This window comes from Oxyura jamaicensis, chromosome 13 (genome assembly GCF_011077185.1).
Source record: "Oxyura jamaicensis isolate SHBP4307 breed ruddy duck chromosome 13, BPBGC_Ojam_1.0, whole genome shotgun sequence".
Classification (NCBI taxonomy): domain Eukaryota; kingdom Metazoa; phylum Chordata; class Aves; order Anseriformes; family Anatidae; genus Oxyura; species Oxyura jamaicensis.
The window spans coordinates 2,025,701-2,097,789 of NC_048905.1; the positions used below are offsets into that span (position 1 = coordinate 2,025,701).

The following is a 72,089-nucleotide window of genomic DNA, read 5'->3' on the forward strand; positions in this document are numbered from 1 at the left end:
CCAACATTTGTAATATTCATCCCATCTTTCCATGTAAACATGGTGTAAATAACAATACTGTAAGAGAACACCTCTACCTTACAGAGATATTTAATTACACTGAGATGTAAGCAATATTCAACACATCATACAGTTTTATTTTCCAAAGGCACTTAGTGTGGTTTGGGAGCTAGCACAAAGTACAGCAGGTAAATACCTGTCACACGCTCCAAGTCTCTAACCATTCTCTAACAGGCATTGCTTGTCTCATTTACTCAAGTCTGGTTCTGAAGTTCGTAAGCGTACTGTTCATTTATTTCAATCTGATTTTCAAAGACACAGAAGGAATATTAGGTATCCAGTCAATGTGAACTTGATGCATAAAACCTGTGTGAATCTTTCCTTGTACTTTTGATATCTTCCCTGTTTTTTATCTACTCAGTACAATTAAGTGGGGAGCTTTGCACAATATCCTCCTCCCTCCTGCTGAGAACTGTTCTAGTTTATTTCATCAGAAGAAAAGTACAGCTTCTTCAGCTCCGAGAAACATGGTTCATCGAACCAAGACCACAGGGGCATTCCTGGTAAGTGTGCATCCCACTGATCCAGCAGCTTTACTTCTGGAGGTCAATGATAAACTAAGGCAGAGGAAGGGAAAAGAATAAGTTGGCAACACAGAGGTCAGGGAAAAGGAGGGTAACTCCTAAAACCCTGGAAATACTGGCTCTGGACTGCTCATGGTCACTGCCACTGCTGGATGTGCCCCTGTGGCCAGACGTGGTGGGGCTGTGAGCAGCGGCTGAGGGGTGAGGCCCACCGGCAGGTAGCTGCTTTGGCTGCTGCCCCCTGGCAAGGGGACTGCCAAGAAAGCTGCTTCCAAGCAGGGCTCTGCTGGAAGAGGCTGTAGGAGAGGAAAAGCCTCTAGGCTGGGTGAGTACAGCTTGGTGCGAGAGAAGGCACCTAGTCCAGAAGGTTTTCTTTCCTGAGTTCTAGTGGTGGCCATTTTGACTTACTCTTTAGAAAGTATGTATTTTACTGATAATTCATTAAAGGACAAAGCATGGCATTAGGCACCAGTGAGCATCTAATAGGAGCAGAATGACTGGAAGAAGATTGAGAACACCACAGGCTTGTAAATCTGATCTCAGTGGCAGCAAATACATGGAGAGCAATTACGCACACAGAACATTTAGATGTATGTAATTGCTTAAGGGGTAGTCAGCATGGGTACAGGAAAAGAAGATTAGGCAAGATAAATGTACTTGGTGGCTCTGAATAAGCAGGACAAAGAGTGGATATCATTTGTCTGGATTACAGGGAGGGAGGGGGAAAATTCTTAATCTTACACAACCCAGAAGATAACTAATTTTCAAAGTCCATAAACATAGCTTGAAAAAAGTGTTAGTGGACTTGATTACGGCAGGTAGAGACAACATGCATAAATATCATGTAACAGTTTTATTACAAAAATTCTCTACCTGAATTTCAGAGACTGCCTAATGGTCCCCTGAGGGTTTGTATTTCTCTTCATTGCTTATAAGTGACCCCTACTACTTTAGTACTCTCCTAAGTGACCCGAGTCACTGCAGGACTTTCTATTAGCAGAGGCTTGACCCTGTATTCACCTATGAATACCTAGCTTCAAAGAAGTTAAGAAAAGATGAAGGGTCCCAACCTGGCATCAAGGACCCTGGTGGAGATTACGTCAACCATTTTAGGATGTGGTAGAAGAAGCATTAAGACTTTGTTGTGTTAACTCAGGAATGGAAACCATCGGAGCATGACAGCTCTCTGGGCTCTCTGGGCTCTCTTTAGCTTGGTGAAGAGGAGACTGAGGGGTGACCTTATTAAGGTTTATAAATATGTAAAGGGCGAGTATCAGGAGGATGGAGCCAGGCTCTTCTCACCCAATGATAGGACAAGGGGCAATGGGTGCAAGCTGGAACATAGGAGGTTCCTCTTAAATATGAGACAAAACTTTTTTACGGTGAGGATGACAGAACACTGGAACAGGCTGCCCAGGGGGGTTGTGGAGTCTCCTTCTCCGGAGACTTTCAAAACCTGCCTGGATGTGTTCTTGTGTGACATGATTTAAGGGTTCCTGCTCTCGCAGAGGTTTTGGACTAGATGATCTTTCAAGGTCTCTTCCAATCCCTAACATTCTGTGATTCCACCTTGAGTTTCATTTCCATAAGGGCAACGAAGATGGTGGAGCGCCTGGAGGGGAAGACATATGAGGAGCGGCTGAGGTCACTGGGCCTGTTCAGCCTGGAGAAGAGGAGGCTGAGGGGAGACCTCATCATGGTCTACAACTTCCTCGCGAGGGGGAGTGGAGAGGCAGGTGACCTATTCTCCATAAACACCAGTGATAGCAGCCATGGAAACAGGGTTAAGCTGAGGCAGGGGAAGTTCAGACTGGACATCAGGAGGAGGTTCTTCACCGAGAGTGTGGTTGCGCGCTGGAACAGGTTCCCCAGTGATGTAGTCACTGCACCAAGCCTGTGTGAATTTAAGAAGCGATTGGACTGTGCACTTAGTCACATGGTCTAAACTTTTGGGTAGACCTGTGCGGTGCCAGGAGTTGGACCTGATGATCCTTATGGGTCCCTTCCAACTCGGGATATTCTATGATTCCATCTTCAGAAGCCATTCTTACAATCTTGCTTTTGTTTTACGTGCAAAAATTCAGAATGTAACTCAGAACTGAACAGGGACATTTTCCGAATATTGAGTACTTCGGTGGGGCTGGAAAACTCTTCCCAGATTGGACCCACGTGGGATTTTCATATCTTCAACTGCAGTTTTAGTCTGTGTCCATCTGGAGCATGATGGCCCATTTAGGCCGTACTGGTGGCACTCCAGTATTCCTCACAGGGAGTGTCTTATAACTAGAACACCTGAACCTTTACATCTGAAATAACTAAAAAAGCTCATTTAAATTCTGCACTGAAGGCTCCTTGTTTACTTCCCATCACCTAGTTTATACAGGGAAATTAAATTGGTTTGCGTAACCTGCAGACTTGACAGTCTCATTTTCTAGTTCTCAAGCACTAAGTGAACTGTTCTGTTTAGGTTTCCAACATTATGATAAAATGTTTAAGTAAGAAACACATCACCTGCTTCTTCCTGGCCAGACTTTAATGTTGTAAACTCTTCTATTCAAGTTGTGCTTTATAATTATTTCCCCACACGTTGCTACTTATTTGCACAAACCAATCTTTGGTCTGAGACCTAAGTTAACTTTACCCCCTTAAACATCATGGTAGCGGTTTAATTTTGCATTTTTTTTTTTTAAAAAGAACTACACAAATTTATTTTTTCCCTCTTCCGAGAAAGAAATTCCATATAGCACACTAGCACTGCCAGCAGGGGTGAAACGTAAAACCGAACCCCAGGCGCAAGGCGGAGCCCAGTGCCCCAAATGCCGGTGGGCATGGGCGCTTCTAGAAGACAAAATGCTGCTGCCTGGCCAGCCACCACGTGTTTGGTTCTCGGTTTTTATTTTTACGTTTATTTATTTATATATATATATATATATATATTTTCTTTGCTTGTGTGGCGTTAGGATTCTTTCAGGATTCCTGTCAGGAATCCTGTAGCTATCTCCCTGTGTTCTCTTTTCTGGTGGGTTATTCTGTGTTGAGAGAACTTCTGCAGAAATTGCAGTGGCGGTTTAGATGGGATTAAATTTTTAAAGCGTGAGGGCTTAAACCGTTTACTTAAAAGCAATCCTGATTTTTTTTTTTTTTTTTTTGGTATAGATTTTTCTATAGTTCTGATTTCATATCCAAGTGGTAAGAGAAATTGAGTACTGAGATGTCGAACTGCACATTTGTGCTGCAGGCTGCACTGATGGACCCGCAGTGCCATGGAGCTCATAGAGATTCCGTGGAGATTTAACTGTGGCTGTTAAGTACTAGGTGCAGCACTTATGCTATAAAAAGTATAGCTTTTTTAGGTATCTTAGGAATGCATGTGCTGTTCTGAGACTGTGCCCTAGGGCTGCGGATGTGTTCTCACCCTGTTTTTTATGTGGACTGTCGATTTATGTGGGTGGTGGGTTACTGCAATACCTTTTGCAGGTATTTTGCCTAAGAGCGTCCTCATACTCTGCTTGTTCCCTTTAGTTCTATTTATTTTGATCAGACGTGTAAAAATAATAAGGTTCTTCAAGACATTCAGTTAGTTTCAAGGTACTTCTCTGCGTCTTCAAGGAGGTCCGCAGGTAAAAATTACAAGTACAAAGTTGCTTAGTGCTACAGATCCTATGCAAGAAAACCGTAATTTCGGTGGTAATTACATTTTTTTTTGTAGCTTAATGACACTTCCTCAGCATAAGACATTTTTACTTGGTTTTATCCTGAGAGAAGGTTACAGATCGGAGAAAACCTGCTTACAATGGCGGGGAGGGGGGGGGGGGGGGGGGAGAAACCCAAACTGTTTTCCATGGCCTCGTTCTGTAAGGAAAACACAACTAGCAACCATCTCAATGCCTGCAAAAGGAACAACCATTCTTTTAACATGCCTTTTGCCCTTACCAAATGAACAAATAATGCAGGATAGGTACTAATGGCTTCTAGTAATACAGTAAGTGGTGCTGTTTAACACGTGAAAAAGGTGTGAACAGCCTGTGGAGACTACAATAGGGTGGGAGTTGTGTGAAACTACTGTTTTTCAGGATAACTACAATACAGCTAATGGCTTGGGAAGAATTTTGCTGCAACAGCGCCACTGCAAGAGAACCACGGCTATTCCAGGAGCTAACCCATACTGTTCATGAGACCAGCCAGTTCTGGAAATTGTACCACCTTGGTAATTAGTCTAATCTATTCCCGTGCTGAATCTTTATTTTATTTTATTTTATTTTATTTTATTTTATTTTATTTTATTATTTTATTTTATTTTATTTTATTTTATTTTATTTTATTTTATTATTTTATTGTCTTTATGTTTAATCTCAATCTATCTGCATCGCCAAACACATGTGAAGTAATGGCCTTAAACTGAAGCCAAGCAGCAGAGACAGTTTGCAACAGCCTCTCCTTTGGTCTTACTCTGAGCATTGCTGACTTGTTCAGGATGTCCTTGGGAGCTGTGGTGCTTGTTTGGGGTCTGAAGTGTGAACCTGAAGCTGAAACGCCCTGCGTGGGGCTTAAGAGTTCTTGTACTGCAGCTCCAACAGTTTACACACGTTTAAGGGGGTATCTAGAAGTTACACGTTTGCACGTGGAGTTGTTTCTCTGCAATGCTGCCACACGAGGTCAGCATTGTCCCACTGAACTGGTGCTCTGCTTTATCGGTTTTCCCCGAACAGATGGCACGTTTGTTAGACTTCATTGAGTATATTTTTCCTTTATTGAAGCGTGAGGGAATTTGATGTTTGCAGGTAGAAGCAGCTAGGTAGTTAAAAATTTATAGTGTTTATTATGTCTTTATGCATTTATATTGATGGGAGCAGCAAAGTAGCTGATTTATCTTCATTTGTCAACTTGATGGACACACAGTAATGGTATGAGTAGGATGTTCGTTTCCCCTCTGATGTAACACTTGAAGAATAGATGATATTTAGTTGGAAATGTCACTGAGGTAATGTGTACACATCAATTGCTTGATGCTGCCTGTCACTTAAGATTACAGGTGCATTTTTCTACATGGAGGTTAGAACAGCTGGAGGCAATATGATTGCTTTGGGGTATGTGCATGGGTAGAAATGGCCAGTGGTTCCTTTTGTGCAGGGTAGCTGAGGAACTATCTTAGTGACCCAGAATCTGAATATTTGGGTGACTTCAAGCGTTTTTTTTTTTTTTTTTTTTTTTTTTTTTGTCAATGGATAAGAAAATGATGTTAGCAATTGTAAGATCTTGGGGTGAAAGACACTATATGGGGTTAGTTCATTTAAAAATGCATAGTGCCATTTAAATAATATGAAATAATAGAAATTAAATGGGAAGTGCATCTGCTTTTCAGTAACAGAACTCTGTCAGTAGAGCGGTGAAGAGCAAAACATAGGAGCCTTCTCATTCTACCCTGGAAATCCTGGTCTTTCACTTTTACTTATTACATAAGATTGTATAAGCATTGCAAAGAAATGCACCTAATCCTGAAATGCACATTTGACCCCTTGTCTTTCACCCTGACACATATGCTTGCATTGGAAATAAAATCCTGGCAGTTTTGCTTGGTTCAGTAAAAGGCAAGTTTGCAGAGACAGACAGGAAATCCATTCCCACTCTGTAGATTTATCACAAAAATGCCTAAAGCAAACAGCAAAGTAAGTTTGCTTTACTGGAGACTAACTCACACCTTTGCTCTTTCAAAGACCCTGTTTACAAGTTAAAACCATGGCTCAATCTGTCTTTATTCTTAAACTACCAATCTATAGGTGCTGCCTGAAGGCACATAAAGATGAAAAAATCAGGAGATACCCTGCTGCTATCATGGTCTAACAGAAGTGCTTGATGTTCTGAATATAGAATGATTGTGTTGCAATAGTCTGAAAGCCTGGAGAGCTGAAGCTGAAATAACGGTGCATGTGTGCTGTCACCAGTAAAATCTGATTGCGCTGCATAGGAGAAGTCCAATTAAAGTTAACCAGTCCAATACAAATCTTTCCAGTGCAAAATGTTCTTTCCCAAAAAGCCTGTTAAGGGGCTATATCATAAAAAGATTTCAAAAAGGTCACTTGAAATAACTCCTCATGTTATCTTCCTCAAAGACTCTGCCTACACTTCTAATAGAGTTGTGTTTGAAAATGGTGTTGAGGCACAGTTTGGGCTCAGCTCTCGCTGTTCCATTCCAACAATGATTTGGCAGCATGGCAAGAGCTTGGCTGAGATGTTATTTTCTTGGTGGAGGAGGGGAAGAGTTTTACTTCTGTTACATTAAAAAACAAACAAACAAACAAACAAACAAAAACTGTCTAGTTCTGTCTGGCACTGATACATTTTTTTTTTAATATGGCTGTTTTTGTGCCAGAACTTATTCTGTGTTACAGGTCATGGATGACAGGGAACCCATCTTGAGTTGCTTTAACGTTGTTTTCAGCCTAGCTTGCTTCTTAGAATAGACCTGATATGTATTTGAACAGGTCCAAATTAAATGAGTTGGTTATGGATTATGAAACAGATCTAGCAATGCCAGCCTGCTCTAAGCACATAACAAGAAATTGCTGCTGTCAACAAGGTGGCTATGAAAGCAAATAAATAGAAGACGATGTTAGAGGAGTAGACGTGTATTTGTTACCCTAGTAATAGGAGGTTAGTGCAACAAGCGTGTAGTAATGTTGGGAAGAAAATTCAAGTATTTTGATACTTAGTGCCTTGCTCTGTTTACTGGACATAATGGATTTGAGTTTAAGGAAACGTTAGGGGGTGGTTTGCTTTTAAGGAAAGCGGTAACATGTCGCTTTCCACTGGCTGTTGTTAGCATAGTTTCTGTCATCAAACTCCATTTTAAATTAGAAGCACATTTTTTTTTCAAGTTATTTCCCTCTCTGTTGTTGAAACCGTTTTCAACATTTTTTAAAACATCTTCCAGAATGTGTTATTACAGTTAATGAATTGGGCATCAGGTGTGGTGTGGACTGCGAGAAAGAACAGCTCTGAAATTCGTACATATGGAAGCATTCGTACAATGGTTGCTTCTTTATTTGTATTTCCTTGTATGAATCATTCTGCATCCTTGCTTGCTTGCAAGTGTGTATGAAGTTCTCAGATGCATCATGAATTTTGCTTTTCATCGAAAGATCTCCTACAAATCTAATAGAAATAAAAAATAGATTGCATTATACCAAATATAAACACTTGCTCGTGAGTAGGTGCTGTATCTTCAAAATCCTCTTGATGGCACTGGAGCCTTAGAGTTGCAAGCTCAGGAGCCCTCATTCTTGGGTACCAAATCCTATTATCTAGGTTAGCTCATCTGTATTCAAAAGATCAATGTTGCATTATTACAAAGATCCTTTCAAGTGTAAAAAGGATGGCACTTCATTACAGAAAGTAAAAGAAACTAATCAAACTTTCTTGGTGAAATCATTGACTTTTTTAAGCAAAGGGCAAATTTAAGGATTTTAAAGTCCGAAATGTGAGTGTGCCTTACTGTTAAGGGTCTGTGCTGCTCTAACTTAAATCGCCTGTAAGACAGTTCTTGGATTTTTATGTAATCTGAAGAAGAAAGGGGTGTGATGCAGCTTTCCTGATGGCTTCCGATTAAGCTGAGCTGCAGTTTGCCCTCCTGAAATCTGATGAACTATAGCTTTAGAGAACTGTCCAGTGGCAAAGAGGGTCTTTATATGAGAGAACAGAGGAGATAAGCTTTTGGTTCAGGGTGCTTGTGCTGTGCTTTATCACTGTACAGGAGTTTCTCAGTAAATATGAAATAATAGCAGAGTTAACTTAGTCCTTGTCATCTAAGGTTGTGTGAATTGTCCTAACAAATAATTAGCTGCTTGCTTTTTTTCGCCTTTGTTTGTAAAAGGACAGCAAATAGTCGTGCAGTTCCGTAGTTCAATACCGATAGTCCTTGTATCACACGCCTCTTAGAGCTTTCCAGGTGCTTTGTTACAGAAATGGTTATTACCACTTCACAGTGCTTGTGGATAGATACAGGGCAGAACCTGGGCCACTGAACTTCCACTCCTCAGTGAATTGGTGCTGATGAGCAGCTCATCTGTGAACACCTCACTGCGAATATTTGTAATTTGTGCTAGATTTACATATATTACTATTTCTTTTGCTTATTTCCCTTGTCTGATTAGATGACTTGTGTAGCTCACTAGCACTGGCAAACCTTGCCATTGAAAATGCTGCTCAGAATTCCCTTCTGGTGACTGAGTGCTTAGTTCGTTTTCATGAATAAATCTCCAGCATCTGATAATCCACAGAAATGAACGTAAATGGGTTATGAATGCAGCCATATCAAAATTCAGCTTCAGTTTGCATGCATATTCATGAGTGTTTCTTCCAATAGTTTCCTTTCTCTCTGACAACTTGCATGAGTGTAGCTCAGTTGCCAGAGTGCAGTGCAACATACCAGAACTTGCAGGCACTTAAATCGGTTTGGGCAGCTTGTACCAGCTCTTGCTTGAAGGAAGCTGGTTTGGATTGAGGATGTAGTTGGGGGCTTAATCAAGTCATTTGGAAAGGATAGGAAAACATACCTTAAAAATCTGAATCAAGACAGCAAAATCATCGTATTGCTTCAGTGATGCACTGGGAATTAAACATATGAGCTTTGCTGGCTTCCAGCCTCCTTGTGGTAATCAATAGTTAAATATGACAGTACCTACCCTCGCTGTGTTTGGGCTGTTTTTTTTTTTTTTTTTTTTTTTTTTTTTTCCTTTGAGGTTTAGGTTCTCTAAGATGTCATGTGATGTACTTGTTAGGAGGAAGCTTAAGAGTTGTTTAAAATAGGAATTGTAAAAATGAATCTTGCAATGCATCTGGAAGGAACTTGAAGGAGAACACTTACTGTGGGATGTAGTGTTGGAGCTGATGTGTCTACAGTGAACTAAAATTGTTCTTTCAGCTTGTTTTTATCTGCCATTTAGCACTGAAACTAGCTGTTGTGGCTGGTATACTCAGAATGTGATGACTTGAGGTTTGCACTGGAATAAATGGGTAGATTCCCATTCTTGATTTGGGGGACATAGGAGAGCATCGTGCTGTATTTAAATGTCATCTAGGCTTATGCTGGGGCATCCTTCTCTTCAGTTACTTCATGTGAGCTGAATGTCCTGCTCTCTCCTGGCATTGGAACACTCGCTGGAAGCTCTTATTTCATTGTTTTGTGGATCCCTTTTTTTGTTTGTTTCCAAGGAAGTTGTACATACTCTGCATGTGAATGAAACTGAGACTTGTCTGTATGAGGAAAAATGGTTTCTGTAAAAGTGGCTTCTATAACTACTCTTAGTTCCAGTTGAATCTCTCAAAATTAGTCTGTAATGGAAGCAAGTATTCCTCCCCAGCCAACTTCATTGATTTGGAAAAGTCATTTACATAATCACCTATCATCCGATCAAGATGAAATGAGAAGCCAAGGTAGGTAATAGTAAGAAAAGATATTTTTGGCAATAAACTGGGGTTCACTAACTGTTAACTTTGTGCACAAGGTCTGTGTATCACGCAAAACACTAACTTTTAGGCTTGGCTGAGACTTAAGCAGTATATAGGGCTCAAACTAGTTCTCTGTGGAATGGTATGTTTTACCCTTCAATTTTAGGGTAAAATTGTTAATTAAATTTTTTACGCTATGTAAAACTCTGTCCTGAATAGTTTCCAGTAGTACAGGTGTCCTAAATTGGTGCTGAACTACATGGGTCTTGGGTTGATGTTGCTGAATTCTCAGAGAGGTTCAAGTTTGCTTTTTTTTTATCCAGGGTTTTGGCGCTTCATTGCTGTTTTGTCTGCAAAACGGCAGTCTAGGATTTTATGGAGTGAAATGACCAACCGTTTCCATATGTGGAACACTGCTCCATTTATTTCATTTGTATCACTGGACTTACTAATTTGAAAACTAGTGATGAAACATTCTGATGTGTGGTAGTGATAGGTGTGTGTGTTTTAAGGTTCTTCAATTACAGTAAAGACACAGATAATTTAAGCCACTTGGAAACGTTTTTCCTTAGGGGATGACAGACTGAGGCAGGTAGCCTTTGTCCCCTATGGGTACAACACAGAAATGTATTCAGTAATTATTAGGGTATTTATGGGAAGTAATGAAAGATGAGCAAAAATGCTACTTGGACTTGGCAGTGATTGTATCTGTGGTTAGTTGCACAGTTTCTAAATTGTTAGTCTTGCTTTTATTCCTTGCTTTTTTTTTGCAAGTATTTAAGTTCTATCAAGTTTGCTGAGGTCACATAACACTTCTATTACAAGTGTCCTTGGCAATTCTGTCCTAGAGCAGAATGTGCTAAGGGAAATAAATGGAAGTGTCCTACTTTCTTCTCTCTCCTGTTTTTTTTTTTTTTTTTTTTTTTTTCAATTTCTGCCACTGCTGTATGGCAGCTTTACAGGATGCAAGACCATAATACTAAGACTGAAGTAGAGAGCACAAAGCTCTCAAGCCAGATTGCAAATTCTTTTATAGGCCAGTTTCCTTTACATTTTAGCATTTTATTTGCTTGTCAGCTGTTTTTACTGATTCGTCTTCAGGTGGGGTAGGCTGTGCGATCTAGGCAAGGACACAGATAATTAGGAATTGTAGCCATAGTCTGATTCTTCATGCTCAAGGCAGTATGGGCATCCTTCTGTAAAAGTGGCAAGAATTGAAGGGAGAACGGTTTTTGCACTACAAATGTGCATTACTTTTATCTCTCCTTTATAATATATTATCCTATTAAAATGATTTAAGACACTTTTCTGTGTATTTTGACCATTTCTTCTGACATAACAGAAATGATGTAGGCAAATGTTAATTAAGGACAGGTCAGACACAATTGGCAAGTGGATATATTTGATTTCATAGTAAATTAAGCTATGATTTCAGTCTAGTCATATTTTAATATAACCCAGAACCTAAATTTTAATTTGTAGACATAATGTTTGTAGTTTAAATTTTGCCCTTGAACTGCGTGACTTGTATTCCTGTATCTGATTTTGCGAGTGGAATATCCCATGGAGTGGAAGCAGCTAGGGGTGGATCTGAACTTAACGCTACAGGTATGTGGTAACGGGCTGTGTCATCAGATGATCTTGTTGGACAATAGCAGGACGTTTCTGTATCTCAGAGCATTAATTCCTTAATATTAGCTCTACTTTTAAGAAGGACTTTATTTCAGTAGTATCTGGGCTTTGTCCAAAAGGAGATGTTTGGATTATTATAAAATAGGCCTGATGAGTTTTTAAAGACACTGAGGGTGTATGTATAGCTTAGTATTATCAGGTCCTCATGTTGTTTAGTCATGTACTTCCCTTGGTGTATGAGCCATGTGTCAGGGACTGCCTATCTTAGCATGCAAAAAGAGCACAGCCCTGATCCCTGATAGCTTAATTGCATGTTTGGTAAGCATTGGTGAAGGGGTGTGGAATATAGTTCCCAAAAGGCTTAGGTTCTGGGACAGAGCTATATCTGACTAAATAACACTTTCTTCTTCGTTATGATTTCATCCCATATGGATGGCCCTGACTGCATCAGGGTTTCCTGTTAATCCTTACAAAAAGCAGCAGGAAAAATGACAAGAGATGTATCCACATACTCTATTAAGCCTGTCTTCCCATCACTTTATCTCATTAACTGCTTGATCACTGTGAATAAAAGTAATCTTCCATTAACTCTCAACTTCAAAAGACTCAGATTTTCAGATCAAACGGTCCTTCAACAGCTGTTTAAAAATCTTTAAATCCAAGAGGTTAACTTCAAAGAACACCTTGTGAGTGTTCTGAACCCAGTTGACAGGTAAACAGTAATTTATGACCAAAGATATGCATTAATGAAGTGGCTTTAAACCATGGGCAATCTCTTACTTTCTTTTCCTTTGATTCTAGTGGGAGGTTCCTAGATTGACAGCAATACACGTGGATGGCTTAATTAGCCATGGAGCAAGCAGTGATCTTCCAGGCTTCTTATAAATACTGTTCTACCTACACGCTTAAAACGTGCTTCATTTGGAGGAGCACAGTCCCTCCTGATGTCTTCTTTATGGTCACTGAGCTGTTCTGAATGTTGTTAAACAGCTTTATGAGTAGGAAGTCATTAGAGATGTTTAGAGAGAACCTACTCTGCAAATTTTAGATTATTCATTGCTAATTAGTATGATTTATAGACATTACATGTTTGACAAGAAGTAGATCTCTTACTAGCTATTTTTGCAGCACATATTCCATGGCTTTACTCTCAAGGTCGTTTGTTTGTTTTAAACACGCCTCACAATTTTGAGCTTGCTCCATATCCAAGGTTGCTGGAGTCTATAGTAAGGGAGCGGAGAAAAAATCAAGATTAATTATATTTGGAAAATGAGAGGGAGAAGTTAACCACTTAAACTGCCTAACTAAGTCCTTATTTAGATGCATATAATCATAGAATTTATTGCATTCTTAGTTGGAATAGGATCTTATTTCACATTTTGTTCTTTCCATTAACTGGGAGGTTTCAATTTTGAGTAAAACTAGTAGAATTTGTCAGAGAGGAATTAGCCCTTAAAAGTACTTGAAGTAATCTGTGTGGTGTGATTAAGTGGAGGAATATGAATTTCAAGTATTTTGATGTCAAATTTTGGCTTGGGTGGGTAGGCTCTGCAGTTGTTTGGGTTTATTTCCTGCTTCTGGTGTGGTAAAACCAGAACCCTCAAATCAAGGTTTTTTTTTTTTTTTTTTTTTTTTTTTTTTTTTTTTTTTTACAACAGGAATACTTTGGGACAATACCAAGTAATTCTGCTCATTATTCACCTACGAAAGCAGATTGCTGTGTGGCATTGGGTCCCTCATCTTGGCACTCTTGCTGCCGCTACTGTGTAACGGGTAAGGAAGAAGAGAAAACAGAGCAGTACCATTAGTTTATTAGGATTTTTTGAACAAAATCACGTAGGCTCACTCTCTTTTTGTTTTCAGAAGAGGTCTTTTCCTCTTCAGAAGAGGAGGGAGGTTTGCAGGGATGACTGCTCGTAAGTCCTTGCTGGAGCTTGGAGTGGGGCAGCTTGCTCAGTGCTGCACCTGGAGGCACAGAAGGGGAGATGGTAGGTGTGAGGGGGCTTTTTGGGAGTGGAGAGTGAGGGGAGATTTAGAACGAAGGGGAGGAAAGGAACAGGAAAGACAGATAAAGTTTTAAGAGATGGACTGTTTGGGGAAAAGTAAAGGGGAAACAATTATTCCATCATCACTGAAAGTTCACATGGGATTGTAAAGCGTGATACAGTCTAACATCACCTTATCAGAACCATAATGATACCATTGCTGGAGTAGAGCGAGCAGTGAGATTTAATCAAAACCAATTCTGTTCAAGGAAACCTTAAGTGGTTTGATTCCTAAGAATACCCTTGGTCATGGCAGAAACACTTTGCAGTCTGCCTTCCTTACCTATTTTGGCAGGGGGGTAACCAGCTTTGGTGGGGGGTTGGACTGAATGATCTCTTGAGGTCCCTTCCAACCCCTATGGTTCTGTGATTCCTTCCTATTCTTCCAGACGTATAATGCTTTTGGGTACTAGACTGAGTACTAGTAACTGGTTGGATTTCTCTTGCTATAATATAAATGATTGCAAGGAGTGCTTAGTGAAACATTCTATGGCACGGATCGATCTGGCTGTGTGCTAGGCTCTGTCCAGGCTCAGCAGTGAAAGGTCTGATCCTGCACAAGAGTTAACTTTGGGTACCACTGATAATCAAATCGTCTAGAAGTCAGCAGGAATTGAAAAGCCATCTACAGTTCTCTTCTTGCTGGTCATCCCTTGAACACAGGAACAAGAGCCTGCAAGCGGCTGTGGTTGGGTGATGGCCTCATCTGTCCTGGCAGGCTCTGCTTTTAAAGCTGGTTAACTCAGGAGCTGACAATTTTCAGCAGCATAGCAGATTGTCAGCCATTTGATCCAGTGAGGTTTTCTATTCTCCAACTTCTCTAAATATATAATTATGTCCAGAAATATTTCTGTAGTTCTGTAGAAGCTGATAGATTGCATTATTTACTACTAATTATGTTTTCTTTCTCTCATGTATCAGCAAAGACTTAGAAGTGTCTCAGAAGAATTGCAGTGATAGCAACAGATAACAGCGAATAAAGATAGGGACTGATGGCATGTGATGAGTAAAAATGAAGCAGTTTTAATTCTTCTTTGGGTATGTGGCACCTGCACAGGTATTCAGACATCGTTAGCCAACTCAGTTGGCAAAGTGGTATGAGCCATAATTAGCTATCCACGTCAATCCCTTCAGCTAAGCTGCTTCTTAAAGAAAAGAAAGCCTTAAAATATCAGAGTATCATGCATATTCAATATTTCAATTTCTGTTGGTCTTTATGAAGCAGATTAGAGCTGGGAAAGCCAAAGCCAGTTCAGGAGAGTTGAAATGATGTTTGTGGGCAAAAGATGCTTTGCCTACATGTTGCTTTCCCTTGTTCTCTAAACCTTTGTTGGTCTTTGTTTGCTGACATTAATTACCAAGGTATTTCCACTCTGTCAACTTGATTGCTGCAGACTTGCCTCTTGGTTCACTTCTTTCTTTTCCTCCGTCATTTTTTTTGCATCTAAAACTCACTGATCCATAGTCCTCAAGCTCTCAAGGTTCAGGCTCTCAGCTCACAGATCGTTTATTACCTCAGCCTTTACCTCTGTGTTTAATCTTCCTGGACAGGTTGCATTATCACAGCTCCTGGTGTTTTTCTGTCGTAGGAAGCTAGCATATGGAATTTGAAAGGAGGGTCAGACGGATGCAGATCAAGCAGCTGGTATCTCAGACCAGCAAGTAAATGTAATTACTAAGGTCCTTAAGATAATTTTTTATGCTAGGTGATTTTGCGACTGACTTGATAGTGTCATATTTACCCATAAGCTGTTCCTTGAGATCTCTGGGTGTGTGTTACTTCTGTGTGCTCGCAATGTAAACCTTAATCTGGGGCAAAACCGAAATGAGAGGACTAACTCCAAAAGTTCTCCAAACTGTTGGAGAAGGAAGCTATAATGGAATACATCTGGTCTGTCCTCCCAGCTGTAGCAAGATACAGGAGTTTGCTGTTTGTAAAGGCTCATAAGGAACTTGCATGGAAGTTACGATGTCTGAACAAGGAGAGTGAAAGCTCTCTAACAAGACTTTCATCTCTTCTCAGTTACTTTCATGCACTCAGTTATGAGCTAGCTGAAGCCCTGGCTCATCTGCAATACGCTTTGTGTCCCACTAAGTGCAGAACCAGGCTTTAAATGTTTCAAACAGTTGTGATTCAAATAGTATCCCAGAAAACCTTTTGCTGTCATTTTCAATTAAAAAAATGTAAAAGAATTTACTTTTAAAATAATAAATTTTATTTGATGCATGTGGAGTTACTCTGAAAGTACAGCAGTTTTTTTTTTTTTTTTTATCAGAACTTTTTGGTGACTTGTTTCAAGGAAATGACTTGAGCTTTCTACAGCTTTAACCCTAAGCAGTAGATACTGTAGTGCACACAACCTTCAGTGAAAACACCCTCCCAGATTTTATAACAACAAATGTAAATGACTAGAGATCAAAGTTGCAAGTGAAATTGTTCTCTCTTCCATTTTTCTTTACCTTATTTTTTTTTAAGTGAAGAATGTGTATTGAAAAGCCTTATTAAATATCAAAACCAAACAGCATTTTTTTTTCCCTGAGTCCTAGAAACTGTTCTAAGGTGGGGGGGTGGGGCTTGGAAATTTTCGTCTTCTTTGTAGTATTGTGACAGTTGTTCCAGAAAACGTCTGATTCTGTCTTCAAAGTAAAAATGCTTTCAGTTGAAGTAACTCATTCTCACTTCTTTTTTGTTTTGTTTTCCAGATCATGTTGTTACTTTTTTTTTTTTTTTTTTTTTTTTTTTCCTGGTGTTACTATTCCTTTAGTGCTGTGCAAATGTTACCAAGATAGTATTAGTGATGCTGTTTAACTAAATGTGTACATTTTGATTTGTTCTTCGGAGCTGTTCAAAGAAACTAGATTGACTGTTGAGATTTTTAAAAATAACCTGGTAGCATCAAAGAACACCTGACTGCTCAAATTCCCAGTTCACTTTTATCTGTTCGGGTAGATGGCCGCTTTGATATCTGGAGCACTTACAGCATGGGACAGGGAGACCCCAAACCATAACCCAATGGCATGATTTCTTAAATCTTCAAGAATAAGCATCTCTTTCGGTTTTTGTGTTTTAAAAGGTTGCTGTCAAACAACAGATGTTAAGTAAAAACTTACTGATCTCATGAGAAAACTGAGGCTCGGGGTGACCTCATCACACTCCACAGGTACCTGAAAGGAGGCTGTAGCGAGGTGGGGGTTGGTCTATTCTCCCACATGCCTGGTGACAGGACGAGGGGGAATGGGCTAAAGTTGCACCAGGGGAGGTTTAGGTTGGATATTAGGAAGAACTTCTTTACTGAACGGGTTGTCAGTCACTGGAATGGGCTTCCCAGGGAAGTGGTTGAGTCACCATCCCTGGAGGTCTTTAAGAGACGTAGATGTAGAGCTTAGGGATATGGTTTAGTGGAGGGCTTGTTAGTGTTAGGTCAGAGATTGGACTCGGTGATCTTGGAGGTCTCTTCCAACCTAGATGATTCTGTGATTCTGTTCTGTTTCTCTGGATCAGTCCCCTTCAGAATGGGGTTTGTACAAGCTTCGAGGCTATTAGGCTGTCTGCAGAGGGGCATTTAGGAGCTTTAGCTGACAGCTGAAAATGTTAAGTACCGCTTTAAAAATAGTCTTCTGTTTGAAAAGATGGTAAATTTTGTTGACTTTTTTTTTTTTTTTTTTTTAAAAAAAAAAAAAAACTTAAAAGGTAGAGTGAAAGTCCCGCTTAAAGAAGACTTTTACAATATCTAGGCTTTCTAGTGTATGGTGCAAGTACTACTTGACAACTAAGGACTTCTCAAGCTACTCCTGTTTATAATTTTTATTATTATTATTCCAAGATTCAGCACAAATAAACATTCTGTTTTGAGGGAAAATGCAGCACTTATCTGGAAAGGAAAACAAAGTCATTCTCCAAAGTAAAAACTGAAATTGTTTTCCTCTTTAACTCAGGTATACTAAGCCAGAGAGGGGCAAGGGGGACTGTTGGCCTGCTTTTAAGCTATTGCTAGTAGCACAACTCAAGATGTGCCTCTGCTGGACTCTTGGTCTTGGATGTCTTTGTTAGACATCTGCAGGCAGAAGACCAGCTGTCAGCTTAGCTCAGGTATCTCTCTGCCTCAGTGCAGGTGCCAAGAGGAGGGCTTGTAGGCGTGGAGGTGCTGCAGGCATTGCTAATGAAGTTTCTTCAGGCCACTTTTACAGCTGGTAATGAATGTGTTGAGGCAGAGGCTTGAGATGACAAACCTCTGCCAATGCCATGCAGAAGGCTTGGTGTTCTACTAGCCTGATTTATATGTTAGGTGGAAGTGGCAGAGGGTGGGGAAGCGATGCTAATGCTATGGATGTTAAGCCTCTAGGTTGTTTTCATTAGCAGCATTATACAGTGTAAATGACACTGAGGCAGGGAGGTGTGGGAGACAGAAAAGGTGTCTTGATTGATTAATTAGTGCTCCAGTGAAAATAGTAATTGAATGTGATGTTGAGCTCCTGTGCGTGTCATATGGTTTGATAGCAACAGATGGACACATCTCCTCCCTCACCCTTTCTTTTTATTATAGTCCATAAAAATGAATCCCTTTCCTTGGGCTGAGAGCATCTGTCTCTTGTGTGAGAAGATTTACTGTTGTTTTTTTTTTTTTTTTTTTTTTTCATCTTCTGTACTTTGTGAAGCTGAGTGACTCTTCAATGTAAAGTGTGAAGGCCATGCACACACAAAATTGTGTTCAGATGAAGCACAAAAGCCTTGAGGGAGGCAAGTGAAAGTCAGGTTCTTCAAAGGTGGGTGTTAGTGTTATTAAGATTAAGCAAAATTGCCTCTCCTACTGCTCTCAAGCTGTACAAGAGAAGTATGTTTATCTTAGACCCAACACTGGTTCTGTACCACGTAGCATTGTTGTTAGTGGTCTCAGCAGAGAACCCTCAAACTGCTTGCACTCAGATGCTTAAGTAGCCTCTGCTCTTCTGTAAGTTTTGTAGCCATCTCAGCATCCAGGCATGCTGATGGGGCAGTATTTGAGGGCTTAAAACATTCCTGCCTACGTGTCTAACTTTTGTATTCCAGGAGAACTTTTAATTGCTCTTGCTGTCTGCTGCTTTTTCCCAATGCTTCAAAGCAAACAAAACCCTTTGCAGGTGCACTTAAAATATCTCATAGCACAGAGCGTTTGGTCAGACTCTAGTAACAAACCATTGGTTAATGCAGAATCATGGCGTTGTAGAACTCTGTGCCAAAGAAAGCATAGATTCCCTCAGTCAGCGTGAGGGAGACTTGCAAAAGCATGGTACACACAGAGAGGGACAGATATGTTCAGGGTAAGCCAGGGCGAAGAGTCGAAGACTGAAATACGAGAGAAGGGCAGGGTGTTCCAAGGCAGTTGAGGGAAAAGAATGAACCCGTGTCTAGATCAATGGAAGTTATTCTGTAGTTAAACAGGTTTGTATGGAAAGTTTGCTAATATATTTTTATGTGGAGTTTTGCCTTAATAAGGATTGATTGAACCTGGAGATGTTACATTATTATTAAAATGGTTATTTGCATTATGTGAATTGGACATTGAGATTCCTTAGGCAGCTTGGCAATGTCAGTCTTACCCACGTAATAAATATAACTCAGATGAACCTAGTACAGAACTTGTTTTCCCCTGTTTCTGGGCTTTTTGAAGAGCCTGACTGCCTTCAAGAAAACAGTCCTGAAGTTCTAGTTCAGGCACAGGAATGTCTGTATTTATGTGCAAAGGTCACAGATGCATCTTGACCAGCTAACGCAGTTCTGGGCTTCCATACACAAAGGATGGGTCAATGAAGTTTAGTGACCAAGAGTACCTCTGTTACAGGAAGGAACTTGTTCCGTCTGATTTATGATACGTTTATAGAAATTTCAGTGTCTAAACTAATGTACAAGAAAATATCTGAAGTAAAAATTAATATTAGGAGATGAGGAAGTCTGAAAAGGTTCAGTGTTAAGATAGTACTCAGGAAGACAACTGGTCTGAAAACATATTCTGGGTTTATTCAGTGTACCTGCATTTTGTGAAACAAAAAAGCTGGGGAGATGTCATGTCACTTCTTAAATATGTTTTTTTTTTTTTTTTTTTTTGAGGGGGGGGAATGTATGTTTATGTCTGTCTTCTGAAATGATTGTGGACTGCTTTGCATATCTATAATAAGAAAAAGAAAACATAGGCCACAGCTTGAGAATCACCTGTGAATAACTTGCTCTTTTATTTTTAGCTTGTTTTGTTTTGTGATGTGTTGGCATATATTGATTACATGGGTAGATTTGAAGATGATGAGCTAAAGAGATTGAGCAGTGTATGCAGTGAGAATAAAATAGTTCAATGAAGAATGTTATTTTTATCTCAAACGTGGATACTACTTGCGTTGTGCCAGGTTCAGTCGTTACCTGCTTGCTACTTAACTGCTTTGTTTTATTGATGTAATCTAAGTATAAAAAGATCTGAAATAATCATCACAAGATAACTTTTTTTCTTGACTTTTGCATTTTTTGGCTATTGTAAGTTTAAATTGACTCATACATCTTTCATGATTTATAATTGTCAAGTTTTATTTATACTAATTCAAGCTGAATGGCGTGGAATGAAAGTGGTAGGGTAGTCAAACCCTATTGTTAAAAAATAAAGGGGAAAAATCACAATAACACTTAACACTGTAGAAATTAGCACTAAGTGGCTGAAAAAGTCTCACTGCTGTTTCTCCTATCACTGAAGATCTAATGGAATATGAGAATATCAGCACTAGAATAATGTTAATTGGATAACTGATAGACCATAGCCTTTAATGGGGGGGGGACAAGGGGGGGGGGGGGGACTCCACTGAATTTCAGGGGAGTTAAGCACCCAACTAAAGGTGGCTTGTACCCTGCTGTAAATCTTGACCAGTGCCCACTCTGACTTAAACATTTTGGTTGCTTTTTAATTAATTCGCTTTCTGGTGCCAGGAACCACAAAAACAGACGAGAGGCTTTCTTCTACCACTTATTTCTCCAAGTCTCCAAGGTAAAGCCTGGGGCTTTTGGGATAGGGGACTGTGACCTTAGTGGCTCCATTTGCTGCAGTGAAGGAGCGATTCCTGCTCATAAGGAGTTACTTAGAGTAAAATGAGTAGGAGATGGAGGAAGTGAAGGGGGGGGGATGACACATGAAGCACTGTGTATCATACTTTCCTCGTGTGCAGTGGTGTTGCTGCAGTGCTTTCCCTTGAGGTGGGAGCTGGGGAAGGCATGTCTGTGAGGGAACGCCCTGGGTTAGCTGCCTGTGTACACCTTGTGGGAAGGTGCCGTTGGTCTGTCCTGCTGTCCTTGCTCATCTCCCTCTAAGCTCTGGGTTGTATCCTGGAGCCATGGCTGGCGGCCAGTCCTCCCAGCTGCCTGAGGACAGGGTTGCCTTCACTGCTCAGGTTTTGTTCATGTACAGGTGTTTTATACACAGTGGGTCTGTGCTTGGGGGAATGGCTGAGCAGAAGCACCTGAAAATATGACTGAGGACAGGGATTATGAATATTTTATGTAGCTCATTTTTGCTGTATTGTGGTTTACAGAGAGAAAATAACAGCCCTGTAGTGGCATAAACAAGACCGTGGTATCCCAGGGGCGATGTGGGCTGCAGCCAGCTGGTGCCTGGGGCAGGAGCTCCTCTGTGTGTGTGTGCAGCAGGGGGCAGGCCTCGGTTCTGGTTTGCTTTCTCCAGAGCAGGGGGGCATCCACAACCAGAAGGTAAATGGAGTTCAAGAGTGATGGTCTTGTGGTGTTACTTGGGCATTCTGGGGGGGCTTGATCAGAAGGATGTGATACTGGAGGGGATGGATTTGCCATTTCATGCGACATGACAATTCAGTGAATTTGTGTGACCTGCCTTCTGTGAACTTTGCCATACTGAGGAGTCCATACCAGCCTCCAGGCCTCTAGACAGCAGAAAAATCTAGGATGAAACTAAAATGGAGGCAGGGTCCATTCTGTGTGGTAAATTTGCATGTTTGAGTGGTGCTCGGGAGGAAAAAAAAATTGGTAAGCCTGAAGTTGAATTCTGCCAAGGGTAGTTAATGTAGCGTAAGCTAGTTCATGCAGTTAGAGCTCAGGGGTGCTGTAGAAACCCTGTGTGGACACCTGGAGTGACGTGAGAGCTCTCCCATGCTCTGGAGCTTGTGACACCCCCTGAACTCCAGTGGAGCCCTGAACTGCATGTGTGATTGCAAGAAGCCTCTTGTGTGAGGCACTGCATCACAGGCTACTTGCCAAGGTGGAGAAGAGCTCTTCTCTGTGCTATCTCTACTAGTTTTGTCTCTGTGGAGATTTTACTGAGGTGAGGGAAATCTTTGATAACCCAATTGGAAATGTGAAAGGAGTGATGCCAAAATTATTTGGCTTTATAAGTAACCTGAGCTGCTTTGTTGGGAAATACTTTGTGCTACTGCAGTCCAGCCCTATACTGAGGGTGGTAACAGTTCTGTTAACCTCTCTTAAACTCTGCTGTGAAGGCAAAGTCTAGATAATGTGCAGAAGGAGGCAAGGCAGTGTGTTGCTTGTCTTAGTACCCTGTAAACTAGCAGCAGTTCTGCTGTGGCCATCAGCTGGTTGTTGCACAGTCACAATTCCATGTCGGCATGACCAGAGTGAGTTGGCTCCCTGGTGTCTTGCACTGCACCTTTTTTTCCCTTTTCTATACTTGACACAAATGCTTTGAAGCAATTCTATGTTTTACAAATCAAAACCTCAGCTTTGCGTACCTTAACTTAGGTTAGCCTGTTTGGGAACCCCTCCCTCACCCAGCAGTAATATCCAAGGAGGACTGCACAGGAATACACAATGTCTCTCTCTCTTTTTTTTTTTTTTTTTTTTTTTTTTTTTTTTTTGTGTGTGTCTGTCTGTCTGTCTGATTGCTGTAGCACTCTGTAATCAAGTGCTCAGCTATTGTGAGCTTACTTGAGTTGTTGTAATTGCCCTTTGTTTCAGTAAAGACTGGTAATTATTCCTGGGGGCCATGCCTTTTGCATTAGAAGTGTTTGATTGAAACCGGTCATTTATTTTGGTAAAATCTTAAGGCTTTCTACAGTGCTTATAGATATGCTTTCTGTGTGACAGTCATTTAGTCTACCCAGCCATCCATATAGTGAAGATACTGCACATTTTCCCTTTCTCTATTCAGATAAATCAACTGCTGTTTTTAGTTTGATTACACTTCAGTTTATAGAGTTCATCTTATGCATCTCTTCTCCTAGGTTCTGCTCCAAGGAAGACTGCCTTTTGCTGGGCCTGTGGTAGGTTTTTGGCTGTTTGAAATTCATGATGTGAAACTCATCAATAAAATGAACTAAATACCTCTATGTATACTTTACTGTTATTCTCTTTTCCTTACCACTGTGTAAAAGAATATACTACTGCTATGTGAAGTCTTTTAAGCATTAGTGGTTTGGAACCTACTGATGCTTGCTTTATCAGTTACTTGCAAACTATTAACTGTTTTATTTTTTTTCTTACAGCAGTAGAAGTATTTTGTTTATTACCAAATTCACTTGATAGCTAAGTAGCCTAAGCTTGAAAGTACTTCAGTGTTTATGGAAGAACGCAGAAAACTTCTCCATGTCAGAGGGTTAATTCTGTTGATTGGTTGCAGGGGAGCGTGTGGAATGTGGCTAAAAAATGATGTTTTGGTGATTTTGCATCCTAAAAACCTGAAATGGGCAACCTACTCAGGTGGAAGTGGACTCAAGGCAACCATTGTTAACCTGAATGTTGTTGTAACCTAGAATTTCTTAATCAAACAAACAAAAACAACAACTGCTTTTTGGCTCTGGTGTAACCCATTCTCCTGGTTCAGTTGGATTAGTGTCGCTTAAGGCAGTAGTTTAAAGTCTGTAAACTATGAGTTTATACAGACTTGTAAAGTTTATTCTATTTAATTGAGACACCGAGACCCACAATGTTAATGGTGCTTTATGAGAAAATTTTCTCTTGAGTTTGTTTGGTCTTTGTACTACATATTCCAGAGCAGCTCTTCTGGCAAATTCCTATTGTCTGCCGGGCAGTCAAGCTCAAAGACTTGGCAAATTAAGGAGTGTTTTTTTTTTTTTGTTTGTTTGTTTTTTTTTTTTTTAAAAAAAAAAAGTTGGACTTGATAAACGTTGATTCAAATGGGTGCTAATGGTTTTTCATATACCCCACTAAGACTGAAATCCTGGAGTGTCTTGATACATCAGGACCAAGTTTTATTCTGTCAGTGGCTAGTGCTCTTAGCTTCTGCTCATGCCAATGAACAACAATCACATCCTGTCCTTCCATGTTTCAGTGTTTGTTAGTTTGTTGTGGCAATTGTTCTTGCTGTGTGTAGTTCTACCAGTCAAGTCTGAGATCAGCCCAGTGCTATATGTAGCACTGAGTTGTGAGTATATGAGTTGTTTTTGCCATCAGTTTTCAGGCAGTCTTTACCATTGCCTTGATTATAAGTAAAACTTTTCCCTGTGTCTTTTTTACTATCTTGGACTAGTATATTACAAGTTTGGATTAAAAGAAATGACTAACTTAAAGGAGATCAGCTGAAGAAATTTATTCTTGGGTCCTAGTCTCAGTGATCTTTGTCTTCCTCTGCTGTGCTATGGAAAAACGAGATGTAAGAGGTAGCGGACAGTTATGATAAAAGGCACAATGAGAGTGCAAAACTAGAGTGTGGCTGTGGCATTCTTACGTACATCTTTATTTGCTGTGATCATGGCTGATGGCATGTACTAAATGTGTGTGATTGCAGGGATTGAACTTGACAATACAGTATGTTTACTTCAGCTGTTTTTCTGTGGAGTCTGTACTTTCTTGTTTCTTTTTTTATTAACTGTAATATTTCCTCTAGTTTATGCTCAGCAATGTCAAACTTGAATGCTGCTGATCCCATGTCACTTTGTGGCAAAGGCCAAGGCTGTTCTTCCTGTCCAGTCTTGCAGAGGTAGGTTTTACTTTGGGGAATATTGTAGTTCCAGAGTCTTACTCAAACTATTGGGGATAGTAGAAGATGGAAGAACATATCTAGGCCAAATGAGGAGTATAAAATGTTCGTGTCTATTGTGCGTTACAGTAGTAATCATAAAGCTAACTGAAAAAGCTGTGGATAGGAAGATCTGCTTCTGCTGGAGAACTTTTCTTGCAGTGTTGCATTTTCTGCAGATATTTCTGCTGTTACTGCAGTATTTGATGGGTAAAAGAGCTTTTCATATGTCTGAAGTGATTGTGTTGTTGTGATTTTGTGCCTTTTTTTGGTCATAGTCATGGAAATTCACCTTCTGTGAATACTGTTGTCTGACCTGATTGCTACTCTTACTCGGTTACAAGTATGATGCAAAATCCCACAAAAGAGGTTTGGCAGAGTAGTCAGTAGAAGGTGGGGGTTGGCTTTGAATCTCTTCCTTTGTTATTTTTAAATAAAAATCAGTAAGAGCCACCGGTGAAATCAATTGCAGTGTTCCATAGATCAGTCAAGGGAGGTTTTCCCTGAAGATGAAATGGGTGTGCAGTGTCTGGATAATGGCGCCGTAGTTCCTGCTAGGAATTACAATAGTGTTCTTCGATGGAAGTCTAATCGGATGTTTTTCTCCTCCAAGGCTTGCATGACTGCAAACAAATAGAGTAGAATACTTGGTCATTTGAGAGTCGTGTTACTGGTCCTGAAACAAAACTGTTGTGACAAGTTGTTAAATGGAGGACTTTGCAAGAAATCAATCCTTCATAGCAGAAAGGTAAGTCTCTGAGTATTTCATATAAAAAGAGCAAAGAGCCTGATAAGCATATCAAATATGCTGTATTTTTGCACGCAACACAAATCCATGGAACTGCTGTAGTGCTCAAGTAGGATATGCTTGAAAGTGCTGGTGAAGGCAGGCAGCTTGTTGACCAAAGGCAAAAAATGCGGAGAAATGCACCAGAAGTACAGGAACAGGAAGGATATGGGAGTTTGACTGTCTTTCTACTGTGTACTGCAACTATTATTCTATTTTCTCATCATGACTATTATTGCCTCAATGATACAGATGTCAGTAGTAGACTGACCTGCTTAACGTGGCTTTGCTTATCTCTGTTCTGGCTAATTGAAGTATTGTGTTGGACTTCCTGTTCCTTGGTTGTCATCATTATTGACTGGAGTTAGCAATGACATAGTGTTTCTGTGTTGAGGGGAAAAAAGACACAGTGAGTGAGTGCATAAGAAAAAAGATAAATAAAAAGAAGTTCAACAAATTTCCCTAATAAGGACCTGGATTAGAAACTAAGAGCATTAAAAAAATTAATTTTAGCTGAGGTTTTAATTGTTACCTTTGTTAAAGCTGCCAGGTATGCGTCATCTTGTATGTACTTAGCTTATATGAAGAACACATCTGAGAAGAACAAGGTGTTGGTAGCAGAACCACAACTCCAGAGGAGGCAAACACAAACAATTGGCCACTCTTACACCCGCCTTGGCCACCTTGGATTTTAATGAGTTAGTGTATTTCAGGTAGATAGTGTATTCTTTAAGTGATGACACTTTCTTTATGTTCAAAGTGCAGTTTTTCAGTAACATATAGTTGTGTGGTGTTCAGATTAACAAGGTTCTAATGAATATACTCAAAGGAATATTCAAGGCTTGGCAGAGAAAGCTAATTATAAATGTCTTCTAATTCTACATCTTGAAATGGTGATGGTTAATAAAATGTGACCAAAAAGCGCATGGTACTTGACCTGCAACAAGTCAAGCACTTTGTTCTGTCTGACATGAATTCATGTGTACACGTGTGTCAGTTTACGTTGACGTTTCCTTACATGCATTAGTTCATTTTTTTATAATGACATTACAGTTCTCTGTGGACATACAACAACTCCATATCAACTAGCACAGCTGGTTTATGGGTTCTGAAATCAAAGCCTGGAGATCAAAAAGGGACTCCTTCCAGGATTTGAGTATGGAAGGGAACCCATAGCCTTCCGTTCTGGAAATAATCACCCTTTGTTTTCTTGGAGACATATGTAATGTATATACATATAGTTGAAAAGAGAAGCCCAGCTCCATGTGTGGAAATTAAGGGCGTTCAAATGTGCAGCATCTGGTCTTGAGGAAAAAATGGAATAAAATGAATCAAAGATATAGTGAACCTTAAATTATTTAAGCTCCTCCAGTGGTAGTGTTCTGTAATTGCTTTCCCTTTCTGTAAATGTTTCACAGCTGTGAAGTTTCCACGTGAAGAGCTGAAGTGCTGGCTATTGTACAAAACTTAAGGCCAATTTCTGCTTGCTTTGCTTGCTTGTAAAACCTCATCAGGCCTGATTCTCCCTGTCTTGTGCTCTCTGCAGTCAATTACACCTGTGCAAAGTGGTTGTAAATTGCTACTCTTTGAGGCGATAGTTTTGTCTCACTTGGTACCTTTTTGTAGACTTGCAGACAAGGCACAATGCCATGCAGAATCAGGCCTCATTTCTTACCACCGGAGGAGTTGTCCTTGATAACGAAGACTTGCAGAAATAAATACATGAAAACAGCAATAATTTCGGATGAGCATCTAAAACACTCAGACCCTGGTAGACAAGAGGGCGACAGCAGCAGGTGGCTTTATTTCCCTGAACACTTAGAGGTACAGGCATTGACCAGTCCCTGTTAGTGAGCTGCCTGGGGGAGTCGGGCTGTGCAAGAAGCTGAGTACAAGGTACCTTATGTAAGTGTAAGGAGTGTGATGTGTAGAATGTTTTTGTTTTATTCTGCCTTATTAATGATCTGGAATAATGTTAGCAGTAGATTGCTCCTGCAGTGTTTAAAGTTTTTTTTTTTTTTTTTTTTTTTTTTGACAGGATGGAACAGCCTCATATTGCTTCTGTTGCAGTCCCTGCAAGACATGTAGGTCAGTGCAGAAAATTATTTCCTGATCTTTGGAATTGGCAGACAGGTGAGAGAAATAGGGATGCTCACCTTTTGGTCAACCAAAGGTATCCTACAGGGAGAGCTGGCTAGTTTATCTCAATGCAAAAAAAAACAAAGAAGAATGAAATTCCATAAGCTGGTGACATGGCTGTTCCAGTCCAAGTTTCATCTTGTGAATTGGTTGGCCTTAAGCAAATGGACTTGAAATTTGATCTGCCTCTTTTTTTTTTTTTTTTTTTTTTTAAATTCAGGCAATCTGACCAGGAAGTCACTGGATTTCTTGCAAGGGGTTACATATGCTTAGTTTTCTGCGTAGTTTATACTGAAACAAATCTGAGAGTATTTCTGTGTATGACAGTAATGAATTGATGTTAGTAGAAATTCTGTCTTGCTATGTGGTAGCATTTCTAAAGGAATTTATCTTACTCTTAATATCACTACAGGGATTTTAAAACAGATAATTTGAAAAGCAATTCCTTTTGTTTTGACTGCAGGCAGACTGCCACAATTTGGAGAAACGAGTGAATACAGAGTCCTCATTTTAACTGAAATTCTCTGTGCTATCTGTCTGATTAGCTTTTATGCCTTTGTGGGATTTCCAGCATTGGTGTACGGTTCACCTAAGCATGGAGACGGCCCTGGATTTCCTTCTCCCTCTCAATAAAAGCATGCACCTACAGCTCAACATTTTAAACCACTTGGATCTTCAGAGATGTTGGGTGTCTCCTGCATGATGTAGTAGTGCCTGTAGTGTTCACATCAAATGTGGTGGAGAGTTGGTCACAGAAGAGATTTTTCTGGACGGAAGTTGGAGATAAGATGGGAGGGATGGAAAAGTACATCTCTGAGGAAGTAGGAGGGGGAGTAAGGGACGGTCTGTCTTTAATAGGACCTTTGGGCTCAAGAACACAACTATATCTGCAGGAACATAACAGTACTTGCATGAGACATCTTTTTAATCTTACTTCAGCTAATGTAGATTTGTATTTATCCAAGAGGAGGAGATGACTCCAGAGGATGTCACTAGAGAGCTGGTTACACTTGAGTAGCAAGCAAGGTTTTGTCAGAATGGCCAAAACGTGGATGTGAATTTATGTAAGACTATGGTGATCAAGAGTGGGATTGGCCACACAGCGTAATGGCATAAATATTGGTTTTGCACAACTCCTCTGCAACTACCCTTGCAAGCACGTGGCATTAGATTGCTTGTCTCCTGGGTTCTGTCTGCTTGTTCTCAGCATTTCTTCATGGAGGATGAGTGGTTGCTGTTGTGCCCGGTGTGATTTTGAATATTTTGCAGTGCTTGTCCTTATGTTTTTTGAACTACTGTGTTGTTGTTGTTGTTCTGGTTCCAGGTTAGACTACAATCCGTAGGAAAAATGCAGCTGCACAACTGCACTGAGAACTTAAAATGCTACTGAATCTGAAGTGGTTTAAAACAGTTCCATCCTTGGGAAGTGTAGTTCCTTGATGCTACATAGAAAACTTAATTAGTTGGCATTTACCGCCCCTATCCTATGGTAGAATGAATTAAAAAACTTTACATAATTGAACAATGCTGAATTTAACGAACTTGATTATTTAAACAGTGTATTTTTAGAGAAATCCATAGTCTACTGTGTACATTCTTTTCAGATCTTTTTATTTTTATTGATTTTGATTAGCCAACTAATTTGTACATAATCAATAACTGTGATGCTGATGAGCTCATTTTGAACCGTTAGCACAGAAGGCTGAAATGAAGAAGGGATTAGCACAGTGTTTTGCTGACATTCCAATCTATTTTAAGTGAATGCAAGCTTTCTAATAAATATTTAATGGGTAGTTGTTTGTGGTTTAATAGAATTATCTAATTCTATTAGAATCCCGTTTGGAGATTTACATGTACCATACATCACTGCCGAGGATACGGTTAATAATTTAGGCTAAGTGACTAGTAATTGGAAACACAGTCAGATTAAGTGGGGACTTTTTTTTAAGGTCATCTAGGGATTTAAATGCTATGCATTTGCTGTATAACGGCAACTCTGTTCTTAGATTCTCTCTTGCACAGAGGAACTAATTTGGTGAGTTGGGGACAAGCCTTAAACGTGATAACAAAGCATGAGGCCCCTGGGGTTTATTTAATATCTCATCCTCTGAGTTAATGAGATGGAAAATAGTTCACTGTTTATCTACAGTAGATTGAGCAGATGTTGCCAATTCAATTTTATGGAAAGTAATCTCTGAGAGAATGTCTTCTGCCCATTACTTTTTCGTGTGTTGAATCTCTGCTGCCCTCTTCTCAGCTTCAGGAGAAGGTTTCCCACACTGGTCATGGACCTGATGGAAGATCAGTGCAGCAGAACTTGGTAAATCTAGTTCTTGTTAGGAGGCTTTGCGAAGAAGGTTTGAAAAGACCTTGAATTCTCAAATGCTGTAAACTGAATGGCAAGGAAAAATCATAAGTAATTGAAAAGACACTGAGTTAAGTTACTACTAGCAAAATACAGTGCAAATATTTCTCTCTTGCTTCCACTTTAATGAGCATTGGTTTCAGATCTAGCTGTGGAAGTGCTGATAATGGTATGCACAGAAATCTTTACTTCATGCACACAGTTATTTGTGAAGAAGAGAATGATTAAGCTGATTTTGGGACCAGGATGAACATGGTTGTGATAGGGTGCTGGTTGTAGTCCAGACCACTTAACTGGAGCTCAGTGTGTGCAGTTTAACAACAAGACTGTCATCTACTGTGGCAGTTTGCAGATTTGAGAACAAGATGAAAGCAGAGCTGAGTCAAGAGGGTATGGTTCAGCAAGAAGCTCTGCATCCCAGCTAGCAGGTCTGCCACTTGAGATGATTAAGCTGTCACTCATTTTTGCACTGTCTAGCAGGTAAGATCCTCCTGGTCTTTCTTCTAGTCTTCCTTCTAGTCCTTCACGTAGTAGTATCATATCATCACTTTTGTGTGTCTCTTGTGGATTACAGGGTATTCAGTTACATCTATTCTGTCAGTATAGCAGATGCTGACTGTATTTCATGAGGTGTTTGTTCTCATCTCCATGAAGATGTGCATGTTCCATGGGAGAACCAGAGGCTGCACACATTGCTGGACTTCGTGTTTTCATGTTGACCCAGCACCTCAACTTGCAGGTTTAATGGTGTGATGCAGTGGGTGTGGGACCACTCTTAGGCTTGGGAGAGTTTAGTCACTAAAGCTGGGTTGCTTTAAGAAGTAATTCTGTAATCAGGAAAGTTCAACAGGCAGGAGTACCACGGTCTTCCTGCTGCCACTTCACTTTCATTCTTGGGGCTGCCTGTTCTTAGCAGCTTGAAGATAGAAGTGTGTGTTACCTACCTGATGCATGTACTCTGCAGAACCGCTCCTCAAGGAGCACTTGCTTTCTGAGGCTGTCTAGTTATGATTGTAGCATGTGACCGTTTGATAAAAGACAGAATTTTTACTCCCCACCCTTAATTTTTTTAATTGGAGGTAAGTTTGTTGCTCAGAGTGCCGAAGTTTGCAGCTTTGGGGAACAGCATGTCACTGGTTAGTTACGTAGCAGTATACAAGGGGACAGTGTCATAGGAATCCTTAACTGTGATGGGTATTGATGTAGGGATGTAGGAGACTTAGGTAGTGCTGATACAGTATGTTTCCTGTTTGTGTTTGTACCATCATTATATATTTTTACTTGGCAAATTTAATTAAAAGTGTGTTATTCTATAACAATGTTAATGTTGTTATTTAGTAATACTTGCTCAAACTGGAGATGTGTACAGCTTTGGACACTTCCTCGCTCTGAGATGTGTATGGATTTGCAGATGGCTTCATTCCTTGACAGTTGTAAACTTGTGTGCAGCTGCTTCCATTCCTTGAGGTAAACCTACTGGAGGTGAGTCCTTGACCTCTAGACTGGATTTGTGTGCATGTATAGGCATGCATACATGTGCATGTGTGTAAAAATAAAATAAAATCTCCCTAAAGCACTCTGAGCAGCTTTATGGGCATTGCTGTTCATAGCGTTCAGCAAAGGTAAAGTGAGGCTAGTGGGCACTGCGTTGACACAAGATAGAATTAGAATTCTTCTGCCTATTCTATTTTTAAGCTTCTATGATAGCTTTTCTGGACCCTTCTTGGATAAAAGAATGGCATCAGCCCAGTTCCTCTGCTTGAGTCTGTTTGCTTTGTTCTTTTTCTATTCCTTACTGGGTGGTGATGTGTATTCTGTTCTCTGGAGAACAGTTGAGCTACTGAGAGCTGTTAGTTCCAGTTGATATTTACTTCTTGGAAGCAATGGTTTGCTGGGCTGGGACAGGGATCATTACATTAAGCAAGAAAATAACTTGAATTTCTTCTGCCATTACTTAACATGCAGTTACAATCTCATAGAATTTCTGGCAAGCTCGCCTTTGCTTCCAGATATATATTGTTTACAGCACTTAGCATTCCTATAGCATGATTTTATACCTTCAAATTGTTTTGTAGCTATTAACTAATTAATCTCATAACACCCCTGTACAGTATATTTGTTTCTGCTTGAGTGGCTGTGTAGAGGATAATAGACACTAAAGCAGTATGCTACACTTGGTTTTTGATCAAGTTGGCTGTGTTGTACTTAATTTGTGGTTTAGTTAGAATGATCACTGTCAAAAGCAGCACCAGAATACAGGTTCTGAAAGATACATAGGGTCTAGTTTTTCCTCTAGTGCTGATGGTTGGTTACGCTGCTCCAGTAACAAAGCAGAAAAATGCAAATGCTGCAGTTATGAATTCTGATCCTTATTGTTAATTAAGGACATACTCTTTTAAAGGTGGTTACTTTTTGTAAAAGCATAAAGGATAACTTGAAAGCATTGAAGCCTCTTCATTGGGAATTTGAGGAATAATAACCTCCTTCAGCTCTGTCTTCTCACTAACTTTTTCTAGACAATTGTCATCTGACACTTGGCATGCTAACTACGCGGACATGGTATGACCCTCTGTCACAGTAAGTCTCTCTGCTGTAATAGCTGAAAGTGATGGTGGGCAGAGAGCATCACTGCATCAGCAACGCTTCCTTCATCGCAAATTCAAAACCTAGCACTGTATGACCTACTGTGAAGAAAACTAGCTTTGTCCCAGCCAAAACCAGTACAGGCTGTAAGTTAAATCTGTTACTGCATCATTCTGTGTCTGGAAGTCAGTTTAACCATCCTCTTTACAGTAACTGCGTGCATGAAGAAGTAAACATCCATCTCACTCTGATACATCCTGATGGTGTCTTTGTGTTTCTGATATTGAATATTGACTTGTAGTCAGCCCTTAGGGATTGACGGATATGCTTTTACACAAGTGGATAGTCCTGCAGAGGTCAATCTGCTACAACTGTGCAAGGAAGTATTCATTTAAAAACAACTCCCAAAACCTACTTCAAAAAAAACAACAGCTGTACCTACTGTGTGCATGTGTGATGGTGTGTTGATTTTTTTTTTAAAGATGTTTTGTATGTTTGGCAGGAATCTTATCCTGGTTTATCCCTCACTCGTGAAAACTGACAGTAATTTGTGTGCTTTTATGTGCAATTTGGAGGTCTTTAAACCTGAAACTTTACCACCTCTGCTTTTCTTCCCTGCTTAGTGCAGTAGAACTGTGGCTTCACATATACGTTTGGGTTGGTACTGCAGGAAATTAAATGAAACTAGTGTTTTTTTTTTGTTTGTTTTTGTTTTTTGATTTTTCCAAGACTGTGGATGTCAGGAAGACAAATGATGCTACTTGATATAAGGGAAAAGCTTAAAAGGAATTGTATTAAGTGTGTTTTAAGTATGGAGCAAAGGAAGAGAAGTATTGACTTGTATGAAGTGACTTGCCAGTTGTATTGATTATAGAAAAATACCTGCTTTGGGAGATGACTTGGAACTTGAGTTTTTGAGGAGCAGTTTGACTAAGGACCATCATTAGCTACTCTTCTGTCAAAGGTTTTTGCCAGATCAGTGGGCTAACTGGGTTTTGGTCTAAGACCTGGCTGGGTAAGGTAACCTTGTTTGCCTTCAACCAAGGTTGAGACACCAGTCAGCAGCCTGTTTGACTGCAGCTGGGAAATGAACAACTTCCTTTAAGTAATGATTTGAGGGACTTGTCAATAAAATCACTGATACTCTCCAGAGCAGTCATCTGTCCCTGTCCTGGTGTAACAGCTGGGAGCAAAGAGGAAGGAGACCCAAATGAGCAAGCAGATCAAGTTTCCTTTTGTTTCCTCTCAGTTCCTTCACATCGAGACACCTTCACATCTCAGGACTGATTCAAGATGGACATGTAGATGTGATTTTACTGTCCTTCAAAGCAGGTCTATCTTGCTGCATTAAAATTGTTGAAACCTGTATGTGGTATGCACATGTTCAGGCTTCATTCAGAAGTTCTTGTGAGAACACTGATATTGATTGTGCTGTTCTGCTTTGTTCTAATTATGAACAATGTCTTCCTTGTAAATATTCCCAGTTGACATAGGCAAGGACTGAACAAGGCTACCTCAGCAGGGCATGGTGTTTTGCTAACAGAGCTGTGGAACTCATACAGGATAGCCTCTGGCCAGTGTGGAGGGCCAGCAGGGGCAGTCTGTGTTTCTTTGCATGCGATTTGCCATTTTAGTTTGACTGCATCCCTGTTAAGCTCTAAGGGTAGATAGAGAAACACTTGAGTTGATTTGAACTAATTGAGCTGATCAAGTGTTGCCGATTAGTTCAATTTGTGCAAAGTCCCATTTGTCCTTGTCTTCACTTGGAGCAACAGCAGTGTTAGCAAACCAATTGCCACATCAGAGCTCTTGTTAGGCACAGACAATAGAGGGCTGCACCATTTCTGTATGGGAAGACTGACAGGCTTTTTAAAAATTGCTTGCTTCTGAAATTGAATGGACCCTTAAGGCCCTTTTTACTTCTTTCCTGTAGGCTACTAGTGCCCCAGATGGAGAATTTCATGCTGTTAGCTGACTAGCTATTGTACGCTATATTTCTGTTTTGCAGGTGTTAGTATTTTAATCTATGATGTTTTTATTTTCAATTTATGTTAATTTTGCATTTGTACTTTTTTATACATGTACTTTTTTTATACATGGCTTTACTTGCCACATTCCAAAGATATCACTAAAAAAATCTTACTTGCAGAATGATTCTTGTTCACCTGAGCTAATGCACACAGTAGGGAAGTGAAAAGCATTTTACAGATGTTAATGAGAAGCTGTACAACACCTCAAAGCACTGAGAGAGATGATAAATACTCCTGTTTTACAGGAAGGGAAGCTGAGTCAAGAAGGGTTATTAGGTGTTTTGTGTTGTTAGGCAGGAAGATGAAGTTAAAGATGGAAACAGAAGCTAGATGTTACTCCAAGTCGTGTGGTGATGGACTTCAATTGTGCGTTCATGATTTCCTCACTAAGACTGCTTTGTTCTGTGTTCTTTATTACAGGTCTTCTGTACAAGCTTAATATTCCTGACATAATTATGGATAACTAATAGCACAAAATGCTGTTATTTTTAGCACTAGAGTAAGGGAGTTAAACTCCGTTAAGCAAAAGCAATACATGACCATGCATGTCCAAGATTTTCTTTGAGATGTCCTTATTCATAGCTGTGTTGCGTTCACCTGAGGACAATGCTACAAGGGTATGACAAGTGAAGAGCCTTGGGCTGCCTTATGGTAAGCGGGTACTTGCTGTATTCTTTTCCCTTGGATAAGTTGGTATTAAAAGAATTTGGGATGTAGCTGTATGAGTGCACATAGTCTCCAGTGATTTCACTTTTGTCTGTGTTTTTCATGCAGATTCATTTGATTGATGCCCAAACAAGCTGCACTACAATATTTGAAACTTCTTGCAAGACAAGGCTCAAGAAATCAAGGGTTCTTCTCCTAAAGTACCTTGTATCCCCTTTCTTGCAGACTTCTGACGTTTTTACAGTGTAGGAGTTCCCTGTCACCATTAAGGTACATATATCCTAATGTCGGTCTGTATGGAAATAGTGCTTTTTTAGTTTATGGCTATTAAAGTAACATGTGCATAGCACACAAGGCTAGATTTTTCTTATCCTTACTCATGATAGAAAGTACTTGAATTCATTGATCTGTACTCTTTGAATCACTGGGACTTTTGGGGATACCAAAACTTGTACATGGGAGTAAATTTTGCGTTGGTCCAGATCAGCTTCTTTTCTTGGTACAAGGTGAATTCTTTAAGGAAGAACCCTAAAAATAAAATTAAAATTAAATTAGTAAGCTAAAACTTTAATATCTACCTTGAAGTAGAAAATTTCTTTCTAGTAAAAAAAAGTTTGTTGGTAAAACAAAAACAATTGTGAAGCAATCTGTACTTCACATACTCCCTTTTTCATTTTTAAAAGCTTCTACTCCTTTGCTTCCAAATGTTTCTGCAGAAAATAGAAATATTTTGAAGCCTCATGAGAGCTGACATTTGGTTGTTCCACTTCTCCCTTCTGCTAACTGCATTCCCCATGTTGCAAAATATTTAAACACCTTGAGCATTGTGGGAGAAATAGTCTGCATTTTAATTTTTGAGAGAAATGTTTTGGTTCTTCTCCAGTTACCTGTCTCCAAAAAAAGATCAAATGCCTTGGGGTGTTATTTTTACTTTTTCCTCTTTGGTCTCCCTCTCTGAACAGTTCTAGTTCCACATTTATGGGTAGTGCACTTTGTTAATCTTTTTGTCAAGCTCGCTGCATCTGGCAAACTTGTTTTTTAATTTCTGCATTTGATAGCATTCAGTGCATAGGCACTCTTGTTATTTCTCCTTTGTCAGTGAACCCTCTATGGGTGCTTTGTTATCTTCTGTACGGTGACACGGGAGACAGGAATACTTAAGGAAAAAAAACTAACAACAGTGATTTTGAAAAACAGAACCCCTGTCAGGAAGACCCAAGGGCAAATGTAGTACATAAAACTACCTTTAACTCCTCTTTGAAAAAACAAACTAGCAAAATAGAAAGGCCCAACCAGCCAGACTTGGACTAAATTACAGATTGCCTCTGTCCTTTTGAATCAAATGTAAACTTTCTCTGAAAGGAGCAGATGGCTTTGCTTTGCATGGAGATTTTTTTGCTAGTATGTACAGCTGTCTATAAAAAAATGTGTTTTAATGAAACGGTACTTTACAGATAGTGGAATGTAATCCACATGAAAATCTGGGGGAATTACGCATTTACAATTCAGGTGTTAGGTATTTGCATCAGAGGATATGGTTGTACAGGTGGAGTCAACCCAAAGCTGGATCACAGCTTAGCACTAACTGATGTGCTCTTCCACATAAAGAGCAGATGGGACGTGGCCATGATTACTCTTAGAAGGTGAGGGAAGCATTAAGGGTTGGCTTTGTCCATCCTGCTACTGCAGGAGAATGGGAGGAGTGGAGGTGTCACCATGATCCCTGCTCTGTATCCATGAAGTGGCTACACTTAATAAGTGTTTGTTAGGGTGGTGGGTCAGGAAGCAGATGGACTTTGGGTGTTAGGTTATTTCTCATGGTCTTTGACCTAAGGCAGCTACTTGCTTTGCCTACCTGAACAGCCAAATTTTGCTGGTGTTATGCTGGAAGTACAAGTGTACCGAGAAGTTGGGACAAGGAGCTGAGGTCTGTTAAAAAGCTAAGAGTATGTGGTCCAGTGGTCTGAGAACTATTACAGTACTTCTTGCTTGGAGGAGCAAGTTCGCCCAGCATATCCTCTTACATTTGGTGAAAGGTGTGTGGTCACATCTCTTGAAGACCATCTGAAGAGGACTTCAAAAACATGGGGTTATGTGCAGTGCTTTCTGCGTATGACACTGTAGGAGCAAAAATTTTGTTTTTCAATTGGAATTTGTAACATAATTAGAGGAAATGCAAGGCATGATGTTTCCTGGAATGGCACAATGTAGGGGGGAAACAAGTACTAGATTGATAATCAAGGGAAAAACACTGACTGGATGTACCTGGCTAAAAGGCAGTTCAAGACAGTAAGAAGGTTGAAAAAGGAAAGAAAAAACAAAGGGAAGAATTAAAGGTTGATGAAATCAGTATGAAACTAGTAACAAGCATCAGATAATTGTGAACCTGTAGTACTCAGGCAATGAGGAACCAGGGGAGCGAGTAAGCGTTGGGAAACAGGGTATAAAAGATATGAAAACTGTATCTGCAAGCGCTCTCCTGCTTATGAGATGTCCACCATTGCAGTCATGAATAAAATGTTACTTGACTGAGATCCTTGCCTGAGCTTGTGATGTTGGCTAACCAGTGTTTCTCATAGCTACTACTCACACTACTGTGTGTTTCTGGGTGCCTTTTGTTGAACACACTGCATTACCTTCTTGTAGTGTATCTGCAGTGCTCCAGATTACCCCATTCACCAAGCCACCACTGAGGGGAAAAAGCACTATTTTCTGTTTATTTCATTTAACTTTGATCTTCTTATGCCTTGGAGGTTTTTTCTTTTGGAAAGTGTTTTTTTTTTTTTTTTTTTTTTTTTTTTTTTTTGTTAAGGTGGAACAAATGTATTACTACAGAGACTCTAACAGCAGGGAACTCATCTAATCTGGCAGGAGCACTGTCTTCCCTATCGCTATGCCTAGTCAATACTCTATTATTGCAAGTTAAGTGGTTTGCTACAGTATCCTGTGTGCAGGGTATTAGAAGGGATGTTACCTAATTTCCTCAGCAATAATGGTATAAACAGTATACATTTTTTATTATAACAGACTAACTGTTGTCTCCCCTGAGTTCATGTTTCTTTTATATACAGTTAGCATAGAGGAAACTGACTCATAAATCAACACAAAATTAAATGGAAAGTGCAAAGTTCTAGAAATGTAGAATTTATTATAGACCCGGAGGTTTGGACTCAACCTGCAAACCAACTTCAACTTGTTTAGTAGTAATCTTATCTGACTATAATGTGCTTCCTTAATTTCAGTTGAAATTTATCGGAAAAAGTTGAAATTGGTTTTGGGGTGCGGGGGGTAACCACCAACCTGCAGCAAGTAACAACATTAAAATGGAGTGAGAGGAGAAGATAATGCATATCTGTTAGATGTTTTCTGTTCCTTTGTTCAATTGTTTTTTTCACATTTTCCATCCCATGTGGGGAGCAAGCACACTAGTGTGTGCAAGATGGAAATAATATGTTGGTAACTTGACAGTAAGATAATTAAAAAAAAAGCCACAGAAGAACAACAAAAAAGTTTAAAAATGCATTTTTCAGAGTTGGTGTGAGTTATACTTGTACATTTCAGAGCAGTAATTGGACTTAATCATGTACGAGTCTGCAAGACAAATGCTAGCAAGTTGTTGAGCTTTATGGGAGCTTGTTCTTCTCAGTTTACAGGCGAGATGAACAGTTCAGTCCAGCCTTTATGCTTTAATAAACACTAAAAGCAAATAGAAAAAAAGCTAAACACATATGGGAGTCAAGGGCTTTCTGGCGTCTCAAAGAAATGCCAATAATGGCTGTTAAAATGTCATAAATCAAGCCTTTAAAACAAAGATTTGACCTTATCTGAAGACATCTAAGCTGGCCTTCTTTTCCTGGGAAAAAATAAGAAGTTGCTGCTACTAAAAGCAAACCTTCCATCGTATCTACCTTTATGGTAGAGAACTCAGTCCACTGAAAACCTGGACTATTTCTCTAATTGCTTCCTGAAGGCTAATGCTGAAGCCACTACAGTTGGAAACGTGCTGTCTTGGAAAGGACCTTTCAGGGGAAGGCTGTCTCTGCAGCTTAAAAATGCACACAAGCTTTGGTGGTTACTTTCATGACTTCAGATGGGTTTCTTTATGAGGCAGGACTGCAGTAACTTGCCAAGAGTTTCTGTTTTTAATTACCGCTTCCCAATGCAGCTTCATTTAAAAAAGGAAAAAAAAAGTGCAAAACACTGGCTCAATCAGTAAATGTCTTGCTTTAAAACTGTCCCCATCCAGAGGTTAAAAAATAAAATCTTTAAGAGCTGTACGGCAAGGGGAAGAACTCGGGGTGTGAGCGAGATGAAGTCAGCTTACTGTGCACTTGGGGAACTAAAAGGGGAGTTTCAGCCAGAATTATAGGACTGAAGGACTGGAAGAACCAGGGAGACCAGCAGGAAAAAGTTAGTCTGTGGAACTTGGTTATTATTTTTTTTGCCTTGATGTCAGTAGGTAAGACTTTACTGAATGCCATGTGCTTTTCAGTGTATCAGGATGCAGCGTTTGTTTTTGGCTCTACCTTTGTGGCAGGTTGTTACATGCTCAGGTTTCTACCTGAGTGTTAGGTTGGGAATTCCACACAAACCTTCCTGAAGAGCAGAGAGCAAGACTTGGGCCTTGCCAGAAGAGACGCTCCTAGGCAGCCACTGCCTTCCTGTATGCTTGGAAGATTCATGGAGCCCAGGAGGTGGGCAGAAGGCTACTAGAACACCTCAGAAATGGTGCTAGCTGGCAACTAACAGGTTTTCATACTGAAGGAGGTTTTGTTTCAGTAACATACTCTGATCTAACTTGATGCCATCAGCAGCCCTGTATCCTGCAGAAAGGAAGAAATTCTAGCCAGATGTGTACATAAGAGATCTGTGTGGTTACTGCGGCCCACAGGACAGCGTACAGCTCCTTGCGTTTTTAGTTAATTGCCATATGAAATGCTTTAATTTTAGACCAGCTCATGAGAACAGGAGAGGATAGCAAACAGGATTTTCAAGGCAGCTGAGATGTTGAAGGTGGATAGCCAGAAGGCAAGTCACGTGCCTATAAGGACATGGCTTACTTGAGTGTGCAATATGCTAACTACGTCTGGCTTTAGCATAATCATCCTTGACTAATATGAGAAGGGAGAGGGTTTAAATGATGAATAAATAAATTACTTAATTACATGTTATCAGGGAGGAACAGATGGTCAGTTTAGTGTGTTTTGTGGCTGCTTACGCTTTCAAGAGAGGGTAGAGTCTCATGGATTCTTGTACATAACTTCTGTGTAGGTACACTGCACAACGTACTAGTGTTACCTGTAGGGTGTGTCTTGCAAATGCCAACTAGGCATTTCTAGGCAACTGAATAGTCTCACTGTTATAAGGAAATTAAATTTCATAATGCTTCCTTGTTTCGTCATTGAGCAACTGCATTTCTCATAGTGTGTGTTATGAAGGTGAAAAAGGGCTCAACACCACACAAGAAGATGGTGGACAGCTGTATATCCTGTCACATAGATATTGTACCATATATTTTGCTGAAGCTGTGGTAAAATCATAATTTGCAATCCAGGTTCCACTGAAAGAAACTGGATTCTTGTTCTCTGGAGTTGTTTTTATTTTCGAGAAATTCTGTCAGCTACTGCTAAATGCTTTTGTCAGCTTCTTAGATCCAGGTGCCTGCAGTACTCAAAGCTGGCTTCATCCAGCATGGGTTGAAAGCGTGCTTAAAGGAGGAATGATCCATGTGAAAAGTCAGATGAGGATATGGTCTGATGTTTTTCTATGAAATTCAGATGTATCCCACTTTAATTTCTAGGTGGAAGATTGCTACCAGTTTAGTTTGTTGCAGCCACTGTCTTGCATTACTTCACTGTAAATTTGGTGTGGTAGAATTGGGTGCAGATAAGGTTTTCATTAACCTGTTCCTTCTTCCCTTCCCATTTTATTTTTCCTCAAGAGGAACAGTATCAGGAAAATTAAGTGTAGTTGTGCTTCAGCTTTAATTTATGATTTCCTAAATGAGAAGGAAAAAGAGGAAGGTTTACCTTCTGTACTCCTGTACTGCATGAAGAGAAAAAAAACACCAAAAGGGAAATTCTGTGGTGGTCTGAAGCAACAGTAATCAAGAGTAGGCTCTCTACTGTCTTCTCAAATAGTGCTAAAAAGCTCTTTATTACTGTTTTTCAAAAAACTACCACATGTAATACCTCTTAGCTCCCTTTGTGTGTACAGCAAAATCAAATGCAGTAACAAACCTTTGAACCTTATGAATAAGGCCTGTTCAAACTGAATTTTAATTCAGGGTCCATTCTCAGAATCAGTTTGATTCATAAATATTTAGTTTTCTTCTATTAATCATTTATTGCTCTTGTTAATATTTAAGAAAATGTTTTGTGAATATATATATATATATATATTTATTTAAGTTGGGTTTATTTTTGAGCTGAAATGGGATATTGAGGATAAAACCTGAAGTTCAGTTAGCTAGGAAAGCATGGGGCAAAAATGAGTGCTAATACCAAATGGTCATCTACTTGTTAGCTTCCTTAACTCCTCTCCTACATGCATTCTCTTTGACCTAAGTATAGTGGCACTGAAGGTCAGGGAGGGCCTTAGCATTCAGGGCTAATGTATGCTATGTGCCTATAGCTAGTATAGGGGATTCCTGTTCTATGGGGGATTCTAGTGTGCTTGGAGGCACTAGCATAAGCAATAGAGTAGCATTGACTATCCTGTAATTAGATTAATTAATGTGATGGGGTAGGCTTTTTATTGGATTAACTTAAAATGGGATTGTATCAACGAGTAGCAGGAGGAGGAAAAACCGTATTTGCTTTTATGCCACAAATAGTGCTTCAGATATCTTGTTTGGTATTAGACAGTTACTAAAATGAGATTTGCTGTACCTTCATTGTAACACTAGATTTCTGGATTGTATCCAAATTGAATCATTTTGTTGTGTGCTTTACCCCCCTCTCCCCCCTCCAAATCTTAACTGGCAATTTTCAGTCTTCTCATTTGTAAAACACCAGAAACAGAACTGGGGGGGCAGCACATTAACAACTGCAACTTGGAGTCACAAGATGAGTGTTGGTGGTGTTTTTTGTTGTTGTTGTTGTTGTTGTTTTTTGAATGGTGAAGACAGATGGGTTGTCTGTTTTGATGGCAATGTGTTGGAGGGAACCATACTGAACAACTAATGTCCCAGCGAATCCACAAGGACTTCCAGTGACTTGACATGTCAGTGGAAGCTGTCAAACTTCTGTCAAAGGATAGACCTCTGTGGGATTTGTATTCCTCCTTGCCTGCCTTGGTAAGGAGGCTTCGTAGAGCTAGAAAAGCTGGGAGTGGTGAAAACTAAAGAAGAGTATGCAGATGCCTAAAATACAGTTAGAAAGCATTTGTAGTACTGTCTGAACTCTTCTAGGACTATGAAACATATTTTTTTAATTTGTTTTTGCCTGAAAATCCTCATACAATTTGAACAAAATCAAATATGTTTCAGGGCTCAAGCAGCATGTCTTCAATCTGAAGCAAAATGGAGATGAATTTCAATTAGATGTTCCCATTATAATCTGTCTCCACCTGTAGTTTTCATCAAGATTGCTAGTAAATGTGATATAATGTATGATGAGGATTTGCCCACTAGCAGCAGCGTGCCCATTTTTGTTAAAGAAAAAGGCAAAATAATTAGCCTGATGCGTGTGTATATACATGCATATATATGTATATAGTAGTTTCCCACTGTGAATGACTCTGTGATGGGTAATTTGTATGGGGCTTAAAAGTAGATCTGCATGTATGTGTTTTGTGTATGTAATACATATATTCTTTTCATCTTCATGATAATGATGCAGATTACTAATTAGGTTGATAAAGTAAGTGTTTCAAAAGACGTATTGGGATTGTTGCAGAGTAGTCAGCTACTTTAAAAAAATCTCTTTTGTAGCAGTGCTTTGTTCTGAACTTGATTTTATACAAATTTCTTAGATACCAGCTTACAGGCTGAATTCCTGAGTGGTAATGTTAACTCAGGCTTATGGCCTGCTCGTGATGTGTTTGTCAGTGGCATGCACCTGCTGTTGCAGTGAAGCTCTTCTGCCTTAATGTAGCTGTTGCCATGCTGAGATGTTGCAGTGCTCCGAAATGGAGATTATCTACTGCTGCTTAATATGGACCATTTCCACAGTTGGGAGATATCTACTTCACACAGGTGATGATAAAATAGGTTGTTGCCCTCTTTTCTCACTGATTTATACAAAAGTCTTCAAGATGTGCTGTGTGTACACAGATGGGTATTGCCTGAAACACAATCCTGGGTCATTTCCCATCTAAGAAGTATTTCAAAACCATGTTAAAAGTACTCGATGTCTTGGGCTTTGAAGATGGCAGTTTTTAAAATTGGTTTCATGACAGTAGTATGAGGTCTAAAAACTTCCATTAGAATCAGGATTGCTTGCTTATCTGCATGTCTCTTCACTGACAACATCATCAGCATAGCTTACTGCCCTTAGCCAAACTACCAGTCTGGTTTAGAACTGTGTAAGCATAGTGCAGTGATCCTGTTCTGCTGCATCATTTCGGTTGGCTTGGGATGTATGATTTACTTGTGTCATAATGCTCAAGCAAGAGGGAAGGAAATTACTGAATACCGCGGTGCTGCTGAGTGGGCTTGGTGTATTCAGGTGAGCTGTAGTGATGGGAAACCAAGGTGAATGTAGCTGTGGTTCAGTGCTAAAGGAGGAGGGTAAAATGTAGTGTTCAATTGTAATGTGTGGATAGGGAGATACTCTGATTAGGTTAATAAAGTGTTCCCTGTTCAGAGAGACTTGACAGAGTTCTTTAATTTGCTGGTGAATTCTGATCTCTTTTTAGAGGGATGGGGAGTAGTAAGTGTATGATGCAAAACCTTGTGCTTTGGGGAGAGACTTGGTGTCTTTGGAGTGCCAGAGTGTGTAGGGAACTGAGCCAAATCTCTAATACGTGAATAAATGTTTGGCTTTGTAGTGGGTTTACATGGCAAGGTTTTGGTAGCAGGGGGCCATGGGGGTGGCTTCTGTGAGAAGAATCTAGAAGCTGCCCCATGTTAGGTAAGGGCCCCACTGCTGACCAGAGCCGAGCCAGCGATGTTGTTTGTGCCTCTGTGAGAGCAGATTTAAGTCAGGGGAAAAAAAAAAATGCTGTGCCACACAGCAGCTGGGAGAGTGAGAGGAGTGAGGAACAGCCTTGCAGGCACCAAGGTCAGTGAAGAAGGAGGGGGAGAGGTGCTCCAGGCGGCAGAGCAGAAGTCCCCTGCGGCCTGTGCTGAGGCCCATGGTGAAGCAGGATGTCCCCCTGCAGCCCATGGAGTACCACGGTGGAGCAGGGTTCCACGCTGCAGCCCGTGGAGGAGACCACGGTGGAGCAGCTGGGCCTGCACTGACAGAGGCTGCGGCCTGAGGAAGAGCCCTGCTGGAGCAGATTCCGGGCCGGACCTGCAGCCTGTGGAGAGGAGCCCACGCAGGAGCAGGTGACCTGGCAGGAGCTGCTGCCCGTGGGGGACCCAGGTTGGAGCAGTTTGCTCCTGAGGGATGGACCCCATGGTACGGAGCCATATCTGGAGCAGTTCTTGGAGAGCTGCTGCCTGTGGGCAGCCCATGCCAGATCAGTTCAGCAAGGTCTGCATCCCGTGGGAGGGACCCCACAGCACAGGGGACGAGAGTGACCGAGAAGGAGCAGTGGAGAAGAAACACTAGAGACTGACCATAACCCCCATTCCCCCGTTCCCCTGCGCCGCTCGGGGGGAGGAGGTGGAAGAGGCTGGATGGAAAGGGAGGTGCTTTTGGTTTCTTTCCTTTGTTTCTCACTTCTCTAGCTTGTTAGTAATAGGCAATAAATCTTACTATCTCCCTATGCTGAGTCTGTTTTGACCATCACGATAATTACTGCGCGATCTCCCCGTCCTTATCTCAACCCTTGAGCCCCTTTCATCGTATTTTCTCCCTGCTCCTCTTTGAGGAGGGGGAGTGAGAGAGTGGTTGTGGTGGAGCTCAGCCACCCACCTGAGTAAAACCACCACAGTCTCACAGTCCTTTTTGGCTCCAAACATGGGGCTTGAGGAATTTGAGATATGGATGATTGTTGAGAGAAGTAACAGACAAAACATGGACTGGATAACAATTTATGAATGTAATAATTGTGAAGAATCTAAGAAAGCAGTAACTGTGAGGAATATGTTTCATGTTAGTGTGGTTAAGGGAAGGGGGGTGGGGTGTGTGTAAATTGTCCACCTCGTTGGTGTTGTGATGATGTTATGTTTATTTTGGTGTGGAGAGTTATTTTTCTTTTTGATGTTAGCGAAGTGTGTGGAGATTGTTATAATTGTAAAGTAAGAATATATGGTGACTATTCTTAAATATGCTTTTCCTACAGAAGTGAGGGGTAGAATGTAGTGGCTTTATGCAGCCTGTGTCAGTGCAGGTCCACCTGCTCTGTGGTCTCTTCCACAGGCTGCAGCGTGGAACCCTGCTCCACCATGATACTCCACGGGCTGCAGGGGGACAGGCTTTTGGTGTGGTTTGTTTTTAATGTGCTTGATAACTAAGATGGAGCTGTCCCTCTGCTGCTGAACAAGTTGGCACCTGCTTACTTAAATCTCCCATTACTTCCATTGGGGGTCTCAAGGATTCTGCACATCCTTGTATTTGATGTTACAGGATGGCTAATACTTTGTTCTGGGCTGCCACTGTTGAGACACCAATCTTTCCATCCTTCTTTTCTCTGTGATAATGCAGCAGTCCCACTGATGGGTCACTTAACTGAAAGTCAGCATTACCAAGTGGAGATACGTGTTGCAGGCTGGAGCTGACTCTGGAGTTGTATCATAGCCTTGCCAGCTGCCGACACGTGCTGACAATAGACTTCTCGCTAAGCAACAACTTTGTAGAAAAATCAGGTAGTCTTCGGTGAGTGTTTGTCTTATACTGCAGTGAATAGAATTAACCTGTGGGCTTGTGCGTGAAATGAGAATTCCTCTTCCAGTATATGCATGGTAAACTTCTAGAGATGGCAGAAACCTCAGTACCAGCAACTAAGAAGGCAGGGAAAAAAGGTAGGGTTCTTAGGAGCTCTGCTGTCTAAACATAAGCGTTAAAGTTGTGATGCGCTAGATTCCAAGACTAATCAAGTGATCACTCATGGGAGGTGTAAATAAAGCTAAAACAGGCTCTTGCCTGTGTCCTGTGAGCTGCCCCTTGGGCCGGGCCTGGTGCTGGGCTACATGGCAGCCTCCCTGGCAACTGACGGTGGGGGGCTCTGGGCCTCTGGCTGGCTGACGTGAGTAGGGGATTGCTTTGTGCCTCTTACGCTGTGTTCAGTCCCTTCAAACCAGATAAATGTGAATCTAATTTTTGTGGTGAGCTGAGGCTCAGCTCATGCCTGGCACCTTGTTGTCCTGGCATTTGTTCAGCACTTGTATTCCTTTTGTTCCCTGTATCTCGGTTGTGAGTCTGGGGCGTGCTGGAGATTCATGGGGTGAGGGGGACCACCAGGCCTCCATCTCTTGTGGTGGGACTTTGGTTCTACTGACATAGGCCATGATGCAACCAGGCATGTTCTGTCCTTTGAGGGCACCCCAAAGGCAGCTCCCACGTGGGGGGCTGTGCCAAACCCCAGCCCTGCCCTTGCTGGTGAAGTGTCAGTTCTAAGCCTATTTTGCTGTACAGAAGAGAATGCCAGTGCTGTGTCTTAAGACAAATGTTGCCAAAAAAAAGAAAATGCTCAAAACAATAAGGAAACCACATAAAATCAAGGTCTTGATGCCTAAAAATTAAGGGTTTAGTTATAAAAACCATAGATCACAATTGTTTGACTAAAGAGAAAAATGAGGCATTACTACAGAAGCAATGAGCAGCAAGATTTCACTGAGGCCAGAAGCTTAGCAAGCTTCAGTGAAATGCTGGATCAGACAATCCTGAGTTTGCAGGATATATGTTTAAGCAGAGCTTTAGAAGGTGCAGTAATTGTGTATTTTGGATCCAATTTCATTGAATGTTTAGGAAGAACCTTCCTTGAATATCATGTGATGTTTCAACTGCCTTCTTCAGGAGTTTTTAATACTCTTACTGGTATTATTGGTTTGTGATCAAATGAAAACATGGGAATAAAATAACTGTGCATCTAACAGGGTATATCAGCCCCAGCTGCTAATGCTGGGTTACTCTTTTTGGTGTGTAATACAGATGCATAGGTGTTTTATTTTCTCTTGAAATGTCAAGACAGTAACAAAGGCAAAAAAATGGAAAAATACTGGTTCCTTCACTTCATCTGGGAATGAATGTTACATGCAAGCATCCTGAAGCAGATGCTCTTAAACCATTAAAAGGGATGTGAACTCAGTGACAGCAACTATTCAGATGAAGTTGCAAAATGTTAGCTTAAAAATATAAATTGAGGATTTTATAGTGACACATAAAGACTAAGAAGACTCAAGCATAGGGTTAGACCCAAGTGCTCAAGGTAAGAAGACAGCTCTTGAATGATTTCAGATGAACTAGAAGCCCACAGCACTGAATCACTGTTCAATAGGTTCAGTGTCTGACATTGTTGAAAACAAATCTCCTTCAAACCACCCGTAGCTGTTAATGGTCTCCTGTGCTAAATGAAGGATAGCAGAGAATGCCCCTGGTGGCTGGGCCCTATCAACTGAACCTTCACCTGCTTGGTGCCAGCATTGTGGACTTAACATTTTTGGCATGCATTTGTTTCTTGTTTAGGTAGCAACGATTGTATGAGCATTTACTAAGGAGCTTGCTATGCCTTGTGTTACCAGAACATGATCCGTTCTGTCTGACTTGGTACGGAGCACTTGAAGATAAGGTCCAGCTTCCAGTTGGTTCATCTGCTGTCTTTCTAGAACTGTCCAAATGTTTATAAGGGAAAAACTAACAGCTGCTGATAGAAGAAAGTTAGTGGACAAGCGTTTTGGCATTTCTTATTTTCCAGAGCCTGAGCTAGAAATGCTTGTGCTGCTAACAAATGTTTAGGAAGACTCCTAATGAGACTATCCTGTAGTAAATGAGTGGTCTTAAGCTTCTGTTTTATTAAATATCATACTTAAATGTTTTTAGTAGCTAAGGAACATCAGTTGCTCGTTAGTAAGCTTAAGTTATCCCTAACACTAAATAAAAAAATAAAAAAAAATTACTGGCGTTAAATATACTGCTCTGGAAGTGTTCGTACCAAGACTTTATTTCACTTCTGTCCTCTTTTTGTTCCTGACAAGATAAAAATAGGTGATGTAGAGTAAAAACTTCAGACAGTAAAACAACAGAAAAGAAACTGATGTTTCCTTTTTTTCAACCTTCATTGGGGAGGAAAAAAAATAGTTGCACGGGAGTTGCTTCAGTGGCTTGTCACTCAAGTTCTGACCGAAAAGTGACTGTGATTTTTGATGATTTCATTCCACATCTTGTGACTAGTTTTTTTATAAAGATGGATTTCTTCATCTACAGCTTCCTCAAACTGTATTTGTCTTCCTTCTGCTATTCAAAGTTGTCGCATGTGGTAAGAAGAAAAAAAATGTTTTTTCTAACATTGTTCAGAAAGGCAATTCTTTGGTGCCTTCTCTCCTGCACGATAAATACAGGTCAGTTTAGAGACTGATTATCGGTCCTGGTTCTACAGAGCCTATTCACATCCCACAGCTGTTTTCAAAGGGTTTAATCTCAGCACTTCTGAAGACTTTTTGTTTTAAGGCTCTCCTAAAGAAAGGAGTTTATTCAGACTGGCCAGCTCCAACAGTTAATGCAGCATCTCTGAAACTGCCACTGAGCCTAAATTAGGTTGTCAGAGTCAACATACAGATCTAGTGAGCCTATTAAAATCTTAATAACTTTTAAAATTGGACTCTGGGTAGCAAAACATTGCCCTGTGTATTAGATCTTGAGTAGATAAATCCATTAAGCCATGTCTTATTGCCTTTCTTCTCTCTTTGTAACAAAGTGCCCAAAAGTGGAGGTTAGAGGAATTTTTAGAAATCTGAGCACCTTTAATATTGGAACACCAGAAAGGAGTTGTCATTGAACTACATGCAGCTCATCCAAATCAGTTCTGCTGTGTTAGGAAAGCTTCCTGCTTTTCATTGCATCCCCTTACTGATGGGGTTAGGATTTTTGTTTCTTAGAGGAAGATTGTTGGTTTTAATGAGGCAAAGTATGGAGAAGACAGATGTAGTGCTTGTTTGTTGCCTGCTATTTAAGACCCCATGGTCCCATCCTGATCTTAGGAAAGGAGCTGTCAATTACATCTAAAATCAGACTTTGTTGTCTCAGCTTTAGTTTTGTGCATGAGGACGTTATCTGAGTCCAGTAAAGTTATATTACTTTCTCCTTCTGCTTCCTTCTCTCCTTCCAATAAAGTGACAGATAACTGACAGGTGGCAATATCTGTAATGCACTGCCATAAATTGGAGTTTCCTTCTTCAATTTACTCTGAACAGGAAGGAAAATTCTTCTTATGCCACAGTCTCACGTACCACTGAAGTTCTCCTTCATTAATGGATGCGAGTGGGAGGTCAAAATTGAACTTTTAATGGGAACAAAGTTGCAGCCTTAATTATGGAGGAAATCGTAGATTACTCATAATAATCAACTCAAGTTTGAATGTTAAGTTTGACTGGCAGAAAAACATCTGTCATCATTATTACTATGTAAGAGACCAAATCCATTTGCAGACAAGTACCAAGTGATTAGACAGAACTAGGAGAAGTAAAAGGACTTGGGAGAAATTCCTTGTAATTCTCTTCTGTCAAGAAGGATAATTAGTGGCCTTTAGGATATTTTAGCCAGTTGTAATGCTCTCAGAAAGCAAATTAAATAAAACCAAGCGTGGTCATTTATGACAGCAGTAACTGTAATGAGCCCTTTCAGTGTGCTATACTGTGCTCTCTGCATTGTCATTTATCTCCGTGCAAAGTGGATATTAGCAGAGAATCTTTTATTTGTACAGCAACTAATAACTAAAGATGAAAAAGGTGAGCTAAGTACACCACATGTAACACACTGTTCACATTCATAATTTAGATGCATAAATGTTTTGGGATATAGTTGTCAGTTCCTCGTTGGTGGATGTATATGTACACCGAACTTTGAAGGGAACCATAAAATGTCAATTGAGAAATGTTGTACATGGCCAGAAATATGCCAAAATAAATATGCAGCCTGACCTCAAGGGGGGGGGTCATCATTGATAATTATCATCAGAATTCCTATTTTCTCAAGTAAATATTACCAGCTGTTATGGAAGATGCTGCTAAATTCCCACGGCGACTTTAAGTAGACGACTCCCTCACTACAAAAGGGTGAACTTGGCACAAGTTGTATCCGCTAAGCAATCTAAATACCAACACTTCGGCGTTATTAAAGCTCAATTATCAAGAAACTGTGATCAGAGGATATTTTGCTACTTACATATTTAGACAAAACATTATGTTAAAAGCTTGAGTTAAAGAGGAAGTGATAAAGATGATTAGTTCTGCCATCTGCAACCAGTGGTAGTTTATCTATGGATTTTCTTCTACGATGGTTAAATATTCCCCTTGCAGTTTAGGTTCTATCCAACAAAAATCTGATTTTAGATACTCATTTAAGAAAGCAGTCTTTGTTAGTCTTCTGTTCATCCAAAACCACTGATCTCAGGATAAACTTGAGCGAATTCAAACTGAAAGATAACATGCAACTTATTTACAATAAATTGCTAGGTAAATTTTTTTATTCTCAAGCACTTGCCTACCAGTGGTCCTGTCTCCAAGGAGATGAGCGCTATTGTACAACATGATGTGAGTTTCTGCTTCTCCAAGGAAGCCTGGCTGTCCTTCTGTCTAATAAAAACTGTCGTATACAGAACTCATTGAACGCCCAGACAGTTTTGTATTTTTCTTATCCATCATAATGGCCAAGATATAAGTACCTGCAGCATTTGTGTATTTGTAGACAACCTACTGGTATTACTTTGTAGTTTTGAAATTCACCTAATATCAATTAGTAGGAACTATGGCTCTTCAGATCAGGTGCTTGTTTTGGGTTTAAATACACCATATGTAGCCTATAACTTATCACCAAATATTTTATCACTGAGGCATACAACTGTTTTGGTAGTGAAATTGGGCAAATGGCTGGGTTTGGAGGAGACAGAGAAGTGACCCAGCATTTCCATGCAGCATAGTTGTCCACAAACTTCATTCTTTAAGTTATTTTCAAGCTTGGACAGAGGAAGCTATTGAGTATGCGAGGAAGTGAAGGTGGTGGTGCCTTAGATGTGACTAGTCTTACTGAGGCTTGATTTTAAGCATGAGGCTGTCAGGTGGTGTATGAGAAATCTTGCAGAAGTGAGCTGTGTAACACTAACAGACTGACATTGCACTGCACGTAGGGGAGAAAAACCCACAACTTTATTGGAGGATCTCCAAGCAGCTTGCAAAATATCCATTAATTACCCCTCAGAGGGAAACGATACAAAGACTTGATGCATCACTTGCTTTGGAATCAGAAGTTAGTTGCTGTTAATCTGTAGATCAACATTGCTACCATCTGTTAAAAATAAGAAGGTAGAATATGGACAGAGCGTTTATTTGCAGTCAGGACTTTCATACACAGAACGTAACCACCTGAAATTTAATTTAAAAATAATAATAAAAAATCCTGAGATGCTTAGTGGTTTTGTTTAGTGAAGATTTTCATAGCTTGGGTTTTGTATCATCTGACTCCAGAAGTGAAGACTGAGATTTGCTTACAGCCTCCACAACTTAAAGAGGTCAAGGGCTTCAGAGACTTCTGTGGCTTCTTGAACCTCTGAGCCTTTGCTGGTTTTGGAATTACTGAAGTCTCACCCCGATTGATGGGTGGTGATCTTTACAAGTATTTTGTGCATAAACCTGCCTATCATTACTGTGGTGGGTGGTGTACAACAAAGGTTGTGTTTAATAAGGTTCCATTTTTTTCAGCTTATCGCTTCTCCTTGTCTGTAAATATTGAAATAATTAGTCAAGTGTGTAACTGCCCCTGTCTCTAGCTCCACAGAGCTTTTCTTCTCTTTCTGAAGATCTGATCATGGTATTAATCACAGTAACTTCTTCATGCTCATAAGGATACTCAGATTTGGTTTGGTTACTGTTCCTAGAACAACCTAGAAGGTATACTAAAGAAAATTCTTATCTCTTATTAGTTACGCTACTTACTAAAACTATACTACATTTTCTTATTTAGTTATACTAGTGAAATTTCACTTTTTGAAAATCTGGGCCAAAGTAGCCCACAGATTCTGACACCAAGTACTTTGTGAGTGTGTGCTTCCATCAGCCGCTTGGGTTACAGCTCGTAGATCGTGTTCACTGGTAGAAATGCCCAATGAAAATAGTCTCCTGTGTTCACAGCCCAGGAATAATGTGCATGTATGTGTTTTGCTTGTTGCTGTTGTGTTTTTTTCTTTTCTTTTTCTGCTTCTGACATACTCATCTGTTTTCCTCTTCTGTTTTTCCAGAGTTGATTAGAAACCTGGCGTGTTGTAGGGGGAAATAGGATGAAGTGTAAGGTTATTACAACTAACTACAGGGAAAAACCTTTTTCCTGACACAATCTTTGATGGTACACAGTATTTTGTCTTGTTTTTTGTTTGTGAGCTGCAAAGAAAAGCAACAACATGCAAGATATTTTTAAGAATTGGATGGGAGGGGAGATGCACACGCATCTGAAGGGAGGCAAATAAATACGTGGGTGCTTCCTTGAGAAAACAGCAAGGAATGCAATAGCTGCAATGTGGAGGATTGGTTAGCTTTAAGTGTTAGTCAAATGGTGTGATAAAGATTCTGACTGCATCTGATGATGAAAGGATACATGTTATCACTTCCTGCTCATTACTGACAGTCATATGCTTTTTGTCAACTTATTCTCAACTCTTAATCACTTAAGAGTGTTTTATGGGAGGCTCTATCCCTTGTTAATGTGTGAATGTGTGAAATAGGATTTCTAATAAATCTAGGCTCCCTCGTAGAAGCGAGCTGATGAGCCATTTTATTTTAACTCCTAGAAGCTTGTTGTATGACTGCAAAAATATACATAACAAGATTCATGTTCAGCCTCTCGCCACTTGGTGCCACTCTAGCTTTGTGAACTGCAGTTTTACGGAATGTACAGATTGTTTTTCCTCTAGGTTTGCCATGGGCTGTCCAAAATGCAACACTCCGAGCAGCCATCTTTCAGTTACGTTGCTCTTTGTGCAAGCGGGCAGTGGTTGATGGACAGTTTGCTGTTAGTGCTCAGAATGGAGAGGATATGGCAGTATCCATGGTAGGGATTTTAAACTGAATATTTTGAGAGATGAAAGGAACATGGTCAGGAATGCAACCTTACGCAGCTCTCGCGATGTGTTCTCTCATTCTTTTCCCTCTGCCCTCTCCTCTCTTCACCACAGCACTCAGTCATTCTTCTCTGGTTGCTCAGGCGCTGTTTTGTACACAGTTGGTGTTAAAGGGGAGCAGATGTGGAATACTTTATTTTCTTGTAGGCTGAAGTGCTGAAATGTGAGGTGTAGTTAGCTAGTGAGCAACAGGAAATAAGTTCTGTAAAACTGTTTTGGAATAAATACATTCAGGAGCTGAATAAAGTCTCAAAATGACCTTAATTCCCATTTTTTTTTTTTTATGTATTTGATAACTGTGTTTTACTTGTTATGTTTCCAGTGTTTAACTTAAGTGTGTAGTTGGCTTCCATACAAGCTTTGCCCGATGAACATATATAGATAACATTGTATTTTTCATCTCCATGCTATGGCCTATTCAGGGAGCTGTTTGGGAAATACCTCTACTAGGTTTCTTTTCCTGTTTATGGCTTTGAAAGCAGAGAAAAACTGAATCTGATTGAACGGGACGAGGTGAAACATGGGACCTACAAAACAAACAAACTGAGAAATCCAAATGGCATTCCTGAACCTGGACTCTGGCATAACACCTCCGTTCCTAGTGAAGTGACTTCAGTAGCAAGAGAAATCAAGTTAGCAAAACCAAGGAAAATGCCTATAAAGATACTGTATTTTGTTTTTTTTTTTTCTTTTCCAATACTTCTCAGAATTGCTATTTCTATAGTAGGATTAATGTCTGTTCCTCTTGCACATACTCTTTTCTGCTAAGGGCCTGATTGTTACTGTTAATTTCAGGTGAAGCCATCATTCCAGCGCATCCTTATGTCCTGCACATAATGTTGTATGTAATATGATCATGAAATGATAAACCTTAGTTGCACATCTCTCCAGAAGGGCAGAGAAACACGGTGCAGAAAGGGCTGCTTTCTGTCTCTTGGATTTCATTATTTTGTTGGGTAAATAAGTTCTCCTTGTTTGTTGTGCAGGTTGGATTCTACAAGATAGCAATAATGGTTGTTAAATTGAGATAGTTCACACAGGAAGGCCTAAGATTTTTAAGACTGGAGAGAAGCTGTTGACTGAACAGGTGTATAAAAAGTTGAGCTTGAATGTTGAGCCAGATAGAAGAATGAAGTATTGAATTTGGCTAGTGCTCAGGGAGGGTTGTGAGGTGATGCCAGATGGATAGACATCCTGCTCCTATAGCCTGTGCTCTTGTTATCTTTGACAGTCCCCAAATCCTTTGACGAATTCCTTTTGGCCTTACATCACCGTGATCTTGATCTACGATCTGAGCATGGCTGCTCTCCATGGCCTTAGTTGTACCCTGCTTATTACCATGACTTACATTGTTGCTGTACAGCTCTCATGATGGCTTCCACCTCTGACTGTCTTACATTTATAAAAGCAGAAGACATTTTACAGAAAACATCCTACATTTATATAAGCAGAAAAGCAAACAGGTATAAGACCCCAAACAAAGACTGTGTCCTGTCAATATTTCTATGATCTGTGACCAAGTCAGAAGAACTGAAGTCTTAAAGTGGGCAGCATTTTGCCAGATGTTGGAGTAGCTGCCACTATTCTGTGCTTCCCCTGAACTTCTCCAAGAGTCAATTTGAATATGGCAGCACCAGCAACAGTAGCAGTCCTGTGTTTTCAGTACTCTTTCTCCTTCTGGGTGTACCTGAGTTATTTTCAAAGAAGCAGAACCAAACTTCAACTCAGATAAACTTGAACAAAGAACACTTAGTACCACCTGAATGATTGTCTGTCCATCTGTGCCCCCTCAGGCGTCCTTTAGCTAAAAGGCATGGAAATAAATGAGGTCTTCAGGAACGTTTCACTTACCTTTTACATCTTTGAGGTTTTGAAAGTTTTCCTTCTTTCCCCTGTATCTTTAACAAAAGGTAACAAGACTGTTATGGATAGGTGTTGCTGTGGTACTAGGGAGGCAGAAGTCTTTAAATTTTAAAATGATGACTTGTCTGTTGGTGTTTAATGCTGTATAGTGACAGGGTCGTGTTAACATTTTGCTTACTGGCCCTTTTTTTTTTTTCCCCATGAGAATTAATATTAGTCTTTTGGAATGAACAACAGTGTGGTAATGAAACAATATACTATATATATTTCTCCCCTTTTTGAATCTAATTTTGCTCTGGATTGTTCAGGAATAACTTGAAAAAGAACTACTAGCAATATGTATATAGTCTCATCTGCATCCAAGCTAACTTAGAAAGTGTTAAATGAGTACCAGAAGTAATTTTAATGCAGCAGTCCATAAGTCTTTATGAGCTAAATTACCATGCGTTACCATCTTGATCCAGCTAGACTGCTTTCCTGCTTAAAGTAGCTTGCTCAAAGCTAATGCGTGTTTCTGTATGCTAAGCTGAACTAGAAAATGTAGAGACACCAGAAAATCTGTTCCTTCCCTTCTCTTTATTTTTTTTTCTGTGACTCTTAGTGCAAAGCAAAGTACATGCACAAAGAAAGGTATGCCTACATAGTCATATGCACAGACATGAGTTTTCCAGCAAGATGAGCAGAAAACTCAGGTTCTGAATTACCTTACCTGAATTACCTATCAGTGTAACTCTGGCATCGATCCCACCTTTTACAGCACTCTATTGTAGTTTTAAAAATAAGAGTACAGTTCTGCTTTTCAAACCACTACAGAACTTGCAGTGCTGACAATTACAAACTTTCGGGGGGATAAATGAAATGCGTTAAGTGCAGAGAGGGAGAGCGCACAGCATGTGCTTTTGATGATAAAAGACCAAATTCCAAAGGGACTCACGAAGTCTGTCTGACTTGTTAGGGTTGTGGTGATGAGACACATGAAACAGTAGATCTTAACAATTGAAAAATAACCTTAAAGTGTTCTCATAGGGTGTAAACAAGAAGACAGAAACCAACTGTTTGAAAAATGTTTGCTACTAAATAGTTAGAGTAATTTGTCAGCAAAGGTGAATTTGCGGAAATGTGCCAAGGCTCAAAACAGAATCGAGTGGTGTTCGGTGAGAAAGTAGTTTAATGCCTGAAGACTTGCTGGTGGGCTTGCTAACAAGTTTTATAATGTCAAAATGTACCAGCTGCTTATGTGCTTGGGCACCTAGTTCCGGGAGGCAGTGACATCAATAAACACCTTTAATAAAGGGCATTTGATGGTAACCATATTAACTGTTAGTAATTCTGGGGTGGCATTTCTTGGTTTGAAGGAACCAGGGGGACAGTAGAGATCTTCATGAGAGAAAGCTGTGGTGGCTGCCCCATCAGACCTCCTCTGCTCCCCACCTCTATTAGCAGTGTTCAGGTGCTGTGTTTGGTGCTGGTGCAGCACAACGGGAACTTACAGTAAGCACTTTTGGAGCGGGCTGTGGGGCAGTAAATCTAGCTCAAGATGTGCCATGGATCTTATCTTCTGCACACTTGCTTTCTTTGACCGTATCTCCTTGCATTGGCTTCAGCGCTTAATGCCTAAGCTCTTAAACAAATAGTCAAGTATTTGGTTTCATTCTAACAGAGGCATTAGTGTTTGCTCAACATCAAAAATATATTAGTAATCTGCTGACATATTGATTAATGGGAAATGTGTCATTTTGAATGTTGAAACATAATGCTACCACATTGACTTCAGGCATCACACGCCAAAGGTCAGAAGGGGATGGTACTGCAGCGGCATAAATGGAATCCTTCCTTGGGATTTAAACGTGCATGTTCTAGGGGAAGAAAATTGATTTGATAAATGCAAACTAATCACCAGGCATTCAATTTATACAGTGTGCTTTTTCAAGCAGTAGTGCCTGTAGCTCTGTTATTGTTGAGAAAGAATTCCTGGACCAATTGACAACTTCCTGGACAGGCTGACTGCTTACACCAGGGATTAATGCAGCGCTCTGATGGCAAACTGAGATTCATTCTGTTCAGCTGAATTGCTTAAGGATGTGTGTGAACTTGAGGACAACTGAAACTGTATTACTCTTCTTCTCAGAAGGTAATTAGGTAGCTTACACTGAAAGATCTGTTTGGCACCATGATTTTAAAATGTGTTTAACTTTTTTTCAAAGGGAAAGTTGGAGTGGGACATGGTCCCAGATAGAGCCATTGGGAGAGCAGTGTTGTGATATCTAGTAAAGAGAACAAAGCAAATCATTGAACATGGAGTAATAAATAACTCAAGCTGTTAGTTGTAGACCAGAACAACTCAAAAAGTGGTAAATAGAGAAAAGAACAGACAAGGAAGGACTGGAATGTGAGCTGTTGTGTTTGAGGTAGTGTGGTTGGCCTCTCAGTAGGAATTTATAAGCTTGTACCCATTACTGAATTATACCTTGAATGGGTGGCAAACATATTCAAAGGTACAGCTGAAGAACTCTGTGGGAAGGCAATATCTGCTAGGGAATTTTCAGAAATGCAGGGACAGTCTAATGTTGATGATTGGGTGAGTACCTGAAGAGAACTATCCTTACTCCTTCCAGTATTGTTTCCTTCCCCCCCCCCCCGCGGCGCCTTTTTTTTCTTGTCTGTGTGTCTTGCTGCATGTTCCTTTCAGAAATAAGCTGGATAGGGAATTCTGCAGTGTTAGGTTGGAATCTCAAACAAGAACTTGATGGAAATGTTCCAGGCTTCAGTAGAGTTCTGTTTTCACTGCAAACCAAAAATGGTTTAAGAAATAGGCACTGCTTTCTCTTTTATAAATTTAAGAGATTTTTTTTTTAAGATACTTTAATTTGATAGTTACTCAGTCTATATGATCTTCTGGTAATCTAAGGTAAAACTTAACCTTAATTATGCACTGTTTTTTCTATTTTATTTTGGTGTTTTAGCACAGTTCTATGAACTAACTGATCATGTAGCTCATGTACATTTCCTTAAGAGTGTGCTTTTTGGTTGTTGTACTGTCAATTTAAACAAAAACAAATTTGGGGACTGCTATGGATACCAATTCCACAGTCAATTTTTAAGGTTCTTCTGGAATCTGGAACCTCATGCTGTAGTATTAAATGTGTTGAGCAGGTTGCATATGAAGTAACGGAGTAGAAATCTCATTTAGTCTTAACTACCCATTACCTCAAATTGACCAAGCTTTGTTTATAGACTTGCACAACATTTCTTTAACTGGTTGTAATTAAGCTTACGGGAAATAATTAATTGTCAGCAAGTTAATAGAGAGAGACTGTAAAAACAGAGCTCTAATAAAATGGCTCAATGGTTTTTACCTATTGTTCAGTCCTGTCTGCAGAACAAGGAGGAGCGTGTATCGGTGAGAAACAAGCTTCAGTGAGGTGCGGTGTTACACTTGACTTTGAGGACGATTATCTGTTTTGGTCCCTCTGTTTTTGATGCAAAGGACAGCCAATATGCAGGCAAGCTATTACTCTACTGATTTGCTCTGCTCACGTTATCTCTTTACTGTGAATAAAGTTTTGACTTCTCCAACCATCTTTTGTCTGTAGCTGCTCAGAAACAGTTAGTGTTTCACCTCCTACCACGTCTGTAGTCTTTGGGTTGAGATCTGTTATGCTCAGCAGCAATTTTTGTTGAGTGTTTCTCCTTTGTTCTCAGGATATGTTGTTAAATAGGATGCAGGTACATTGGCAAGTGTTTGTAACGTGCAGCCCAAGTAGCAATGCAGAGTGTTTGTAGCAGAAAATGAGTGAAAACAGCCCTGAATGCCCTGTGCTACCTTGCTGCTGATTTGCTCTATAGCCTTAGGCTGCATTCAATCGGGATATTTTTAAATCGGTAGCTAAAGCAGGTAGTTCAAGAGTGGGAGACCTTAGTTCAGATCCTTGCTCCGTGTCAAGCTTGTGATTTTCCTCCTTTCTAGGAGTGTCATAATGATGGGCATTAGCAGAATATGAGGTGGGCAATGTTGGTCTTCCTGGGGAACTATTCCTGCAGTAAGAAATCAGCATCTGAGGTGAGAGAGGCAAATGAGGGGATGTTTGACCAGAGAGCTGAGATAGTTATGCACATTGCAACAGAAAGCTGTTGTTGAGACATTATATATGCCATCTTGAATAACCTCATCAAATAATAAGAATCCCCACTGCCAAGTACCTCTCCTATCTCACTTGTAGAGAAGAGGATTTTGTGTGTGGCATTTCCCCTCCCACTGGATCTTGTAATAAGGGGGTGCGTGCCCTACCTTTGTTAAAAGCAAATTGGAATAAAAGGAGGCTGTATTTCCCACTAGTAATTAGTTGAAGGGGAGTGTTAGTTTCCTTTTTTTTTTTTTTTTTTTTTTTTTTCAAAAGCTCAAACATTAAACATTCTGATTCTGCTTAGGAGGGAAGCTTGAAGGTCAAGTGGAATATTTTGTTGGACAGACAAGTTTTTGCAGGGGTGGGGAGGTAGTTTCCTCTTTGATATTCATTTATATTTTTTTTACATTTCAACAATTGAACAGGTACAATCATTAAATGAAAATGTTCTTAAGTAATTTGTTTTATAGCAGCTGTGACTTTATACATCTCCTTGTCAAAGGAAAGCTCTTTGATTTCCAAGCAAGTCTCTATGCCTCTTGATTATACAGACATTCTGCTGGGTGGAATGATAACTGCCTGCTTGCCTTGGATCTTTGGGACTTACCCCTTTTACTTGCTCAGGCAATTTAGCATAATTAATTGTAATAGCTATATTTGTTCTACATGGTTTAGAGTTTACTCTATGATATCATGACATCCCTAATGCAGAAACTTCAGGGTTGTTTCCATTAGGATCCACTGAATCTAATTGTTCAAGCACCTCTGAGCTGACCTAGGCTGAAGATTGATATTCAAACCACAACACCTTCAGGAAAAAGACTCTGAGTCATGACTTCATAACCAATCAACAATTGGTAAAGGCTGAGTCATCTGCTCTGTCATCTATAGGGCTGCTGTGAACAATTATGAGGAGTGGTCAGCATGGATTCACCAAGGGGAAGTCATGCTCGACCAACCTTGTTGCCTTCTCTGATGGCATCACCAGCTGGGTAGATGGGGGGAGAGCAGTGGATGTCATCCACCTTGACTTTAGCAAGGCTTTTCATACTGTCTCCCATGACATCCTGCTAGCAAAGCTGAGAAAGTGTGGGATAGGGGAGTGGACAGTAAGGTGGGTTGAGAACTGGCTGAGTGGCCGAGCTCAGAGGGTGGTGATTGGCGGTTCAGAGTCTGGCTGGAGATCTGTGACTAGCGGTGTTCCCCAGGGGTCAGTGCTGGGTCCGGTCTTGTTCAACATCTTCATCGACAACCTTGATGAGGGAATACTGTCTGCCCTCAGAAAGTATGCCGATGACACAGAGCTGGGAGGAGTGGCTGACATGCCAGAAGGCTGTGCCGCCATTATTTGACATTAACATACCTCACTAGGGGTAAACACAATCACTTTGAACCTTACAGTGAGAACTTGCATAGTGTAAGGGACCTTGACCCAGGCATGAGGTGAGGAAGAATTATAACTCCCTCCTCCTCTTTCCCCATGTAAAAGCAAATACCTCCTAGAAAAGCAAATCTTTTCTAGAACAAACTTCACTAAAACAAGACAAATTTCTCCAACTCTCACCTACTCCAGCTAATGCAGTTACTACTTATTGCATTGCCCATAATCACTGTGGTCAAGAATGAACTCTTATCAAATGTCTCCTACCAAACACCCAGAGACAAAGATGTTTCCACGAGAGCTACACAACAGTTTACTGCAGTGCTTGTTCTTCCCCTGTTACGTTATCACAGAATCACAGAATTGTAGGGGTTGGAAGGGACCTCGAAAGATCATCAGGTCCAACTCCCCTGCCAAAGCAGGTTCCTTAGAGCAGGCTGCCCAGGTAGGCATCCAGATGGGCCTTGAATATCTCCAGAGAAGGAGACTCCACAACCTCCCTGGGCAGCCTGTTCCAGTGCTCCGTCACCCTCACCGTGAAGAAGTTCTTTCGCATGTCGGTGCGGAACTTCCTGTGCTCTATCTTGTGGCCACTGCCCCTTGTCCTGTCCCCACAAACCACTGAGAAGAGGTTATCTTCTGTCTCCCACATCTCGGGTACTTATACTCATTGATGTGATCCCCTCTCAGTCTTCTTTTCTCCAGGCTGAACAGACCCAGGTCTCTCAGCCTTTCTTCATAGGGAAGATGTTCCAGGCCCCGTATCATCTTTGTGGCCCTCTCCTGGACTCTTTACAGGAGATCCCGTTCTTTCTGGGAGCCCAGAACTGGACACAGTACTCCAGGTGAGGCCTGACCAGGGCAGAGTAGAGGGGGAGGATCACCTCCCTTGACCTGCTGGCCACGCTCCTTTTAATGCACGCCAGGATCCCATTGGCCCTCTTGGCCACCAGGGCACACTGCTGGCTCATGGCCAACCTGTCGTCCACCAGGACCCCCAGGTCCATCTCCTTAGAGCTCCTCTCCAGCAGGTCATCCCTCAGCCTGTACTGATACGTGCGGTTGTTCCTTCCGAGAGACACGAAGAAGGAGAGATGGATTAAGTGGCTTAATGCTAACGTTTCCCTTTATTGGACTTGTACCATTACTGAGAAGATGGATGGCAGGATGATACTTCATGGTTTGAAAGACAAGCATGTTTCAGTGTTTTGTGAAGCCGGGGCCCTTTCAGCATAATATTGCCTGCGTGGTAATAGCTCGTACTACTCGAGATAAGTCAGAAAAATGTCTGCTGCTTTTCCCTTATCCCCCCACCCCCAAAGTTTAGGTCAGACTAATTAGGGTTGTATGCTCATTCTTGTTATTTAAGTCCCGAGTTTAACGATCTCATCTTTTGACAAATAGGTGTAATTAGTTCTCTTGCATAATTTATTAACTTCCCTATTAAGTTGTGTACGGATTAGTGAGGCACCAGGCATGCTGGCAAAAAGGCTTCCAATTAGAAGGTGATAGATGGGTTTCTTGTATTTGATAAACAGGCTTTGTCGTGGCTTCAGCTGAAACTGGAAGGAGCTGTTTTTGTTTAAATCTTGTCATATAATGATTCTGCTCAGTATTGAACTAGATTTTGTCTTATGTATTGCCGCTAACCATTTACAACACGTCACTGAAACAATAGCTTTGCAATCAGAGGAAAGGATTTCAAGACACTAATAACATAAAACAAGAGAATTTTGAGATTTCTTAAGAAGGGTGTGAGAAAAGCTTAAAACAGAAGCAAGAAGTGAGATTTGGATCTTTGTCTTATACAGCTTGCTGACCAAACTGAAGTCTCCTTGTGCATTGGAGAAATGCCCCAGGAAGGTAATGCTGTTGTGGACACCAACATGTACCTGACCCGTGGTGTGGCTTTGGCTGTTGCTGGCTCTGACTCTTTGGTAGTTTTTGTATTGGGCAAAGGTTGTCACGAAGATTACATTGAAACAGTGTTTGCAGCTGTACAGGGTTATTGCTATTAGACTGCTGCCATTTTAGATTTAAAGAAAAAACACCTGGCGGATGACATTGCTTTTACAACTTGTTTGAAGAAGAATGTAGTGGATACTCAGAGGATGTCTGCAGGTTAGGCCATACCTAGTTCATGTCCATAGCCATCAGGCTATGGTCAAATATGCTTGAAGGGAAATGAAAGTTAAAGGAGAGGGAGCAAACCAAACAAAATGAACCCCAACCCACCCCAGAAAGGCAGGTCTTCTGAATCCTGGTCCTGTGCCCTGGCCACATTTGTTTTAGAGCACTGCTTTCTCTGTACAGCTTTACAGACAAAATAACACTGCAGGGTGTTATGGTAAAACAGGGCTCACATGAACGTGCATTAAACAATCTCTTTAACTTTGGTTTTGAATCATCAATGTTGTGTATCATGAGAGAAGTGGAGAAAGATTTCTAGTGATCACATCCCTTGCCAATAGCAATCTCCTGTGTTACTGGTGTTTTTTAAATCAGCTGCTTCCTATTAAATTGACTGTAACTGCTCTCTGAACACTCCGTTGTGCTAAGCACTGCAAGTCCAGACTAATTCAATCAAAATAAGTTTATTTTGGTCTTAGAGAATTGGGCCTGTGGCTCTGCTCCATCTCTGCTTATGCTGAACTTTGTAATTATGCTCCTTTTTTCCTATGCTTTTAATTCCTCGAGCGGGATCTTAGTCTATCTTGCCAGATTGAAATGAGCACATTTGACCCCCCGACAAAAGCATTGCAATCTAAAAGGTGCAGAGCAGTTAATAAATTTTAATTGCCAATGATAATACTTTCTTCAATAACATTTTTTTTAGGGGGAGAAGGCACAGTTGGTGGGTCAGACTGTTCATCTTTTTTTTTTGATTTATTATAATCTGCCATGATTTCCAGTCGTCTTTTGTCCTGCTACTGACTTATTGCACAGGAGTGAATCTGGGTTCCTGAGATAATTTATCTTTGTGCTATTTCAGTTGACTCTGTAACTGTGTCATTTCCTTCAAGGATTTTATTTACTTTAGATGTGTTTATGTACTAGGCGTTTTTTGACTTTCGTATCCATCAGAGATCAGTTCTTACTGAGCTTACAAGAGCAGTTTTTCCTTTGACCTTAAGGATGAAGGGTTACTATTTCAGGTAGAATTTCTGGTATAGCTTCTTCCCCTAGGAATTTTTGTAAAGGAATGAGCTTACAGTATGACTGCCAACATTAAATATCCTACTCAGAGGAGTGCTTGAAAGTAAAGAACCCTTGGCAGCTGCTGCTGCTTATGACTCTTTCTTCAAAGGACAAGGTAATAAAAGTTTTGCCCATTTGACTACCTGCGGAAAGCTAAGCTATCTGGGCGATCTGAGGTGCAAAAACGAGTGAGTAATGAGCTGGGTGTGGAAGTGCCTTCAGGTGGGTTAGGTTGCCATATCCCGGTAAGCTTATCGCTGCCTTGTGCCCATCCTGACACTTTTGTAGAACTTGTCAGTCACTAGTGGCGTCCCCCAGGGCTCGGTGCTGGGGCCGGTCCTCTTTAACATCTTCATCAATGATCTGGATGAGGGCATTGAGTGCACCCTCAGTAAGTTTGCAGATGACACCAAGTTAGGTGCGTGTGTCGATCTGCTCGAGGGTAGGAAGGCTCTGCAGGAGGATCTGGATAGGCTGCACCGATGGGCTGGGGTCAACTGCATGAAGTTTAACAAGGCCAAGTGCCGGGTCCTGCACCTGGGGCGTAATAACCCCAAGCAGAGCTACAGGCTGGGAGATGAGTGGTTGGAGAGCTGCCAGGCAGAGAAGGACCTGGGAGTGATAGTGGACAGTCGGCTGAATATGAGCCAGCAGTGTGCTCAGGTGGCCAAGAAGGCCAACGGCATCCTGGCTTGTATCAGAAATAGTGTGACCAGCAGGGCCAGGGAGGTGATCGTCCCCCTGTACTCGGCTCTGGTGAGGCCGCACCTCGAGTACTGTGTTCAGTTTTGGGCCCCTCGCTACAAGAAGGACATGGAGGTGCTTGAGCGGGTCCAAAGAAGGGCGACGAAGCTGGTGAGGGGCCTGGAGAACAAGTCCTACGGGGAGCGGCTGAAGGAGCTGGGCTTGTTCAGCCTGGAGAAGAGGAGGCTCAGGGGCGACCTTATCGCTCTCTACAGATACCTTAAAGGAGGCTGTAGAGAGGTGGGGGTTGGCCTGTTCTCCCACGTGCCTGGTGACAGGACGAGGGGGAATGGGCTAAAGTTGCGCCAGGGGAGTTTTAGGTCAGATGTTAGGAAGAGCTTCTTTACTGAAAGGGTTGTGAGGCATTGGAACAGGCTGCCCAGGGAGGTGGTGGAGTCACCATCCCTGGAAGTCTTCAAAAGACGTTTAGATGTAGAGCTTAGGGATATGGTTTAGTGGGGACTGTTAGTGTTAGGTTAGAGGTTGGACTCGATGATCTTGAGGTCTCTTCCAACCTAGAAATTCTGTGATTCTGTGATTCTGTCCTACTTACTACATAGAGAACAAAAATTTAATTAGACCTTAATCTTCCCTGTGGCGTGTACTTGACATTAAATACAGATTTTAAGACTTGTATCATCTGGACTATTAGCCAACACTGTAGCAATAAGATAGCAATGGATGGGAGCAATGTTTGCTGATGTGCACACCCAGAACTGTCCCAGACAGATTTTGCTGTTCAGACTACAGCAGTGACTGGGGAACTGTATTTCCTAATTGAGAGTTCAAACTGAGGTTTGTTGTCTTCATGGGTACCATGCCTAATAACGGCAGAAGTTGAACAGCATTTTCCTGTCTGGTGCAGAGCCCTGTGCTCTGCAAGGCACCTTACTAACAGGTATGAGAAAGGGCTAAGCGGAGCCAGAACCTGTTTTGGTTGTACTTTTGCCATTTCCCCTCGTTATTTCTGAGGGCCCTTTGTAATGCCTTTGCATTCTATTACATGCCACATGGTTGCCCTGGTAACAAGCATCTATCCACTTGGTTGTTCTCTTGCTGTTTTGACTTCCGTTTTCTTGGGCTTTGCACGTCCCAGTTGTGCTCATGGACCTCACCAGCTTAGAACAGGCTGATTCTTCCATCAGATGTTCGCTCCAGTATCTAAAGTCTTCATTGCAGGGCCAGCTGGGGCTGATAGTCACAAAGAGAGGAGTCCTTTGGCAGCTGGGATTTTGTATTTTTTCTTTAGGAGTTCTCTGCAAGACAGCCTCCAAAAATCATTTGTGATAAAAAAAAAAAAAAAAAAAAATTGCTTATCTTACAGAGACCAGGGTTTCAGCCTTCTGGAAGGTTCTCCTTGCCTTTCCTCTGTTGTAGCCCCTGGCTGTAAGGTGGGCACAGGACCACTCCTGTTCTGCAGTGCCAAGATCCTGAAATAGGAGACTACCTAAGTATCATGAGTAACTAGCTTGCCACAAACCAGAGCAAGGAGAGTTCATAGAGCAATGTTTTCATGTGGATTTAATCATAAATGCATATGTGTTTTTTTTTTTTTTGACAAAGCAAAAATAGCCCAGACTCTTGTGGTAGAACTAATTAGGCAAAATGTCCAAGCATTATGTTTATGGACATAAACCTGACCAGGTCTGGAGAGTTCTTTGTTTTTATTTTTAACACAGTCTATTAATGCTCCTGGAAACTAGCTCATTGACTTAGGCTGTTAACTGCAACGTAACTGGAATGAGGCTGACAAAGCAGGTATAGCTGTGTTCCTAACTAGATATTCTTACGTTATTCTTCATTTTTCTAAACAAATGTATTTACAGGTTACATTGCAGGAGATTTATAAAATAAAAAGTTAATTTAAAAGTATATATATGCCATATATAACTTACTTATATAATCTTCCAGCTTCTGTTCAAAACATTACTCCTTTCTTGATCTTCCAGAGAAGCAGTTGTGCCTTCAGATTGCTCCGGCTGTTACTGGATTTACTGGTGGACTGTGATATGCATGAACCTCATGTGTGCTCTGGTCTTCCTACTGCTTGAGAGATCAATTAGATAGTACAGTAGTTTAAAAAAAATCTTAGTGTTTGATTCTTGATGTGGTGAGTAAATAATGAATGCAACCTCTTATTAGGTATACATCATCTTTGCTCATGGAGCAGGAAAGGAGAGGACTGTTTTTGTTCTGGAGGACAAGACTAATCGATTTCTTTATGTGGAAGCTGAGCTTGGAACCAACAGAAAAAAAGGTGGCCACGGGGGTGCATGATGCTTTACTGAGAGACAGAAATGGGAGGAGGTGAGTCTGCTAAGTCCTGTGAAGATGCTTTAAGCACTGGGTTGGTGGTTACAGTCAACTGATGCTTATTGTTCTACTAGCGGTCCTGTGCATTTACTTCAGAAAAGTGATGTTCCCACACCATGCTTAGGGTGAAAATACCTTGATGGTACTTCTTTTATCTTTAACTTTTAGATGGAACTTACTGTGTTTGTGACAATAGATGCCCACCCACCTGGCAGTTGCAGCAAACTGAACACAAAGGTGATATAGGAATAATAATAAAAAGGAAGGGTGAGGTGAGACACTTTTTTGTACTCTTATTAGATGTGTTTTAGATGTATGGTTAGTTGTACGGATGGGTGTGGAATCTTAACTTTAGAAGAATTTAATCTTTATATCACCAGACATCTTTGCACTGATTTCAGGGAAAAATATTTAAGAGACGATGAGAGTTCTTGTATTGTAATGCTGGTGATGATGCATATAGAAGGAAGAACTACAGGCTGCTAAGATTGCATCCAACCTTCAGTCTCCATTTTGAAGGTAAAAACAAACAACAAAAACCACTTCACCTGCTATTATCAGGGCCTGCAGTTACTTTCAGAGATGATTGACTTATGCTTGGGTTTTTAGTGGGTATCAACATACTGTTTGTGTGGTTTTTGAGTGATCTTGGGAAATCAAGTATTCAGGCATTAAGTTGAGATTTTAAAAAAAATGTATATCCCTTAAATGGGGTGCCAATTACTGCAGTGTCTCCATGGTAATTTTTTTCGTAATTACTGCAAGTATTTATTTTTTGTTGTTTCCCTGTGTATTTATTTAGTTAGGCACAGCTTCACTTCCACTGCTTCAGGCCAGCCTGACATGCTCTAAATCATTAACCCTGTGCTCCAGGGAACTTACCCTTATGGCAGCATCTTTGATATTAGATTGGATCCCTTCCGGGCAGAATTTAATTGACTGGATTTCTAGGGGGAGAACTGGTTCCCTTGGTCTCTCAGTGCTACATCAGGCCATGATGGTTTCAGCAGTTGATTTAGAAGCCAGATTTCTGCTGTTACATGGTAGCAAGGGGAGAGCAGGCAGTGGATCAGAGGGCACAGGCTGAGCTTTGAAGCATCAGTTGATCTATTTCTTCATTTATGGATATGTTTGCTTTAAGTGTACTGGCACTTTATAAACATTCATACGAATAAAAGCAGCATGGCATGAATGAATACAATTTTATTGCACTTGATTGTAGGCTACTGGGAAAGCTGGAATTGTGTTCTTGGTAAGGTGTGGAAACAACTTGTATTGCAGTAAGGTAATGTATCCTATCTTAAGCTTGAATTATGTAACTGGGGTTGCAGTTGCTGTCAGGTTAAAACCCAAAGACAAAGTTAAAGAAGAAACACAGGATATTGATTGCTTTTTCATGTTAGTTGTGGCTATAGAATCGTTTCTCAGACAAACAATCTCTCTGAATTCAATAGAGCTGCTTGCATGAGTAGATACTCGTGTATTCAGGCACTTCATTGTCAGTGAGCTCTTCCCAGAAAAGCCCAAGTCTTCATTGTTTAAAATACAGAGAAGTGGTGATGAGAGCAATGGTTATGGGTATCCGCATGTAGCTTCCCTGAAAGCCAGTCATACTTAGTTTAGTGTTCTGAGTAATCAAATTCAAATGCTTCCTCTTTGGTTGTTGGGGAGTTTTTGTAAAGCAAAACCTAAACCATAAAGTCAGGATGTAACAAGAAGAGACATCCCATGTTTTGTTCTCCTATTTCAGGAGACGTGTTCCCATGGTTTAGTTTTTTCAAACCCATTCTCTGTATCTCAGGAATCCTGGACACCTGAAGTATGCAATACTGGTCTCGTAGATGTTCAGTATTTCATTGTGTGTGTATGTACAGGACAGGACTGTTCAGTCATAACAGTATGAATCCAGTACTGGAAAGGCTGGTAGAAATACGTTGTCTGTGCAGTCCCTTTCAGGAGGCCAATTTTTAAGAAGATAGAACTGGTTTTATCAGGGTCCCTGAACTTAAAGAGAATATTAAAAAGGACATAGAAACCCAGAAAACAAAATATTGAATTGACAGACTTTGAAAATTTTCAGATGACTCTTCAGGTACATTGGGATCCTTATAAAATACAAATAGACTTGATTTATCTCCAGTAATTATTCAGTATTTCACTTAATAGCTGCTTTCTGTAGGCATTAGAATGTAAATTCATTACAAATCTCAGTAGTTTTATTAACATTTTTTAGCAAAGTACTTGTGCTAATCCAGGTTTTTCTGACAACTGTTTGTGTTCCTTGATATCAATGTTAAAAGTTTTTGCCATAAAAACCCTTTCAGTTCATGACTTAGTCATTAGCCAATCCTAAAATCTAATGACTCTGCCAGTAGAGGTAGACATAGGCAGATGGAGGGGAAAGCTGGGTCCCTGTCCTTGGGCCTCTGTTACTGCATTTGTCATGTCAGTCTGGGGACTGTTTCTTAATCCATGTAAATCCATCAGAGATGGAAAGGAGATGAAGTAGCTACATAAAGTGTGTTTCTATGAACCTTCAACATCTTAGAATAATGACTGGAGGCTTGCTTCATAATTTGGATACCAGAATTATGACACTTTGCTACAAAATGGGTGATCACAGTGGTAACATACCACTTGATGATCTTGGCATCTTGACTAGCATCACAATTAGGTAAACTGAATTCTGTGATGCCCAACACTAAGAAAAGGCTGGCATGTAAGTGAAGTCCTTACAGCTACAGCTGTATCAAACATGCTTTTCCAGCTGGAATTAATGTGCATTACTGACTTTCACCCTTTTCCCTATATTTAGTTGGGTAGCACCCTTCTTTTCCTCTGTCTGAGGTAGTTCCAGTGCTACCTGAAAGCAGTTTTCATTACAAGACAAATGGTTTTATACATCTTGGACAATGTACGTGCATCCAAGTAAAATTTCAAGTTGCAAGTCAGATTTGAGACAGAGCTGGTTACATCACTTACCTCTGTCTGCATGCTACTGGCATCGCTGTCCCAGAGAACTGGCTTGGAAGGGGGAAGGATGTGTGGGCAGCAGGCAGGATTACATTTGTTTTCAGGGGAGGAGAAAAGGAAAGGTGGAAACTTTTTAGCAATTATTGTGGGTGCTTACTAGACTTTGCTGAATGGTGTGAGTGTAACACTACCAAGTTTTTCTGGGTAGTGTGGTTTCAGACAACGGAGAATGTGTGGAAGATTATGTGGGAAGAAAAATGAGGCAGCAGTCTCCCTAATCCTCTGTCGAAGGAGTCTGAGGGATGGAGAAGCAAAGAAATGGAGAACTGGGTTTCTTCAGAAAGGTGAGAGCAGAATCTGTTCCTACAGTATCTAATGGCTATATTCAGTCCCTGTAGTCAGGGACTGTAAGCAGAGGGATGCTGGAGCAGCCAGGGAACCTTTGCTCTAAGGTAACTTCAAGATAATGAAATAGTAATCAGAGCAACAGTGGGGGGATTAAAACAAAAAAAACACCCCCTCCCCTCACAAAACAGCCACCCTGAATATTCAGTACTAACAAAAAAAACTACCAACTCCACACTCTGACCTACAAAAGAGTGTCTCCTTGGAGGTTGCTGCTGTGTGACCTGGGCATTATGTGTGCAGGTTCTGCCTTTCTGTGCTTTTCTCCCTCCTTGCATTTTTTGCATCTATTTTTCATTGACTATAAACCTGCTCTTTGCAGTCCTTGCTGTACCTAGATTAGCCTTGTCCTGGGAGAGTTAGATGGGCAGGATGTCACTAGGCTAGCCAGACAAGGGAAGGCTGGCAGGGATTTGATGTCCTTAACATCCTTCAGGACTTGCTGCGAGTGCACCTCCCAGCACTGATTTTTCCCACCAGCAGGCAGGTGAGGGAAGGATAAAACTAGTATCTTAATTACAAAAGGCCTTCACTGGAGTCTCATGGGGCAGGTGAAGTTCTTTAGTTAGCAAATACCTGGCTGTTTTCTGAAAAGCCTTAAGATATTTTCTCCAAACAACTTAAAGACTGTCCCTCTTAACTCCCCAATACAGCATAACCTTAGAAAGTTCTTCGAGGCTATCACTGTAAGCTCTGTAACCCCAAATTTTCTGAAAGCTTCTAAATTACAGGTTTTAGGATTTCTTATCCCTGCCATGACTTATGTCAAAGCCCCATCATTTTATACTAGCACCTATTCCTTTGCTTCCTTTCTTTTACCATCACTTATACAGTAGCAGCTGTGAGACTTCCAGCAAGAAAGGGTATCACACATACTGAACCAACTAAGTGAGGTATTTAATATTTTATGAATTTAGGTTTTTAGTGTTCATTTCTTTATTTTTGTTTAGGAAAACAAGTGGAGTCATTCCTGTTGCTTAATGTTTTACAGCAACAACATCTGTTAAATTTCCCCTTTTCTGTTTCTGAGGGTGTGGGCATATTGCATGCAGCACTTACAGCTGCATTTAACATAAATTACAGTTGATGTACCATTTGTATTTCTCTGCCTGACTTGTAAAATTATTTTTATAATTATTTGTGATTTATCCATGGTCACCAGGACTTTTTTTTTTCCCTTCAGTGGAGTTTTCTGCTCCTTCTGTTTATGTTTTTCCTCTGGTACAAGGTAAATTCAACAGCATTTGTTTCAAATGAGAAACATACCACATTAAAAATTGGGCAATATATGTTTGTTTACCCTTCTTGATTTTCTATCACTTGGACTGTTAATCAGGCTCTCATGCTTTACCATCTGGATTACTGCAGCATCCTTGCAAGCTGCTTTCAAAGCTCTATCGCCTTCTTCCAGCACACATAAAAATGCAACTGCTCTGAGAACCCTGCCTATGATGCTTTCCCC

At 40.6% G+C, this 72,089-nt stretch overlaps 1 long non-coding RNA gene across 1 annotated transcript; it reads left to right on the plus strand.

Moving 5' to 3' along the window:
• Positions 1-18,294: 18,294 nt before the first annotated feature.
• On the plus strand, positions 18,295-48,392 carry LOC118173916. Its single transcript, XR_004754445.1, has 6 exons — positions 18,295-18,472; positions 25,295-25,429; positions 35,152-35,244; positions 35,360-35,521; positions 46,072-46,179; positions 47,455-48,392. It is a non-coding gene; the product is annotated as an uncharacterized LOC118173916 (long non-coding RNA).
• Positions 48,393-72,089: the final 23,697 nt, after the last annotated feature.